The sequence below is a fragment of the Megalobrama amblycephala genome, linkage group LG5 (genome assembly GCF_018812025.1).
Source record: "Megalobrama amblycephala isolate DHTTF-2021 linkage group LG5, ASM1881202v1, whole genome shotgun sequence".
Lineage (NCBI taxonomy): Eukaryota > Metazoa > Chordata > Actinopteri > Cypriniformes > Xenocyprididae > Megalobrama > Megalobrama amblycephala.
The window spans coordinates 22,519,557-22,581,618 of record NC_063048.1 but is presented as its reverse complement, the minus strand read 5'-3'; the positions used below and the strand labels follow the sequence as shown (position 1 = coordinate 22,581,618).

General features: G+C 37.6%; 3 protein-coding genes across 5 annotated transcripts; 2 read left to right on the top strand and 1 right to left on the bottom strand.

Annotated features, from left to right (window-relative positions):
* Positions 1 to 5,406: 5,406 nt before the first annotated feature.
* On the bottom strand, positions 5,407 to 17,389 carry vax1 (ventral anterior homeobox 1). Of its 2 annotated transcripts, none has more exons than XR_007184968.1 (4): positions 11,668 to 12,893; positions 9,540 to 9,727; positions 5,843 to 7,240; positions 5,407 to 5,754 (listed from the first exon to the last, which is right to left on the bottom strand). XR_007184968.1 is itself a non-coding variant. In XM_048191266.1 (4 exons), the coding sequence occupies exons 2-4, from the start codon at positions 11,882 to 11,884 to the stop codon at positions 6,692 to 6,694; spliced, it is 954 nt and encodes a 317-aa protein (XP_048047223.1). In that variant the 5' UTR covers positions 11,885 to 11,928; positions 16,458 to 17,389; the 3' UTR covers positions 5,407 to 6,691. The 2 variants fall into 2 exon arrangements, 1 of the variants encoding a protein (XP_048047223.1); XM_048191266.1 differs by adding an exon at positions 16,458 to 17,389 and having other exon boundaries at positions 5,407 to 7,240; positions 11,668 to 11,928.
* Positions 17,390 to 25,171: 7,782 nt separating this feature from the next.
* Positions 25,172 to 43,117, top strand: pla2g4f.1 (phospholipase A2, group IVF, tandem duplicate 1). The gene is made up of 22 exons (XM_048191265.1): positions 25,172 to 25,190; positions 26,912 to 27,003; positions 27,495 to 27,535; positions 27,665 to 27,737; positions 28,001 to 28,137; positions 28,344 to 28,475; positions 28,594 to 28,634; positions 28,767 to 28,809; positions 29,094 to 29,151; positions 29,382 to 29,548; positions 29,713 to 29,829; positions 30,039 to 30,073; positions 30,221 to 30,359; positions 30,535 to 30,671; positions 31,446 to 31,668; positions 31,766 to 31,883; positions 38,907 to 39,044; positions 39,249 to 39,356; positions 39,606 to 39,785; positions 40,054 to 40,223; positions 41,263 to 41,449; positions 42,163 to 43,117. The coding sequence occupies exons 3-22, from the start codon at positions 27,527 to 27,529 to the stop codon at positions 42,471 to 42,473; spliced, it is 2,523 nt and encodes an 840-aa protein (XP_048047222.1). The 5' UTR covers positions 25,172 to 25,190; positions 26,912 to 27,003; positions 27,495 to 27,526; the 3' UTR covers positions 42,474 to 43,117.
* A 1,377-nt stretch (positions 43,118 to 44,494) lies between these two features.
* On the top strand, positions 44,495 to 55,110 carry pla2g4f.2 (phospholipase A2, group IVF, tandem duplicate 2). 2 transcript variants are annotated; one of them, XM_048191264.1, is made up of 20 exons: positions 44,495 to 44,689; positions 45,521 to 45,593; positions 45,774 to 45,910; positions 46,384 to 46,515; positions 46,685 to 46,725; positions 48,110 to 48,152; positions 48,807 to 48,861; positions 49,116 to 49,261; positions 49,389 to 49,502; positions 49,582 to 49,616; positions 49,794 to 49,932; positions 50,574 to 50,710; positions 51,181 to 51,403; positions 51,510 to 51,627; positions 51,793 to 51,930; positions 52,041 to 52,148; positions 53,568 to 53,747; positions 53,857 to 54,026; positions 54,116 to 54,302; positions 54,678 to 55,110. In XM_048191264.1, exons 1-20 carry the CDS (start codon positions 44,681 to 44,683, stop codon positions 54,914 to 54,916), a joined length of 2,424 nt encoding a protein of 807 aa, XP_048047221.1. In that variant the 5' UTR covers positions 44,495 to 44,680; the 3' UTR covers positions 54,917 to 55,110. The 2 variants fall into 2 exon arrangements, with proteins under 2 accessions (XP_048047221.1, XP_048047220.1); XM_048191263.1 differs by having other exon boundaries at positions 49,113 to 49,261.
* The last annotated feature ends 6,952 nt before the right edge of the window (positions 55,111 to 62,062 follow it).

Genomic DNA, 62,062 nt, shown 5'->3' with positions numbered 1-62,062 from the left:
TCACAGTTTTAAATTTGAAAGTGCTTCAGACAAAATAAAAGCAACAAAAGACATCAATGAGGTGACTTTTTTCCTGCAGTATATGGGAGGAAAGTTAAAAGTTGCCCAGCTGTAGAGGGGTTTTTTTTCTTATCAGCAAACAAATAGCTTCGCAAGGTGCATATTATGAGAGAGTCATGGTATGATACTTTTGTAATCCAGAAATCTGGTTTGATAATATAAGTAAAAATCTATAGTGTTAAAGTGAATATCCTCCGAAAATAAAATGTTGTTCCAAATCCTTTCTTTCTTCTGTGGAACATAAAAGAAGATGTTTAGAAGAATGTTGGTAATCAAATCATTGACTTTAATTTTTATGGACAAAAATATTTTCTTTTATGTTATAAGAAAGTCACACAGTTTTGAAATGAAATGATAGTGAGTATGATTTTAAATTTTGCGTGAATTAATGATTAGATTGTTTATAATCAACACAAAACAGCATTTACTACCCATTTTACTTATGAAATGTGATGTATTTCTGAGCAAAAAAAAAAAAAAAAATATTAATTTTGTTAGTTTCATTTTTTATATTTTGTGTTGGCTGAAAAATAAGATGCCAGCTAATTGGAAATTTGTTTTGGGTGGAGCAAGTTTTGAATGTTGTTTTTCATGTATGTGTGTGTTTTAAAAAAATAAGACCAGAATTTTGCATTAAAAACCTAAAGGGTCAATTTTTGGATGAGGTTCAATTCAAGGAAAGTTTTACTTTTGTGCAATCAGTTTGCATCTTCATCTGCATGTGTAACTTTCCACTCAACTATTATTACTGTATCACTCTTCCTAACTGACGGCTACACTAGATGTTTGAACGCACTCTTCAGACACTTATCTGTGATTTTCATTCTCCCACTGGATTCGTCTCTCTCTACACGCAGCAGGTACAATAGGTCCAAAACTCAAATCTAATGTTTGAGATTTGAAGATTTGAACCTCTGCCCTAACACACGCGCACACGCATGCACGCACACACACACACACACATGCAAACACACCCATACTGTATGCATATGAGTATACACACATACACACACTCCACTGTGAAATATGTTGGCAGGGAAAAGCACTAGAGTTTGGAGTGGGTGGGTGTTGCGGTGGTGATGCTGCCGTTTGTGAAGTCTCTTGAGAGTCAATCCAAATGTTTCAGACAGAATGCAAAAAATAGCAAATTAATGCTCCTGAAGAGTACCCACCCACTGGAGTCATGCCCTCGCTTAAAATACATCATCTGTTTCACAATCCGTCCACAAAAAAAAAAAAAAAAAAAAAAAAACACATCAGGGCTGTGTGGTGCGGTTTGGTCCAGGCGGAGGGAGGTTGGGGTGTTGATGTATTTATTATTGTTCGCTTGAAGCGACCTTGCTCCATGCAAACGCAAATTGAATCAAAACGCAGGGTTGAAACTCTGACGCTGTGGGAAACAAATCCTCTGCTAGCAGACAATTGTGCTATTGTTAAAAAACAAGTGATTTTTAATTGCTTAAAATATTACACAACAATATGAAAACATTATGAAATGGGCTATTTTGGTGTAGTGCCTCTTACACGGGCCAACCAAACCGATTTGGCTCTTCAGTACCTCAATGAGATGCTTGTTGCTTCTAATGTGGCGATTAATGCTGCTTATACCACCTGCATAATTGTTGTTTGAAACCAGTGTGATTTGTTAACAACATCTGTATTTAATCTACCACAGCAGGGGCCATCACTGGCATCGCTGATTATTGTTTTGAGACGTCTGCTGTGTCAGATATGTAATAGGCTTAGTGATATGCCACATAGTCAGCAGGTTTCTGTCATAAACAGCCATATGCATCTCTTTGTATTGGCAGTTAATCAGTAAATGATTAGACTGCTTAAAATTAACACAAAACTAAATTCACCACCCATTTTACTTTTAAAATGTGACGCATTTCTGAGTTAAAAAGGATGTTCAGCAGACAGAAATGACTTGATTTTATTGGAAAAGTTTTAGTTAAATTGTGTTTATCATAATTGATTGACTCATTAAAAGTGGTGGAAGAAAGGGGGGTTGGAAAATAAGAGGATTTGATGATGTCAGCCAACTGGAAATTTGTTTCAGAGGCAGAGCCTTTTTTCTTTCATTCAAAATAAGCCCAGAAATTTCCATTTTTTTTTAATGAGATCCAAATTCAGGGAAAGTTTTACTTTTGTAAAATCTGTTTCAAAGCTCAAAACACTTCAACTATAATTAGCCTTTTATTTGACTTTTATTATTAACTATTATTTGCCTCTGATTATGCTTCAGAAGGTAAATTATTCATCATATCAGATAATCACTTTTTCATAATCACATTATCTGAAAGTGTTTCCTTTTGCATTTTCATAATTCATTTTCAGTCAGCATATTGTATATCGAACTTTAAGGGCCCGAGCAAGTCCGTGTGCACATACAAGGTATGTGTGTGGCTGCTCAGCTTTTCGAAATCCCCTGATTGGTTTATTGGATCAGTTAGTTAGAAAAGCCTGTCAACATGTATGACACTTCAGGGAAAGGCCAGGAGAGCCGTGATGGGATTTAGCGCTCCCCAGGAACATCGGGGTCACGAGTCCACTCCACACTTGGACAAGGTTCTTTCACAGCGTGCGTTTACGCTCTGATCACCATATGTGAGCACAAATAAAAGAGGAAGTAAGGGACAAACAAAGAGCACAAAACACCCACAGGATGCTGCCTTTCCTCCCGCCGTAGGCTGGGGTTTAAGGGCTAGTCATGTGACGTGGGGAACGTGTTGGTGGTCTCACACAATCCCCCTTCCCTCTTTCACACTCTCCCCCATCGTCTCCACCCGTTCCCTCACCCCCAACCACAATGCAGCTCGACCTTCAGCCTAATTGGGCTGTGAGGGAGGAGAAATGGAGTGAGGGGGGTGGGGAGAGAGGAGGCCAAGACTGTTGTGTTTTTTTAGGAAGATTCCCAAGACTCAGAAGGGCAGAGACTGCTCAAACGCTCCGAGTAGCAAAGTGACAAAGGCCTTTAGTTAGAAGCCTCCAATCAGTGCACACATATAAACAAGCACACATACAGGTGATGGTTCAAAACTGAAAACTGGCATGTAATCAAAAAAAAAAAAAAAAAGGTTTGAGAAAATTGTTTAATGTTTTAAAGCCTTTTTTTTTTTTTTTAACTGAAAATACAAGTGGGGTCCACTGGCATTTTTATGTATTTTACTTACCATTTTCTTGTATTAAGTAATTGTGTTACTAGTAGGGCTGGGTAAAAAATATTGATTTCTCGATTTTAATCGATTCTCATTTTTACGAACCGATATCGATTCTTAAATCCCAAGAATCTATTAGTCTATCCTGTTTTCAGTTGATGAATGAACGGAACATTGTAGTGCGCCTCCCATCCAATAAATCGCGATAATCTTTGTGCTTTGTTCAAAAATAAATACAAAATAAATACAAAAAATAAATACCGTTTTGGCGCTGTTTAAAGTGTCGTGACAGATCGCTGTAGCGCATCTCAGTTCAAGACAAGCGGCAGCGCGACACAGACGTGAACTGATCATCTCCTCTGCTCCGTGAAATAAATGTGAATGAACATCTGAAGGTATGTTAAAAGATACAGTACAACTTACCGAAATCCATATCATGTCACGTGTAATCGCTCAATCAGTGTTTCAACAGCTTGTAAACAATGTCATGTAACGTCACATTTACCTCAGAAAAACCATCAACTATTCAGTGAACATTAACACTTTAGTCAGCCGGAACTCTAGAGAGTAGCATTCTAATAAATATATGCACCATATTACATAATATTCATTATAATTTTTAATGTTCTTCAATATTTAATGCATGTTTGAATAAATCAGTTATTGACAGCCACGATTTAAATGTTTATATTTCAAAAATCGAATTGGAATAGAAATATGTAATTCTATGGTTAGTATTATAACTTTATAAAAAACATCCTTGAGTGCAATTTAATTGTATATTAATTTTAACCTTCAATATTATAGTAATGTAGTACAAACTGACTCACATGTAGCCTACCCGTAGTTTACAGCATTAGTTGAGAGATTTTTTTTCCTCGAGAAAATTTGCCATATACTGTATCTGATATGTCTCCAAAATGATCGATATTAAATCAAAATCGGAATCGAATCAAAAGCTTGTGAATAGAAATCGAATCGAATCGTGAAAATTGTGTCAATACCCAGCCCTAATTACTAGCACAACAAATTAAAATAAATAACTAAATAAATAAAACAAAAATTAATTTAAGTTATGAATAAATATTAACCACATTTCTATTTTAAATGAAAGATTTTCAGTATGAACGGCACACTATTGAACCCCACTATATCTGCCAGAAATCATTGTTGAAAAAAAGTGTCAAGTTATACTTAAAATAATAAATAAAATTATATAATTAACAAATCATTAAAAAAAAAAAACCCTAATATCCTGGTTTTCAAATGCAGATTTATTGTGGGTTTTTTTTTTCTTCCAAATGCCAGAACGTGGTGACCCATCGGGGGCCCTTGAGGGAGCGATACAGATGGGAAAGGAACTCAGTGTTGCAAAACTGTTGCAGCACTAAGTTCTGTTTTCGTTTGTCTAGTCATTGCCAATCTCCAACCTTCAGACTTTCCTCTAGAATACATTTACCAAAAAATTAACTCTCTCTACCCTATCCAATTTCTTTTCAATAGTCTGTCTTTTATTATAAATTGCAACATCATAATGTTCTTCCAATCACAAGGACAGAATTTTTTTCGTCTTTTCTGCCCCTATTGCTGTGGTGAAAAAATAACTGTGGGGAGTTATCGGGTGATTTTCTTAAAAATTCACTTCATTTAAATTCTCTGTATCTCACTCATCAACTATATATAAAAGCAATTTAAAAGTCTGGAATTACAGACTGCTACTGTGTTTGCTACGATTGTTTTTATGTCCAAAAGCAAGTCAAAGAGTAATTCTGGGAGATACTTCTGTCCAAATTAAATTCTGATACTCCATTCAGATAGAGTAAGAGCATTTGCCATTCCAGGATGTTCAGACACATTCATTCATGCAAGGCTGAACTCCTGTATGTCTCTCAAACATCACCACAGCAGACAATGTCAGCCAGCACTGCGACAGAACTGGCAGTGTTAAATGACCTTGGACGATTTACACTGATGCTGAGAACATCACACGAAGAAACCGTCACAACATTTAGAATTTATACAGCTAAAAAAGATGAAATGAAAGACTGAAGAGATTTGTTTTGTTTTGACTTTTAGTTATATATAATATATATCCACACTCATACCACGGTTCACAAACTTCAAGATATTTAACAACAACACCACCAGAGCTTTCATTGGCTGTTCATTCAGAACCCCCCCCCCCCCCCGCCCATACATTCATTCTTTCATTATTTGCAGATATACTAATGATCTATTTATTACAGACGTGAATAATTTACAATAAAATAACAATTTTAGTTATTCAATCTTCTTGCTTTTATACTACAGTAATCATATCCTGTTCGTCCATCAGAGATCCGCCTCATTTCCGCTCTGATAATAGAAAGGGTGTCGAATTCTTCTGGAAAACTTTGCCGCATTGGTACAGGGGTTGCTGCTCACGGCAAAACGTCTAGTCCGATAACGCATGGGGTCTTGTCGATACTCCGGAGCTTAATTCCAGGAAATGACATCTTGACTTTTCTCGAAAGGTTTTCAGTTAAACACGCACCTAAACATGGAAACCAGGACTACAACTTTAGTACCAGCACACACACAGAGAGGAGGAAAAACTGCATATTTAAGACATACAAACTCACAAACTGAGACTGCCTTCAAAACTCGTTTTGGGGAGCACCCTCACAGAAACCATTTAGAGAACAACACAGGACTATTGGACTATTTAACGGTGTGACAGCGTTTCCCTTCGATTTAGTCAGAACATGTTTAACCAAACAAATACAAAATGGTAAAGACATTTGATATAGCAAATTCACGCCCTCTGTGTATATAAAGCCACAGTATGACTGTATTGTATGCTAACCTTTCGAAATGAGTTCGGATATAATATATATCTTTCATTATTTGAGACTTGGCAAAGGCAACTCTGTAAAAATCACAGTTACACCACTCTTCAAACTGAAAACATGAACAATGTTGCCACGAGTTGAGTTTTTATCAGGGGGTCTATGTTCTGTACTGTTGTTTTTTTTTTTTTTTTAACCCAGCAGCTTTCAGATTAGTTTTTAATCTGTATACAACTGTCCAGCTCCAAAAAAGGTGTACGGGCAAAAAAAGTGCCCCGAACATATTGCCTCAGAAAGCATTTTCATCTCTCTTCCCCTCCATAATCTCTTGCTACATTCCTTCCTCAAGCTCTCGTTTGTGTCAAATTTGGAGAAACTTTGATTTAGTGCAAAAAGCTCTGAAAATCCTCGTTTTTGAAAAGTATGAGTCCACCTTTTTTTTTACAGTTCTGAGAGGCATCAAGTGTGCAAGTTGACACATGAAAAAGAAAAAAAAAAAAAACGCGAGACTGAAAATACAACAGCACTGATGGGACAAAAGGGGGTGAAAGTGATTAAAAAAAAGAGAGATAATCAGAGCTTGTTTCAGATTCTAATTTCAAAGCCACAACAACAACAAAGACAAAAAGAAACCCCTAGTGATCATTCCAAAACTTTCTTGTCTAGCACTTCTTTGCCATTGGTCCGCGAGTAGGGCTCAAAGGCGGAGGAGCTCAGGTAGCGGGCAGAAAGTTCCTGCAAGTTCCCTGCGAGGGATCCGGCCATGCCGAGCGGGGTGGAGGAGATGCGTGAGGCGACCGATCCAAGCAGAGAGGGCATAGGAAAGCTAAACAGCCCGTGGGCAGGCGGAGATCCCTGCAGCCCCGTGACTGTCCCCGAACTGGTCACCGCTGGCAGCGGTGGGCTTCCCCCAGCTGTGCCTGAGCTGGCCGCGCTGCTGCTACTGCTGCTGGAGGAGCCTCCATTAGCGGTGATGCCCAGGGACGGCCCACGCAGGGCTGAGCCTAGTGACGAGCTCCCGCAGTGGGGCAGCAACCCTGGCAGGCCTGGGGGAGTGAGGAGCCGGCCCTGCTCCAGGAGGCGGAGGACGCTGCAGGTGGCGGCTGTCTCAGAGACCACGGAGCGCAGCTCTGAATCCTTCCCTTGATCCTTCTTCTGCTTAGTGCGGCGATTCTGGAACCACACCTTCACCTGCCGAAGGATGGAAAGAGAGAAAATAGCTTAAAATAGAACACAACAATCAAAATAATATGGAAAATAGTGTGATCTTGCAGAATACTACTATAATGCTACTTAGAATTGGTTGCAAATATAATAAATAAATAAATGAAAAGTAAAACAATTCTTTGATTTTTAGATACCATGATTTAAAGAAGTCTATTTATAGAAGCTATATAAGGTGAATGTGTTTAGATTATATATGCCTAAGGTAAATCTGATTCAATTGTGCATGTAGAGCTAAAATGAAAATGAAAAGTATAAGTGAAACTTATTTTGAAATAAAAAAGGATAAATGTAACAGTAGATATAAACCTATTCAATAACAAAAACGTGCCTTTTCTTTTGAAAAACACCACAGCACAAGCTCCTTTTGCAAGGGCGGATGGATCAATACTGTTTTGAACCACGTAATTGTTCTGTATCCATTTCATAGGTTTACAAAGAAAGAGGATAATACACGTTTAGATCAAGCTAAACAAAGTCATAATATATATTTATTTTCTATAGAGAAAAGGAGGTCCGCTTCATATTCACTGTACTTCAAATGATCGATAGATTGAGAGAAATAAGAACAATGAAGAATGACTAACATCTCAGAATTGTGTCATGCAGTTTAACTGTCACATTAAATGCATGGCAATGGTGGTCATACTATTGAAATGTTTCGTGATTGTATAAGATTATTAAAGAACGAATATGCGGCTCTGTTTAACAAAGCTGTTAGTTACATACCTTAACAATTTCATCAGTGTTGTAAAGGAATGCTAATTATTAAGTTATCAGAATAAAGCTGCCATTGTCTATAAATTACTAACATGCATGTTTGCACGTATTTGTTTAATCTTGCTATGATTTATGGATAACATGAACCGGAAGGTCAAGGAAAACATTGAATTACCAGCAATTCCATTTTCTAAATACACAATATTTTCCCTCTCGTTCTCGTTCTCGTTCTTGACGCATTCTTGACTTTGTCTTTGAGAAATAAAAAAATGCAGTGCTGCTACACTTTCACAAATGGATGACTTTCTTGTTTGATCTTTCCACAGAACATTTCGTGTCTCTCCGAACACAATGTTAATTTCATGATGCCGTCATTAAGGAGCACTTCACCGTCCTCATCAGGCGGCCAAGAAGAGACACGGGAAGCTTTAATGTAATCAAGGCATGGATTTGAACTGCACTGCAGCACGGGGCATTAGAGAGGGCATTAGTGAAGCTAACTCTATTGTGCTCCCTGTGTTAGCTGCACCGATCTGCCTCAGGGCTTCAAATGTTGTAATTTCAGCCCACAGGAGAGCAGAAGAATTTTAAAGTCGTTAGTGGGGTGATGATGTGATAGAATGTGACAAAGTTCAAATGGCCAACAGAATTAGAAACACTGAGACAGCATTGTCGCTTTGCAGGTGTTCAGGGTGTTTAATTAGGGGAGGCCCGATCAATAGTAACAACATATGATTGAATAACTGAGAAAAACGATTCAAATGTGTTAAAACAGAAAAAGCAGCTATATGATTTGTGAGCCATCCTGACATTTTTCCTTAATAGAGGCAGTACTTGGTCACGCAAGCATGTGGTATAATGAACATGTTCACTGATGAATAAACAAATAAAAAACGTGGGCTCCAAAATTAGCTTTACTACTGCAGTCAGAGTTTCCCTGCACTGCAGATTATACAGGGAGACACGCAGAGGCAGAGAGAGAGAGAGAGGGATAAAAAAGGCCAGAGAAGCAGAGAGAGAGAGAGAGAGAGAGAGAGTGCATGTACAGTTCAGTCATGTAATCTCAAGCTCGTGACCTTTTGCTGACCCCTGCGCAAAGCATGTGCTGCAAATGCATCGCTGAGCTTATTTTTGTAAAGCGAGCCTTTATGCCACTAACAAACCATCAAAATATTGCAAAAGGGAATTATCGAGGAAAATGTCAGGAGATGCGACCGGATCATTGATGTTTTAGGTGCCCTGAAGGGATGCCACAGGATGAACAAAATGCACATAAAAAAAGATCAAAATAATATAGTGAGAAAAAATTGTTTCCAGGTAGCTCTGCATCTTTTAAGATAGTACAAAAAATCAAAAATGCATTTTTTTACACATCAAATAATTATGATTATGTGTCAGACATGTGTCACAAAGATTAATATGTTTGTCATACATGTTTGTGATTATTTTTGAGTTCGTCTTGTGCTTCAGTAGTGTTTAAAATTGATTGTTTTGTGTATTTGTAATTGTATTTGTGTGTATCGATATGTGCCTTTGAGTGTATTACCTGAGTTTCAGACAGGTTAAGTTGTCGGGCAAGTTCGGTTCGTTCTCGTCCCACAACATACTGGCACCGCTGAAACTCCATCTCCAGTCTGTACAGCTGTTCTGCTGTGAACGAGGTCCTAGTACGCTTTGGTCGGTCTAGATCCAAACCCTTGGGGAGAATAATCTCTCGAATCGAACCTTTGGCATCTAAATGTCAAGGGGAAAATGTTTCAGTAAATACCTGCTGTAAGATTATCATTAAAATATTTGTACATACAATTAGAAGATATCATTATGTAATAAAACATGCTAAAAGTGCTTTTTTTTTTTTTTTTTGAGAAATGAATATAGGTAATCATGCAAAACATATTAAATATTACAAAACGTTTTTAATCAAAAAAAGCTTTTTTTCCCACAAAGGCTGTCACGTTTTTGAAGGTATGTCGTGGCGTATAAATGCTAAACAAATGCAGACTACTCCTTTATTATTTTAATAATAATAAAAAATTGTCTGTTCTTTTAAATACTAACATGTAGGAAAATAGTGTTGTGTAAAATAACAAACTAGTATTTTAATAGTATTTTAAGTCACATAAATCATAAATGCACACACACACACACAAAAATCAAAACAATTTTCAGTTTTTCTGTCTTTCACATTTTAGTTATAAATATTTCTAATGGTTCTACTTTATCTTAGAACAGATTAAATGATTACTAAAAACTTTTCATAATGAAGTTTTCTAATAAAGTAAATAAAAAGAAGGAAGAGAAATGTGTGATTTTAAACCTAAAGAAATAAAATATTTAAAAACATACACCAAACATGTTAGCTGGTTATTTAGATTTAAAATCAACAGTCTTTTATTGTTGTGACATGGGGAACCGTGCCCCAGCATGCTTATTAAAAAAATTAAATCAAATATACATTCTTTTTTAAAACAAGTTAAGCTTTGTGACAACTTCAAAATCATAAAAGAAAACACACACACACATACACACACACACACACACACACACACACAGGTCTACAAAATGATTCAAAACAAGATAATGAATTATTGTATTGGCTGCTGAATTGTGACTGAAGAAATGACACAATAATTTAATAAGGTTAATTTCCTCATATTTCAACAGGCCTCTGAGACTGACCTAGATTTAGCTTCACAACCTAAATAAATTAATGGAGCTGATTGCTCTCCAGAATTTTACAATCAGCTGACAGTAGCAGGAGGGGCTTCACAACTATGTTAGTAATTTGACACAAATATTGACAAACAGTTTTTAGCCAACTGATCGCAAAAACATTATAATAACGTCTCCGAAAACTTAATGTGAAAAATAATAATAATTGTCTCCACAATCTCAATTACACTGTTTCTGGAAGAAAAAAAAATTCATATCTCCATTCCGATACCTTACTAATATTTCCGATGATGGACAAAAAACACTGAAGCTCATATATATATATATATATATATATATATATATATATATATATATATATATATATATATATATATATATATATATATAGCATAGATTATAAGACCATCTAAAAATGATAATCAACATAATCAGTAATGTAAATAAAAAGTTAAATTATCCCTTAAGTTATGTACAAAAGTAACTAAATTTTTCCTTAAATCTTACAATCACAAAAACTGTACTTTAAACAAATAAAACATTGTCAATTATATAGTACAGTGCTAAAGTATTTTACAGCTTTGATAATTATTCTATTAATTTTAATTTTAACTATTAAGTTTGTCTATAATAGTAATACATATTTGAAATGAATCTAAATAGCATTTGCAAATATTTGCAACCAAAAGGCAGCAGAGAAATTGGATCATTGAGCTATGAGACCCACCATAACAGCTGATAAAATAACAATCATAATTCTTTTTCTACAATACAGAACACATTTTTCCCTGTTCTCAATTTAGCGTGCATCAATTTACACTTGTGAACGCTTGAATCTATTCACACTCACTCACGGAAGAAAACAAAACAAAACTAGCGACACAGCACAAAAACTAGCACAAAAAGCAAAATTAAAAGTTCAATTTAAGTTGATTTCTTGTTTTATATCTTCTGGAGTGCAGAACGTGCCGAAAGGTCCAAAAGAGTGTTTTTAAACTTACCTCGAACTAGAATCCTCCGGCAGTAGTCAGGATCTCCTGAGCTTGTCCGGCTCTTTTCGCAGTTTTCCACTGGTCCGGATGGAGAGAAGGACTCCTGCTGGTCCTTCAGGAACGTTTTTGAAATGTTCCCCTGAGAATCCTTTCCCTCCTTCCCCTCTTTTAGTCCATTCTTCAGCAGCATTCCGGACTCTGAGTCTTGGCTGTAGCGGACTTCCATAGTCACTTACTTATCCTCTGCGAAGATTTCTCCTTCTTTTTCTCCTTGTTGGGAAGAAATAACTGTTTGGGTATGGACACACACTGCTTATTCTGGGTAATATAGGTTTGGTCTTTCTGTAAAACAGCAGCTTGGAGTCAGAGTCAGATAGCTAATGTGCCACCAGCACTTGCCCAGTCCACTGATCTGCCCTATTATCTCTGTGCAGACTCACTTGCCCAATGATCATAGACTTCTCACCCAAATTCAACAGCAATTTAACAGCTCCTCTCCTTGTAACATTCACATCAGGCTGATCTCCGGGTAATCAGAGCTGTGGACGGACGCATGCTCGCCGCTTCAATTGATTACGGTAATTTTGCTGCCTCCACATTTGCGTAACCTCATGAATACTCTAAACTGTTTGGGAAATACACATTGTCCTGATAGAGGGGTCCACTCACTCCGACCCCCCTCTCCGCCCTCGTTCACACAGGATCAAGGGAGATGATTTGCCTCGAATCGCCACCACGCACAATCACGGAGCCAAAGAACCAACAGAAAAGTTCCACTTCATTCCTCGATGCCCCGGCACTGGCCGTTCCTCTGCTTTCAGGATGTAGTTCGGTCGGGCTAACTTTGCGAGCAGGCTGACGAATCTCCCCCCGGATAACGGCCCGAAACCACACACTGAACCCTCAGAGCTAATACAAGCAAAGAGCGAAAAGAGAGAGAGGGAAAGATCGGTAGAGAGCAAAGAGAGAGAGAGAAAAAGAATGAGGGAGGCGGAGAAACCTGAAATGCGAAAAAAATGGAATCCACTTCCCTCGGAATCTGTAGTGGTAATGAACACGGATTCACAAAAGAAAGGAGATGAACACAAGGGAACTCTGTCAAGCAGGGGACAGTGTGCAACAACCACCCCGAGTTACCCAGCACCTCTAATACAAACCCAAACCGAATGCTACGATCACTCAGCCCCCTTAATCTAAAAGAAACCTGCTAAAGCATCGCTAAAAAACTCAACCTGTCCGAGATCCCAACGCTAACACCCAAAGCGACCCCCCCCCTCCTCCCCTCTCCCACTCCTTCCACACCACTACACACCCACCCACTCAGTCTCGCCTATTTTCATTGTCAAAGCGACAATATCTGAGGGAACAGCAGTGGTCTGTAATCCAATAAGACCATTGATTAGGCTACAATGATTCAATTCAAGCCAACGGTTGCGAGCATGGAACAGGCTCGGACCCTTCTTGTCACCTTGCAGGGCCAGAGGCCCTCTTCATGCTGAACTCCCCCCCTCCCGAAGCCATTCAGTCCTTTATGGGAAACGGAGAGCAAAAGGAGTGAAAGATGGCAATTATCTAATTGGACTATTAACAAACAATTCTGTGAGTGTGTCTGGTAGGGAGCAGAAGAGGATGGGGAGGGGGGTGCTGGACTAACTTCATTTAGCGAGTGTGTGGGGCAGCCTGTTGGAGAGAGGGAAAGGTTGTTTAAAGAAAAGATGAGAGGGAGGGATTGTTTAAAGAAAAGGTAAGAGGAGGCTACGAAAAGGGGCTGCAGGGGCAGCGGGGCAATTCTGCCCGAGCTTGGGAAAAAGAGTTTGGTGGGACGCGTACCAGCTGTGGTCCGAGACGTTCCAGGTCAACAAAAGATGAAGATGTCCTGCATGGAAACTGTAGGAAACTAAACTGTATTGGTACAGAGGCATCTTTAAATATCAGTTACTTTTTAAAACTGTCAGTACTGTATAATTCCTTTTGAAAAGAACAACAAATTTTAGGTTTGGATGCCAGTTTCTACTAATATGTTACTTAAGATACGAATATCAACCCTTAATATACTAATGGAAAGCCTTACGTTATGAATATCAACCCTTGAGATACTAATATGTAACCTTAAGTTACTAATACGAATCCTTAAGTTATAAATTTCAAGCCTTAAAAAAACTATGTATCCTTAAGTTAAGAACACCAACCCTTAGAATAATAATTTTTTACGTTATAGATATCAAGTAGTTCAAGAGACAAAACCTTTTAAGATACACTTTTTTGTTCAAAATTAACAAAATTTAAATAATGAGTTAATACATCATCAACACTTCTTCCAAAACTTGTTTTTGTATTACCCTGATTCACTATGTTAAGCCTATTATACAGTAATTGTTTATATTTTAGACCTGACGGGATGGTTTTCACTGGAAATTGCATACATGCGTCACTCAACGGTGTGTGACCTGTCATATCCGTAAATAGAGAAAATTTGCTTTGGCTACTTTGACGTGTGTGTGGTGTGGGAGTGGCATAGGTTAGGTGTCACAATGAGCGATAAAGATCAACATGGAGCACGCTAAATCTCGAACCTCTGGAGAATCACCCATTTTAAAAAGATGCCAAACAGAGAAGAGTCTGCTTGAAAAAAGAGAATGCGGCAGAGCTCGTAATAAAACAAGAATCAACATCAGCTTGGCTTTTCGGAAATAGTGAGAACTGAAGGATTTGAATTGTAAAAGTGACGCGGAGATGGCAACCTTATTACTCAACAGGTGAGTAAGGGATTTTATTGAACTGATAAATTGCCATATGTAGCTCTCTAACAGAGTTCTTTGTAAAGCATTATCTATTGAGAAAGGTCATTTCATTATAGGTTGTTGAAGTGCTGTGCTGGAATTTATTTTCAAGGAAGTACCGTGTCTGTTAATGGGTATAGCTACTGTAACGTCTTCAGCTGGTCAGTTTGAGATCCCTTCCATCTAAACTGGTTATATCTCTTAAACCTATTAGTAAATGTTTTATGAGCAGTAGGATAATCTCTCTCTTTTTTTTTTAGTTATAAGAAAGAACCATATTCATCCGCAGTCACTCAGAGCCGAAGCACAACCAAAACAATGTTCTTCCGCAAAATACATGCAGTTTTGTTTTTTAACCGCTAAAGGGCCAGAGGTTAAATAGTGTAACTTTAAATTCCGAAAATCAATTCTTAAGGTACTATGTACCCTTAATTTATATATAGCAACCCTTAAAATACTAATATCAACTCTTAAACCTATATGTACTAATATACAAGTTATAAAAAAAAATCCTTAAGATACTAATATGTACCTTTAAATGACTAATATTAATCATTATACTAATCTGAACCCTTATAGGGTTAGTTCACTCAAAAATTACATTTCTGTCATTAATTACTCACTCGCATGTCGTTCCAAACCTGCGAGACCTTCTTTCATCTTCGGAACACAAATTAAGGTATTTTTTTTAAATTGCGCAAAATCAAAACAAAAATAATGACTTTATGCAACAATTTTTCCTCAGGGAAGAGGAAAAATGGTTGAATAAAGTCATTTTTTTTGTTTAGTCTTCTCATCACTTCATAACATTAAGGTTGAACCACTGTAGTCACGTTGACTATTTTAACAATGTCTTTACTACTTCTCTGGACCTTGAATTTGGTAATTTCATTGCTTTCTATGGGAGATAAAAAAACCTTAAAAATATCTTAATTTGTGTTCCAAAGATGAACGAAGATCTTGCGGATTTGGAACGACATGAGAGTGAGTAATTAATGACAGAAATTTAAGTTTTGGGTGAACTAACCCTTTAAGCTAAAAAAAATCAACCCTATGGTTACTATTACCATTATTACCATTAAGGTACTAGTATGTTTACTTTAGGATAATGCACAAAGGTGTACCTTTGAGGGTACTGCCCCGTTGACAGCCTAAAGTTACAGGTATATATTTTCAACACATTTTTGACAGTACAGGCTTTTCAACTAGCTTAATCAAGAATCCCCTAATCAACCAGTTTCCAACATGTCTGATCAACATAACTGCTATGCTGGTCCAGTAATTATATGGACAACCTATATATAGAAAGTAGAGTGTACTGCTGAGTGGGAGAATGGGATCTGACTTAAACCTAGTTGAGAGCCATCAGTTCTTACGTGTCCTGAGCATGTGCACAGTACACTGCACCTAGCAACATATCAGAAAATGTTTGACCCTGTAGTCATGCAAACTACTAATCAATATTTTGATAAATTTAAGCAAGTATATAAAGTATGTAGAATGAAGCATTGACTATTGCAAATCTAAAGCCTCACTAGATGCAACAATTTAAGGATTTGGAAATTAAAGTCCTGACCTTCAGTTCAGTAATTTCTGTCATTAACAAAAGCAGTCATAACATTGTGAAATGCTAATATTTTTGACATGACATTTTTTTGGCTTTCATCATGTTTTTTTTTTTTTTTTTTTTTTTTTTACATTTCTGTGTGAAGGTTATTCAGATATTTCCTTAATGAAGTAGCTGTGAGGATCCCAGAACAATATGAGTGCCATTTCCTCTTCCTCTGTTTGCCGCTATTGTGTCACTGCTGGTAAAGCCTACCATCAGATGGTAAGCAAAGCCCACAGTGTCAGAATGGCAAAACTCACCCACCTCATTTATTTAGAGACAACAAAACACTTCAGCATCAAAAGAGAAGAGGGACAAAGAAGAGATGGGTGGAAAAACACAAGATAGAGACAAAAAGACAGATGGTGAGACATATAAATAGATAAATAAGAAACAAGCTGTGACAATACCTGAAGATGGGAAAACACATTTTGTGCAGCTCATTTGAGTCTGGGCAATGCAGCATTTGGGTTACACAGCTATCAAAACTCCAAGATTTTCAAAACCTCCTGTGGATTATGGATAAAACAAAACAGGTGTGCATAAGAACAATGGCAAAAAGCCAAGACTATGATCACTACTTTAATTTTAAATATAGAATACCTGTCTGCTTCATAAAATGTCTCTGTTTAGTTTTAATGTTATAGCTGATAACCAATAAGTGGCTGATATTAAAATGCTATACTATTTTTCTATATTTCATTTTAAACAGTGAATTTAGGCATCACAATTTAATATATACAGTATAAAAGTGTGACATTTAACAGTGTTAAAAATGTCCACTTTAAGAGAGTATAGCATGCACAACTAAATATCAATATCACTAAATAAAAAAATCTCTGATATTGGCCGTTAAACCGATATGGATGCTTCCGTAATTACTAATTATTACCGTAATTGGTTTGTAAAACTACATCACAAAACTGTGACTGGTCAGTGTACTTTCTCCTGTTAAATAAATGTGCTAATATAAAAATAAAGGCACTAACGTCTAGGTACTTCTGATTCAAGTATATGTATTCTCCAGATTCAACAAAAAAAACCTTGGAATATATTACTGTAATTGGGTAAAACATACATCAATAATAGATTACACTTGCCACTCCCAGTCCCAAATAACACCATTGCGTTCTTACTCTGCTAATACACCCATTAGTAGACAAAGTGTGTTTTGGCTGCAAAAGAGGCCGAGGGGGAGAGACTTGAGTCCTATCTTGCTCTTAATAGCTCATTAGTAGAGCAAAGCAGGCTCTCTTCTGTATCTCTAGCACCTTTATTCTGCTAATGTTCATTGTATCTCTTTCTGCCATCTACAACGTGTCAAATGTGCACGGAGGCAAGTAGAGCCAAAACCTGGGAATGGTTTCAAAACATACCAGAGGGGTTGTTCTGAAATTATATTTTGAAAAGTTCGTCCTCTCGCACAAAGGTGGATTGTTGTTTGAGTTGGGGGGGGGGGGGGGGTTGTTGTAATAGGCAGCTGCTTCTGTCTAGTCAAAGTAAGAATGTTCAGGAGTTTCAATCCTCACATGACATGTGAAAGCAAACACAGCCTGCTCTTAAACTCAACACCAAGGGGCATTATATAACATCTAATGAATCCACACCATAATAATAATATGATTTATGAGGACATAAAACTTGTAATTGAGAGAGGTAAACAGAAAGCATTGAAAGAGAATTTAAATAAATTAAACAGCATACAATATTTGGCTCGCCTCAACAGGATAGTATATATGACACAAAAATAACATATTTAATAAAATATGCAATAGTAGCTGACAGTGAACTAAACAATTATTTAAAGTCTTATTATTTGAAGAAATTATTGTGATGGCTCAAAATATACAAAAATTTTGTATATTTGCAAGGATTAGACAAAGACCTGACTGTTTTTAAACAGAAGTGATTTTCAGATAATTGTTCTGGAGAGCATGTGGTCACTGTTTTCTTCTCTTTCTCTTCCATCATGTTACCTAAAGCCTCTCATTCAGATTTAACAGATCAATACCATCTCTCAGCCTCTGCTCTCCTGTTCAAAACAGTGCTAGGGACCATCTTCAAACAATAATAAAGCATATAATACCAGCAGAAACCTATCTGACCTGGAGTCTGTGTGCGTGTGTTTACAGGCGTGTTTATGTGTGTGTGTGTAAGTACACAGGCTAAGGTTTCTCATCAGAGCACATTTTGTTAAGGTCTAATGTAGGGTTTCAGAGCCATTACAGGTGAAGCAGGAGGGGTGTCTGTATAGCCACGGCTCTCATCTTTGAGACATATTCTCAGACAATCGCTCCAATTTCAATTAAATGAGCTGGGCTGCAAAGAGACAAGGAATTTGTGCATGTTTTTGGTTTTCTTTTATGTCCGATGAAAGCTTTAACAAAGGCAAACGAGTCCTGTAAAATTAAAAAGTTATTAAAAGTTTATAAAGAATTTAAAAAGCTTTGCAGTCTTAGGAGGACAAAATATGAAAGAAAAACAATTTAATCATCTAAACAAAGAATAATTATTTTCTTTTCTCTTTACACAAAGAAAATAAACCACGATGTTTGCAATGATAAATGCATTCTCTTTCAACTAAAATTATAGATTTAAAAGAAATTTCCTGACAAATAGTAGAAATATTATTTTCCCAGTGGGACAATTTGCAGTTACAAAATGTCATGCAGCATTTAGGGTTTTTAGGATAAAGGTCTCCCTTCCCCCTCCAGTGTCCCACTTTAGCTTGGTTTCAGGATTTCATCCACAAAGCTCTACTTATAGGAGCATCCTAAAGACCTCAATCTGTTACAGCACCGATATGAGTTTGAGGGTATATTAATACGACACAGAGTCTGGGAACGTGACGTCAGCAACGCATTGCATTCTGGGACTTTAGGTCACCGACAGTACAGTAGAGACTGGGAAATAGTGGAGGAAGATGTTAAAATGTATATTATACAGTTAAAAACATATTAGAATTGTGAACGCTGGGTGTTATGAACTATCTGCATAATACTGACCAGCGTGGAAAAGCGCGGGATATTCTAAAACGCTTAGGGGTCGTTCACACAGAACGCGTTTTTCTATTCCAATGCGCTACTTTCCCATTGTTTTTCTATGTAAACACGCGCTTGACGGACGTGCATGACCGTTACGCTCGCGTCTTTTGCAGCGCCTCACACATGAGCGCCGCGTTTTTAAGACGCTGTGTCAAGTTGAGGTGGCTTAATGTAAGTAAACATCATACTAATAAACCAGAATTTGAACGCAACGCATTTAATTTCACGTTAAACGCTCCCCCCCCATAGAAACTATGTACAGCAAAGCAGATGAGCCCAGAATATGAACAGAACCCTTCTTAGTCACTGTCCATTAAGCGTTTTCTTTATGGGAGGAAAATGCTTGTGTTAAATGTGTTGCGTTCATATTCTGGGCTCATCTGCACATGGTAAACACAAAAATAATGAAGCATACTAAGTTTTGTTTCTTAGTAAATTAAGCCACGTTAAGCGTGTTAGAATGAGAATGTCCCTCATGTTCTGCCTTCCAGCTAAGAAACGACACAATAAGTGAAAGTGAAACTCAATGAAAATAAACTTGACCAAAATGTGGCTTTGTCATTTGTATTTATTACAGATTAATAACTTCTGATCCGTTTGAATATGTAAGTGCTCACGCCATTAATAATGTAGGAAAACACTTTTAGAAATGTTATTTGTGATAGCTCGTTGGGATCACTCTCCTTGTTCATAAAGCAACATCTCTGATTCATTGTTCAGCTTCTCTCAGTAAGAAATCATGTGTTTATTCCATTTAGGTCCAGTAAAACTTACTTGGTGTAGCGATTCCACAATATAATTCATTTCAGAGCTGCATTACAGAGGGTCATGCTGTTATGTTATCCCTTAATGCTTTAACATGAAGAAATCAGGGCGATATGATGATATGCTGGCTGAGATCAAGCTATATTGTGTTTATTATTTTATCTGGCAGATATATCGGTGCCACTTACTTATTAAAAACTGCATTAGAGAAATCACTTTGGTCCTGTGTGTGGTCCGATAGAAGGCGGCAGTATGATTTCTATGCATGTGTAGGCTATATCGTCTCCGGGCCACACGACTGAGCGATCGAATGATACAAGAGATTCAAATATTAGTCCATTTATTCTAAGCAAGTGCAAGCAGCTCTCAAAAAATTAACGTAAATACAGAGTTTTTTTTCATCTGGTGATTTGTATTTGTTGTCATTTTACTCCTGAGCGTGACCTAAAACATGGTGGCGACGTAGTTTGCCCAAGCGCTATAGAGGTATGCACGTGATGTCACCGTCGACCGTTACAACTGCGGTCACGCCCACTGAGTGGCAAAAGACTGAGCGGCAGTATTGGTTTTCAGCGTGAATGTCGCGAAAAACACACAAAACACTTCCAAAACTGGAAAGAGCTTTGCGACTGACTGTGCAAATAGCTTTGACACGAAACCTGAGGTATATAACTGTTATTTAAAAACTGCAGAAAGCTACAGAAAAAAGAAGTAAATGGATCACTGCAATTCACAGAAACAGCTGGACTCCAGGCAGAGAAACATGTTTTGCAGTTATCATTTTGTGTCAAATTGTTGGATTTTGAGGTAAAATCATACCGTATATATTGTATTGTTATATATTATGTTGACAAATCATCAATTATATATTTTCCATCTTCTGCATAATTGGGTGTTTTTAAATAAACAACACTGACAAAAACTATACTATAAAACTACATATGTTTTAGGGCTGGACAATATGACGATATAACATTGATATAAGTGATTAGGCGGATTTAAACCTACCTATATTGTAGTTATATAAAATATTCACATGCAGATTTGCTTTATGTGTTTCCCCGGCGTCCAAATCAGGCACATATAAATGTCAGGAAACATGACTCCTGGCTGCATGTCAATATCCATGGATTAGGTTTATTTGACAATTTGTAAGGAACACATTCAGTTCCAACCTTTAGTGTAATTCGTTAGTTTTACTCGCGTTTTCGCAGTTTCCTATTAAATCTCCTATTAAATCCAGTCATGCAGCAGGTTCTTTTGCCACTCAGTCCAGCTGAGGGAGTGCGCTTTTGGCGGGAAAGTGACGTCAAGTCAAGTCAAGTCAAGTCAAATTTATTTATATAGCGCTTTTACAATTGGTAATTGTTTCAAAGCAGCTTTACATATTAGAAGCACAGAAAAAAGGGAAGTGGTTAAAAATAAGCTGTACAAACAAGCGTGGTAATATGTAACATATACAAGATGGTGCTACATTAAGCCAATGTCGGCTGACTCCCAGGGGTGGAAAAAAAAAAAACCCCTAGGAGAAAAACCCAGCGTGCTAACACTGGGAAAAAAGTCCTAGGAGGGAAAAAACCCCTTGGAAGATATATATAATATATGTAAATGGATATGGAGATCAAAATCTGAATTATACATTTTTATTATAGAGATTAAAAATAGATTATATATAAATATATGTAAGCGGATACGGGGATTAAAAATCTGAATTATAGATGCAGCCAGAACTGGATCTGTAGGCCCATTGTCTCCTGGGCTACGTTGTAGTCAGGTCCAGACACAGGTTCTCCATCTGATCTGGATACGGCCTGGATCCAGCACCCGGCAAACCTCAGGATAAGCAGAGAGACAGATATTAGCGTAGATGCCATTCTTATTCTGATGTACAGGTATATCTAGTGTTATAGGAAATGTTCTCGGTTCCGGCCGACCTAATTATTGCAGCGTAACAATCCTTTAACGGATTTGAAAAATGTTAATGTATTGATAATGTGTTATGTGTATGCAAGAGCAAAGAGATGTGTTTTTAGTCTAGATTTAAACTGACAGAGTGTGTCTGCTTCCCGAACAATGCTAGGAATATTGTTCCAGAGTTTAGGTGCTAAATAGGAAAAGGATCTGCCGCCTTCAGTTGATTTTGATATTCTGGGTATTATCAACTGGCCTGAATTCTGAGATCGCAATAAACGTGAAGGACTATAATGCATTAAGAGCTCACTTAGGTACTGGGGAGCTAAACCATTTAGAGCTTTATAAGTAAGTAGCAAGATTTTAAAATCTATACGATGTTTAATAGGGAGCCAATGTAATGTTGACAGAACTGGACTAATATGGTCATACTTTCTGGTTCTAGTAAGAACTCTAGCTGCCGCATTTTGGACCAACTGTAGTCTGTTTAAAAGCCGAGCAGAACAACCACCCAGTAGAGCGTTACAATAATCTAGTCTTGAGGTCATGAATGCATGAACCAACTGTTCCGCATTTGTCATTGAGAGCATATGTCGTAATTTAGATATATTTTTTAGATGGAAGAAGGCGGTTTTACAGATACTAGAAACATGACTTTCAAATGAAAGATTGGTATCGAAGAGCACACCCAGGTTCCTAACTGAGGACGAAGGTTTAATGGAGCACCCGTCAAGCGTTAGGGAGTATTCAAGGTTTTTTCGTGAGGAAGTTTTTGGTCCAAAGATTAGGATATCAGTTTTTTCTGAATTTAATAATAAGAAATTTCTTGTCATCCAGTTTTTAATGTCAGCTATGCATTCTGTTAGTTTTGTGAATTTGTAGGTTTCGTCAGGGCGCGAGGAAATATAGAGCTGAGTATCATCAGCGTAGCAGTGAAAACTAACACCATGCTTCCTAATTATCTCTCCTAAGGGCAGCATGTACAGAGTGAAAAGCAACGGTCCTAGTACTGAGCCTTGTGGTACTCCATATTGAACTTGTGAGCGATACGACATCTCTTCATTAACTACTACAGACTGATAACGGTCAGATAAGTACGATTTGAACCATGCCAAAGCAATTCCACTAATGCCAATATAGTTTTCAAGTCTTTTTAAAAGAATGTTGTGATCGATAGTGTCAAAAGCAGCACTGAGATCTAATAACACTAATAGAGAAATACAGCCACGATCGGATGATAAGAGTAGATCATTTGTAACTCTAACGAGAGCAGTCTCAGTACTATGGTATGGTCTAAATCCTGACTGGAAATCCTCACAGATTCCATTTCTTTCTAAAAAGGAGCACAGTTGTGTTGAAACTGCCTTTTCTAGTATCTTTGACAGAAAAGGTAGATTCGAGATTGGCCTGTAATTTACTAAATCTCTCGGATCTAGTTGAGGTTTTTTAATAAGAGGTTTAATAATAGCCTGCTTAAAGGTTTTTGGCACGTATCCTAGTGTTAAGGATGAATTAATTATATCAAGAAGTGGACCTACGACCTCTGGAAGCATTTCTTTCAGTAGTTTAGTCGGCATTGGGTCTAACATACATGTCGTTGATTTTGATGATTTGATAAGTTTAGATAATTCTTCCTCTCCTATAGCGGCGAATGATTCTAGTTTTACCTCAGGGACACTACAGTGCACTGTCTGAAGCGAAACTGTGGACGGTTGCATATTTTTAATTTTCTCTCTAATATTATCAATCTTGCAAGTAAAGAAGTTCATAAAGTCATTACTGCTGTGCTCTATGGAAACGTCAGCAGTTGAATCTCTGTTTCTAGTTAATTTAGCCACTGTGTCAAATAAATACCTAGGATTATGTTTGTTTTCTATTAAGAGATTTGAAAAATAAGTAGATCTAGCATTTCTTATAGCCGTTCTGTACTCAATCATTTTTTCTTTCCACGAAAGGCGAAAAACTTCTAGTTTTGTTTTCTTCCAACTACGTTCAGTTTTTCTAACAGCTCGTTTTAGAGCCCGAGTGTGCTCATCATACCACGGCGTTGGATTAGTTTCCTTAATCTTCTTTAGACGTAAAGGAGCGACTGCATCTAATGTGCTGGAAAAGAGAGAGCCAATAGTTTCTGTTGCAGCATCGAGTTCTTCTAAGTTGTCAGGTATACTAAGGCGATGAAACTGCTCGGGGAGATTATTTATAAAGCAATCTTTAGTGGTAGACGTGATGGTTCTACAATATTTATGGCTGGGTGGTGGTTTTGTAGCCTTGGCTAATTGTATTATACACGACACTAAATAATGATCTGATATATCATCGCTCTGCTGTAGAATTTCAACAGCATCAATATCAATTCCATGCGACAGTATTAGATCTAAGGTATGATTACGACAATGAGTGGGTCCTGACACGTGTTGTCTAACTCCAATAGAGTTTAAAATGTCTGCAAATGCCAATCCAAATGCGTCTTTATTATTATCTACATGGATATTAAAATCACCAACAACAAGGACTTTATCCGCAGCCAGTACTAACTCTGATAGAAAATCAGCAAATTCTTTGATAAAGTCAGTATGGTGTCCTGGTGGCCTGTATACAGTAGCCAGCACAAATGTCAACTTACATAATGTTACATAAAGCACCATCACTTCAAAGGAGTTATATTTGAAATTCTTTTGAATGATTCTGAATATATTACTATAAATTACAGCAACACCTCCCCCTTTGCCTTTCTGTCGAGGATTGTGTCGATAATCATAACCTTGAGGACTAGATTCATTTAAAGTAATGTAATCGTCTGGTTTTAGCCAGGTTTCTGTCAAACACAGCAAGTCTAGTTTATTGTCTGTGATAATTTCACGTCCATGCATACCCTCTATACAGCACAGACGATTTGCAGGTGTAGGCGGCGTTTGGGGAGGAGGGGATTTGTAGGCTATATGTAAATTGCTGGGACTGTGCAATAGTGATTCAAACTGCTAAAGTCAAATGCAAAGTCTGGTAAAAAAAAAAAAAAAAAAAAAAAAAAAACATTACTGCACATACACTTATCTCAGGTGTTTTCTAATATTTCTTTTAGCGAAGCACATGAGCAAAAGCTGGGAACACATACCGTCAGAAGCGTCTGGGCATTTTTCACCAGTGCTTGGTTAATTGAGCTACTGACTGGATGGGCCTGAAAAGTATCTATAATTAAATTTAGCCAGAATAGGAAAATATATACGAAAAAACAAAGATGTGTAAAATAGAAACAGACCGTCATCACATTAACCACCGTGTTTCCGAAGTGTTTGTGTGAGCGAGTCTCTCTTCAACAGTCTCCTATGGTTTAGCGACTGACGCCATCTTCTGGTGGTATAACGACATCACATGCTAGTGACGAGGCTAGTTGATATATTCACCACTGAAAGAAAGTTTCTTAGTGTAAGTATTTATTTATTTATTTATTTTTTAAAAGTAAATTCTTGTATAATCACATTCCTTAAAGTCTTGGCTACAAAAAGCTTTTGCACATTTCCATCTTTTCGCTCAGTAAAAAAGATACAGTTCACTGAACATAACTTTGATAGCAAATATCGCGTCAATACGTGTTTATATACAATAGAACCTGTCAGTCTATAATTTAAATGTTTATGAAACACGTATACAAAACCAACAAACCATTGTTTTGCCAATAAATATTGGGATTAATGAATTGAATTGTCGGTTTACAGTAGGCCTATTTGTACAGTTTTTGGCTTACAGACCTACTTGGCCAATTAATATACTGAAAAATCATAATAAACAACTTGTGAGGACATTTATTGTGTCTTCACTAGCTCATAAATCGGCCGAATTGTGTTTAAATTATGTGCAAGTGGTTCTGTTAATAACCATTAACCTCAAATAAAATCAATGGAAGTAAATGTCCTCATATATTTGGTGATAGTAACTGTGTGGCTACAGATCAGTCAAGTAGTTCAATGAGGCATTTGTAGAGAAAAGCATTCTCAACTTCTTGGTGGATGATGATGAATAGGTTAAAATCTGTCTTTTGATGGTAATATATATGTAAATCGACACCTAAATAACAGGATCATATATCTGGCATTGTAGGCAAGGGTAGGCCTAGATGTGTAGTTGACAAATAATTGTTTTAATCTTTTAAACCTTTTGTCATTTTGCCATTGACTTGTCCCCACAATGTAACAAAGAGAATTTTAGAAGAGAATATAGGCTATTCCATGTAGTTACAATTTAAAATGGTGTCATGAAATGTTTATTAATTATAAGACAAAAAGTTTTTAATAGGCAATAGTTTTAGATCAAGTAGCTACAGCACCATGGGACTAGCTTGACATTTCATGTTAATTGCTCAAAAACAGACAGATTCCAGTGAGAGAAGAGACTTTACTATCTGATTATCAGATCTTTGTTGGCGCAGCCATTTGTGTGAACGATAACCAGTAATTTTTATTAAATTGTATGGAGGGAAAATACACGCATCACTCTGTTTTTCTGTCAAACCTGAATCTTTCTTTTACACATCCAATTATGGAAGACAGGTCAAATACACATTAGTATGAGGGCACACCTATTACAAATGTTAACTCACTTAATGGTGATATTAGGGTTTGAGAAGGGCGAGTGAAAGCCAATTTGATAATTTGTCAAAAGCAGGTGGAGTAGAGACACACTGTCGAAAAAGAAAGACAGGAATTAGATATTGCACAACTTGTGAAATCAGTTGACTGAGACAGCACTCCTTTTGTACGTTACTAAATATAAAAATAAATACAAGTGAACTCACCACACCTGCTGACTTGGACACTTTGGGCAAATTGATACATGCAGACAACAATGACATGCTAGCAACATTAATACAATGATAACATGTTGACACAGGTAATTTATAGGAAAGTAATAGCCTTTTATGGGATAAGAAAGGTCTGATTAAAGCTAACTGGCATTAGGCATAACTAAATGTTCGCATTTGTTCAATTACTATCAAATGCTGAAAGAACAAAATAATAGGTGTAACTGTGTTTTGTAGCTCTTCATTCTCACTTTCTCTTTTCATTTAAATATGGTTATTTAAAAAAAAAATGCTTACAAGAAAAGGGGATGTGCATTTTAATGACTCCGAAAATTATTTTGCTGAATAGGTTGACATTCATAACCTCTTATCTTGTGACAAATGCCTGAAAAGACGAAAACCACTGAAACTAATTCACCAACCTTGCATCCATTGACCTGGGTGAGTATTTGTTTTTAAAAATCCATAGAAAAATAAGTCAGCAAGCGGATATAGCAATCTAGATACTAAAGACTGACATAATGCAGCTTAATGTAAACAGAGCATCAGAAATCATTTTAGAAATTATATAAAAGAGGGCACAAAACATTGCAATATAAACACTTGAATAAGGTTAAAAGAAAAATAATCTGGGTGAAGCATTAGCAAAGACATGACAGTTTTACAATTTTTTTGTAGAAACAAAATACTGTCATTGAAGAGGAATTTAATGTTGAATTTCATTTGAGGTGTATGTAATCAGTATTTACTTTGTTAAAAAAAACCTGCCACTGGCATGCAAATGAACCTAAATAGGCTGTGACTTTCTAGGAAGATGACTATATTAGTTTGCTGTAGTTCCTGGAATTCACAGTATGATGAATAAACAGGAAAACTAGCTTTTCAAGCTGTGCTGACTCTCACAAGTACTTTCATTTGTGTTTGCAAGGCAGCTGGATCCAGATCTCTGCACAAACCTTCAACAATGCTTAAGGTTAGCAAGTCTTTTCTCTGAATTTCTTTACAAGACTTACAGTTGAGGTTTTCATCTCACCTCAATTGACTTAATTTGAACCGTCTATGTGATTGAACAGTGTAGATCTGGTTGTTTTTCTTTCAACAGAGAGAAGTCAAGCCATACTGGAATCTGTCTGTCAAAGTTTTATATGCAAAGACCCATCACTCCTATGACTACTGTGAGACAATTCGTCCTCTTAACAGCAGCCAAATATATCTGTTTATACATTTTAATGTAGCCTTTTTAGCAGAAGTGTAAAGCTTACAGCAAACATGTCTAAACCAGTTTGCAGTTTTGAAAAAAAATGTGTTGTTGTGTGGACTTGCTCTGCTGGTTACATGTGCCTGTTAAAGATCATGCACTGTTTTATATAATATAGGGTATGATCAAGGTTTATTTCTCACTTCCAACTTCTCCAACCCCACCTCAATTTCTCTTTAGTGTCTGCATCTGATTGCTATGTCATCCTGAACTTACCCACGGCATCTGCCTGTACATATCGCACCAAGACTATCGCAAATAGCAACAACCCTGAATGGAATGAAACTTTTAACTTCAGGGTCCACAGCAACATCAAGGTAAACCACTAAAATATTTGCCTGATCTAAGAATGTTTTCTTATACTATATCCTATTTCTACTGTATCTCTACTATTTATCTCACCTGTAGGATATGTCATATGAACTAAAAATGATTTCAATTATATCTCTCATTAGAAAATGAGATCTCATACCAAAAAATGTTACAGTACACTTTCATTTCTTTCTTCTCTTCTCCTACACAGAACATTCTGGAGATCTTGCTCTATGATGAAGACCCATTCATCAGAGACGACCTGTGTGCCACTATCTTTTTTGACATCAATAACCTTACACCTGGGACAAAGGAGACCAAATGCTTTATTATAAATGATACGGTCAGTGCTATATAGAGATCTTCCATCTAGAGTGACATTACAGCATAATAAAATGGACACTTGACAGAGCACTTGATATTTGATTGTGAATTTGTGACTTTGATACTTTCTTTTTCAGACTAAGGATGAACTGTGGATAGAGTTTGAGGTTACTAAGAGGTGAGTGAGATTGCCTTTAGCAGTTCTTAATTGCAAAAATAGTTGCTAGTGAGAACCTGTTTTACAAATGCCTGTGCATGTCCATACACAGAAATATGAACTAAATATCTATTTTGTGTGTGTCTATTGCAGCTCCGTTACACCAAGGCCATGTGTATCTAATGGAGTATTGGTGGTACGAAACTTTACTACAACTTTCTTTTCTGTATCATGGGTTAGAGTCAGAATATTTAAAAGTCCCAACTCTGATGGGAATGGAGGATTTTTGTATTGCAAGGTGTACAAGAATCACTTATATGAGTTATAAACTATAAGAGGGGCTAAAGGTGTCTTCTTAAAATGCTTTGGTTTCAGTATAGGCTACATTTACTTTTACTACTAAAACCTCAAAAAATAAATCAATAAATAAAACCTAGATAACCTTAATCAGACGAGCTTTATGCTTTCTCATGAAATCAGACAGGTCCTTTTTGTGAGCTGAATGTGGATATAGACAAGCTTCTTAAGAAGTCTGAAGGTAAATATAGACATTTTCATCCAAATTTCACATAGATAACAGATGGCTACTGAAAACACACCGGAATTTGATATTCAGAAATAGATGTAATAGAAAATAAAATGTTAAATTACTCTATATTAACTCTAAGTTCATTTTGAAAACATAAGCAGTGTAAAAATAAACACAAGAAAGTCTGATATAATCAACACAGATTTAGGTTATTTCTGCTTATTCTCTTTGTGTTCCAGCAACACAGAACATGGTGTTGAAACTAAAAGGAGCATACAAAGAGGATTTTGTGATCTCAAATTCTGAGGAAAGCTCCAGCTTCCTGAGAACATTACGTTACTACATCAACCGAGACTTGGAAACTGAAATGAATCTGACCTCCGACACTACTATCACCCCAGCAAATGTACGTCATTGATGTGCAAGAGGCATCTCTGACACACATTGTTAATTAAAAACAAAAACTACACATTCATTCCTCACATGTGGGGTTGTAGATTTATAAACACCTAAAACAGAAGTGTGCATCAAAAAGGCTTTAAATTTTTGTTTAAACATACTTTTCTCCAGGCTGGGACAGAAGTGAATGCTGCTATTCCAAACCCTGTAGACACTGGATTGACTTCTTTCCCTTTAAAACCACTACCAGCCAAACACCAGCTTACTGTCTCTTTGCCTCTAGGAAAGGTGAGTACTGTAAAAATCAACTTTGCTTGTAGGTTCATTGATTAAATCTGAATGTGGCTCTCCAAAAATGGTTTATTTATAATAAAGTAATTTAATTGAGTATTATAAATTCCTCTTCATCTATTCTCATAATATAATATAATATAAACAGTACTGTATTTGTATTCATACTCTGCATTTTCTTTCTTTCTTTTTATCTTTTCTCAAAGAATAAAGTTGATCTGCAACTGAAAACAGATGATCGGTAACCGTGAATTCGTTCACACCTATCTTCAGTAATAGTAGTAAATTATAATTTGGACATATAAAACAAAACAATGTAAGTTTCAATACTATGTATCAGTTTTCATTTCATCTTAGAATAAGGATGTTTTTGTGTTTTGTCCTGAAGCTCTGATGAAGACCTGGATGTGCGTCTGGATTTTGATATCCCAGAGGAGGAAAAGAATTTTCTGGTGAAGAGACGAAATGTCGTGTCACAAGCTCTACAGAAAGCTCTGAATCTCAGCTCTGCACCAGAGCCCAGTAAGGTACAACAGATGAAAGCACAAAAAACTGAAGAGATTGTGATGTTTTACTACAGTGCACACAAAAATAGAAATTTGATTCTAATGTTTGTATAGAAGTGCAGCATTTTCAAACAAATACCAAACAGTAACAAACAGATGGAATCTGATCAGTTCTGTGTTTGATGTAACTCCTCAGGTCCCAATAATAGCTGTAGTGTGTTCTGGTGGGGGGACCAGAGCATTAACAAGCACGTATGGTAGCCTTAAAGGTCTCCAGAAGATCCAACTTCTTGATGCAGTCAGCTACATTACAGGGGTTTCAGGTGCCACTTGGTGAGATCGAAGAGCCTCAGTGTACTTTTAAACATGACTTTCTGTTAAAAACTCAGTGAGCCATTTTTCCAGTTTTGTGTGTAGTATGGATCAGACAGACTGAAAACATACTTTTAAGTAGAGATGCACTGATATATTGACCAATAATGGCATTGGCTGATAAAAGCGAATTTTCACACTATTGGATATCGCTCGATAGTTTAAAAACAGCCGATAGTCAGGGCTGATATATCCTGTCAATCAAAAGAGGGCAGAAAAATGCACTGCATTTGGGCTTTGTGTAAAGAAAATACTAAGAAACCAGTTTGATGTTTAATATTAATAGTAATTATATGAATTAATAACATTCAGAAAGTTATATTAATTTAATCTTCAGAATTTAGTTAGTTAATACTAATTTGAGTAATGTGTTTGTTTAGAACTGATACCAGTTACTCTGAAACAAGTTGATGAAATGAAGAGAATAAAGTTTTTATTTGCATTTCTTTTAAAATATAATAAATAAAAATATAATGATTAATTATTAATTATAATGAAATTATTAATTTAAAAGAAGGTATAAAAGGCAACCCCAAACAATTGGTATCGGCTATCGGTATCAGTGGAGAAATTTAGTATCGGTGCATCTCTACTTTTAAGTTTCATAATTAACCTCATTTAAGAACAAAATAAGTTGATGGGTCACCACCATAATCTGAATGACTGCATGACACTGCCACAGTGTAATATGGCTAAAGAATTGATTATGTTTTTTGTTTAATCTTTGTATTTCAGGGCTTTATCCTCTCTTTATGAAGAGCCTAACTGGTCAAAGGAGGGCCTTGATAAGTCTATGGAGTCTGTAAAGAAAGAAATCTCTAAAAAGATGCTCAGTTTGTTTTCCCTGGAGCAGCTACAGGAATACAAAAAGAAGGTGGAAGAGCGTGAGAAAGAAGGACACCTTGTGTCTCTCATTGATATGTGGGGTCTGGCTTTAGAGTATCTTTTCCAAGGCAAGGTAAAAAAAAAAAAAGAAGCACAAAATGTGTTTGCTGTCAGTTTTGGCTTAGTATTAACATTTGGTACACTATATATAATACACTGTCCTTTTATAGAAGCACATGGGTACACTATCTGAACTGCAGAAGACAGTGTCCGATGGCCAGAACCCTCTACCCATCTTCACAGCTGTCAACCTGAAGAATGGCAAAACAGAAAGTATAGTAGATGCAGGTATGTAAAAAGATAATGGCAATTCAGCTTCTATTCTCAGATTAAGACACATAAGGAAATGTACATAAACACCCCATGTGTGACAATTTTGTAATGCAGCTGTGTTAATTGTGTCAAACAAATATTCTTGACCTAAGTCCATTTTCTGAACATCATTTGGATAGATAAAGATGCTGCCTGCTATACTAGTCACACAAGTTAGTCATGTACCAAGTTGACGTGTAGAAAACTCAGAAGCGAAGCGAAACGAAGACCATCTCTGGTGTATCTTCAGCAGGATTCATTAAAAGGCCAACAAAGGAAGCTATACGTTGTAGTTTTATACAGAGCAGTCCTTACAGGTGAATACAAGGCACTCAGTTCACAACCTTAAACAAAGTATGCAAAGGATGTAAACAGTTATTAGCCCAGACTTTGGAGTTTTACAAGCCCCAATCCAATCAGCATTATTGTACCATGCAGATTCCTCACAGAGATAAAGTCCACACCCCAAGTCGTTATGATCAAACATTTGCCATAGCTACAAAGACTGGGCCAAGGGCAACAAAAACCAGGCAAAAGGTGATTTCCTCAAGTAATATGCTTGTTTACCTACCAATACGGAGATCAGGAACTGGCAGAAACCTCCTAGAATGTGAAAATTATTCATCTGATGTTATCATCTTCACCTTAAAAGGTTAGTTCGATTCAGTGGTTTGGAGGACCAAAATCACATGATTTCAGTAAACGAGGCTTCGTTACATCATACTGTATGTGTTTTGAAATTTCAATAGTTCACGTGACTTTTGCAGTTGATTCACGCTCCGAATCACTGAATCAAAACGTCTCGGGTTACGAGTGTAACCCCTGTTCCCTGAGTAAGGGAACGAGACGCTATGTCCAATGACGTGATGGGAACCCTCTGTATTTAGTGTTCGTGAAGCACCTCTGTATCCAACCAATGAGGTGACGTCACCCGCCTCTGACGTCACGGACCAGGAAACTATAAAGCATACCCAGAACAAAGAACGCTAGCTTCTGGAATATGTCTGAAGCAAAGCACTCCAGGTATGTAGGAGGTACGGCAACGCAATGTAGCATCTCGTTCCCTTACTCAGGGAACAGGGGTTACACTTGTAACCCGAGACGTTCCCTTTCGTGGGAACATCGACGCTACGTCCAATGACGTGATGGGAACGCTGTCCCAACTACGCCGTATATTCAAGTACCTGGCTGCTATCTTGCAATACCAGAGAACCTGGAGTAGAATTTACATCAAAATGCGTACAGACGCAGCCTCAGCCATGTCTGTAGCATAGCATCCAGCCCTAGTGGTGCTGGGTGCTCCAGAGAGTACCACAGAGGGCACTGAGTTGACTCCTCTGTGGCAAATAAGTCGACTTGAGCTTGACCGTAAGTTTTCCATATTAACTCTGCCACCTCGGTGTGGAGTTTCCATTCCCCTGGTCTCGCGCTCGACAGAGCGTCTGCTCCCACATTTAGACGCCCCGGAATGTATGCTGCTTTTACAGAAAGGAGCTTCCCTTGGGCCCACAGGAGGATGCGACTGGCCAATTTGCACAGTAGGCGAGACCGCAGACCCCCCTGATGGTTTATATATGAGACTACCGTAGTGTTGTCCGTACGGACAGGTCTGGGAGGAAGTGCTTTAATGCAAGAAACACCGCCATCATCTCCAGCCGATTTATGTGCCAGGAGAGCTGATGGTCCTCCCATAGACCCTGAGCCGAGCGACCACTCATGATCGCCCCCCAGCCCGTGAGGGAAGCATCTGTCGTAAGCATTACGCGACGACGATAAGTCCCCAGCACGGGTCCCTGGGACAGGAACCAAGGCTTTTTCCACATGACCAGAACACGAAGGCATCGCCGCGTGACTTTGATCATGCGAAAAGGATTTCCCCTCGGAGAAAACCCCTTGGTCCTGAGCCACCACTGTAAGGGTCTCATGTGCAGAAGGCCAAAAGTAATAACGTTGGACGCAGCTGCCATCAGACCCAACAGTCTCTGAAACTGTTTTACAGTGAGTGACTGGTCTAACTTCACCCCATTCACGGCCCCGAGAATGGAATTCACACGAGCAGGAGACAACCGTGCCTGCATCGTGGTGGAATCCCAGATTACTCCTAGATAGTTTGCAACCTGACTCGGGACCAGCACACTCTTTTTGGAATTGAGCCTCAGCCCAAGCTTTTTCATGTGCGACAGAACAACATCCCGATGTTGAACTGCCAGTTGCTCTGTCTGAGCTAATATCAACCAATCGTCGATATAGTTCAGGACGCGGATGCCCTGGAGTCTCAGTGGAGCCAGCGCTGCATCCACGCACTTCGTGAACGTGCGGGGTGAGAGGGATAGGCCGAAAGGAAGAACCCTGTATTGGTAAGCTTCGCCCCCGAAAGCAAACCTGAGGAACTTCCTGTGAGAAGGATGGATGGATACATGGAAATATGCGTCTTTCAGATCTATCGCCACAAACCAGTCCTCGGACCGGATCTGTGGAATAATCTGTTTGAGTCTTAGCATTTTGAACTTCAACTTCTTTACAGATCGATTTAGCACACGTAAATCTATGATCGGACGCAATCCTCCATCCTTCTTCGGAACAATGAAGTAACGGCTGTAAAAGCCCGACATTTTGCTGGGAGGAGGAACCCATTCTATAGCTCCTTTTTGCAAAAGCGTCGCAACTTCTTGTTCCATCACCAGAGACTGCTCTGGGGCTACCACTGTGGGAAGAACCCCTTTGAACTTGGGCGGTCCAGAACCGAACTGAATTCTGTAACCCTGTTCTATCATGAGCAGCACCCATTTCGAAATGTTCGGGAGACGTTTCCATTCTTCCATAAATTCTACTAAGGGAACCAGTCTCTCGAGACTGGTCTCTGGTGTTTTTTGAGCACTTGGCTCATTTATCTGACACAGTGCACCAGCAGACAGACGAATCAAGCGCTGACGACCCTCCTCGGAGGATCGGTGGAGACCGCTGCGCCCTGACACACACTGGGTGGCAGGGTTGGCAGAACGGCCCCCTGAGGGCACCGGAGAGGAAGGAGTTTTTGATATTAATTTTAATATTTTTTTTAATATTAATATTAATATTTAATATTGATTTTAATAACCGAACTTCTCCGGAGGGGGCTGCCCTCAAAAGCCCTGGATGACTGGCGTCAGAACATTTTTATCTTTTTCTTTTATGTCTGATAAATTAAGCCATAGATGCCTCTCCGTGGCCACCAAGGCTGCCATAGAGCGGCCGATTGACTTGGCCGTCTCCTTGGTGGCCCGGAGAGCTAGATCTGTCGCCTTTCTTAATTCGTGAATGGCTTCAAATGATGCTTCCCCGCTCTCATCGATTTCCCCCAGCAGGTCGGCTTGATATGCCTGCAAGATTGACATTGTATGCAGGCATGCAGCCGCCTGACCTGCCGCCGAATAAGCCTTGCCCACCAAGCTAGATGTAGTTTTTAATGGCTTGGTGGGCAATGTCGGGGTCTTGAGGGACGATGCAGACTCGGGCGAGAGATAGCTCGCAAGCGTCTCTTCAACCCGAGGCATCACTGCGTAGCCGTGGCGTTTCAGCCCCGTGATGTTACTATATAATGACGTTTGGGGGCTGAAAACCCAAAACTGAACTGGTCTCTTCCACGACCTCGACACCTCGGTGTGGAGGTCGGGAAAAAACGGCAGACCCCGACGCTGGGGTAGTGACCGTGCGGGAAGAAACCTTTCATCTAATTTACTTTTAGGTTTACTTTCGCTTTTCTCCATGGGCCAGTCTATATTTAGCTTTTCAACTGCCCTGGTCACCACTTCCAGCAGCTCCTCATATGCTGGAGATGAGGATGGCGGTTCCCCATCTCCCTCATCGACATCCTCCACATCAACCTCCTCGGAGGAAGATATGTTGAATGCTGGTGTCTCCCTCCGGGGGGAAGAAACCGCAGCGCGTGCTTCCACCACCAAAGGAGAGACACTGGGTCTAGCAGGTAAGGGGAGCAGAGCCCATCTCTCCCCCCTCTGCTAGATCCATTTGTGAACCCCACGAGTGCAGCCTTCACTGTGCCTCAGCAGCAGCGGGACCGGACCCGTGGGGAACGCTCACCTCGGCGCCCTCCTCGAAGAGCGCCTGGCGAGATCGCAGCACTCTGAGAGTGAGCCATTCACAGTGTACACAGACAGCTCCCTCAAGAGCTGCCTGTGCATGCTCAACTCCCAGGCATCTCACACAGATAGCGCTTGCTGAAGACAACAGAAGCTAGCGTTCTTTGTTCTGGGTATGCTTTATAGTTTCCTGGTCCGTGACGTCACCCGCCTCTGACGTCACGTTTCCTCATTGGTTGGATACAGAGGTGCTTCACGAACACAAAATACAGAGGGTTCCCATCACGTCATTGGACGTAGCGTCGATGTTCCCATGAAAGGGACCAAAAATTCGTAAAGCTTCGAAGCTTCATGAAGCAGTGTTTTGAAATCGCCCATCAGTAGGTATTGTTGAATAAAGTCGCTATTTTGATGTTTTTGGCGCACAAAAAGTATTCTCGTCGCTTTATGATATTAAGCTTGAACCACTGTGGTCACATGAACTGTTTTAAATATGTATTGAGTAGCTTTCTGGGCATTGAAAAAGGGAATGTTATTGCTGACGATGCAGGCCTTACTGAGCCATCGGATTTTATCAAAAATATCTTAATTTGTGTTCTGAAGATGAACGAAGGTCTTACGAGTGTAGAACGACAGTGACGGGTGAGTAATTAATGACAGAAATTTCATTTTTGGGTGAACTAACCCTTTAAATGGCAAATACAATGTATATCCCTTTAGTTTTTATGATGTTATGTCAGGACGTAGGATCAGCAGATCTTAGACAACCCCGCATCGGCCCAAAAACGGAATCCGACACGCCTGGGCGAAGGTTAACACGTGTATGCCTTTTCAGTGTCTCTGAATGTTCACTTAATTTCACTCGTTTAATCTGACTCCAATTTCAAATGATTATTACTCTTAGGTTGTGTTTCCAATTAGAAATTAATCATTTGTTATGTATTAATTTAGATATTCGATTATTCTGATTACCTTATATCTTCAATTATTTCGTTCACTGCAGTCCCGGTATCGCTTTAGAAGAGTTACTTCGGCCGACTTGAGCACTCTTCCCGGACACAAACTCGTCAGTCTGACCTTAAACATTGGATGCAGGGTAAATATCTACCTTTAAGTCGGTCGCGCTCTGCTTACTCGTAACAAAAAGCATAGTTTTTTATATATTTACGAAAACTGCAACTTATTTAAGGCAGTGATAGTCAGAAATCGACTTAATCGACTTAATTGACGTGCCCCATGCTCCATCTATTAAACCTTTCGTATGAACAATCCTGAACACAGATTTGAGGTAATACCTTCGCTTTGATCTACTAGAAATAATGGATTAAGAATAATACAGAATCAACCAAATATAACATTTTATTTGTCAAGTAAAATTATATCATGCCAATTACATTACAATTAGACAATTAGAAGCCAATTATATATAAATATATAAATAGCCAAATATATACACACAGTGATGCGTGAATGTCTTCAGACATTCACCCATCTCTGTATGGGGGTTCTGGTTACAGAAGTTCCCCCATGACTGCTTTGCTCTTTACCTTTTATACCAGGACCAGAACAAAAGGATCGTAAATGTTTATTACAGCAACACCTGTTTTGGGGGAGAGGAGAAGAGACACCACCCAAAAAGAGGACAGAATTTTCCTTAGTTTTCCATCTTCTTCATAATTCTAGTGACTGTTGTGAAATTGAGACCATTTTACCAATCGCACCTGAGACATTTAAAATGATACCAAACATGAAAAGGGAAAAACAATAAATACACAAGTTACATTATACGTGTTGAATAACTTTCAGTCAGGGGGAAGGAGAGTTTGTGTGTGTGTGTGTTTGGTGGGGGAGGGCAAGGCGTCGCCTCTTGCTATTTTTCTGAGATCTTCTTCTCTAGGCGAGTTTTATTGCTTTAATGCAGGATGCTTGATCTCAGTTTTCGTTTAGCAGGAAAATCAAGCCTTACAATAATATTTGGCGTATCTATATATTCTGCTGTTTCAAGAGTTATTGTATGTTTGTGTACTTATACACACAGAATTACATAATGCTTATATTATGTACTTGAATAGAGAAACTGTTGTGCCGTTGTTTGAATAAGCTAGTGTTTATATCGTCAAATTATGATATCTTTTTTTACATATCTGTTAGACAGTTTACATATCTGTCAGACTTCTGTTTAATTGAGTTGTTCAAATTGAGCCAGACTTTGTATCCGATTGTGATAGTTAAAAGTTCCCTGCACGTAATAAAATGCATTCGTTCGGAACAACCTGCAACGTCGTCAAACATAGATGACACCTGAGTTGCATATATTATACATTATACATTATCATATGTTCGTGTAATATACTTGTGTATACGGTATAATACATCCATGTGTATTTATATAAATGTTATTTTAAATTTAATTAATATTAATTGTCATATTTATAAAGTTAAATTGAGTGATAAATGTCTGTTGCAATGTTTAATATGAAAATAAATGTAATTTGGTTATGTTTTGTTTATCTTATTTAATTATAATCATGAGAGTTGCATTATAACTATTGCATCTCACACACTTTATACCCTTGAAATGTCGAGTACAGTCCACACCTGCTTTTCACCACTTTTATTTTATTTAAACTACTTTAAGTGCTGGAGTGATCTGCAATGACTATTGGGTAAATTTCCCTCTCAGCTTCCTGTGAAGTGATTTATCGATGGCTATACAAGCCTATTCAGCAACAGCTTCTGAAGATACTGTATAAACACATGCAAATGATTTCCTTATCCAAAGACTTACAGAACATTTTCATAATAGGTTCAGTAGGTTTGGTTGAGAAGATAAACAACTTGCTTGGAACTCGATAGTGTTGCGACTAAAAGTGCATACAGCAGATTAACAATCCTATGTTTATTTCTGTTCTCTATTTAGAATGGTGTGAGTTCACCCCATATGAGGTTGGATTTCCTAAATACGGTGCCTTTGTACCTGCACAGAACTTCGGGAGTGAATATTACCTTGGTCACATGGTCAAGAAACTCCCTGAAACTAAGTTGTCCTTTCTTGTCGGTGAGTGCATGTGTTTTTGCACATAATAAAGACATGAAATAGAAGACAAACTGAATGCCATGAGGAAGAGAAAGAGAGCCATGTTGTGTTTAGCATCTGAAAATTTGTGTTGCTCATTATGGCCAGTTGGGCTAGTCTGGGCCTGATCCTGTGCTGTAAGCAATGATGTATTAACAAGTCCAAACTCTGTGTGTGTTTATAAAGGAATGTGGAGCAGCATTTTCTCTGTAAATCTGACAGAGATCTGGCGTCTTGCAACAGGAGTCGCCCCCTCCTGGACCCCTTGGTTTGGAGGAGGAGTGAGTAAAACAGGTCAGAGTTTGTGATATATTAATATTATTTAAAATACTTTGTTATATATTAAATTGTAACAAAATTGCACAATGTTATTGTTTTTACTGTATTTTGATCAAATAAATGCAGATTGGTGAACATAAGAAAAAGCATTAAAAAATCTTACTGACCCCAAACTTTTGAACAGTAGTTAAATTTGTAGTAGTAAAGAAGTCTTTCATGATTATACTAACATGACACAATTGTTGTCTTGCCTCCTCTATAAAGAGACTGATAGTAAACCAACAGCACTTGGCACATACCTGATCAGCCCCGTAACTGACTTTGCTAAAATGCTGTGTGGCTTTATGACCAGCCGTCCCATTGTCAGCCAGATGTTCAACTTCCTGAGAGGCTTCAACCTGCACAGGAACTACAATGAGAACACAGGCTTCATTGCATGGAAAGGTCTAGAGCTCTACTTATTCTATCGACCGCTTCAAGTGTGATTCTGTGTTTTTCACCCAACTTTTGTAGTTAATCAGTTTTGCTTTTTTTTTTTTTTTTTTTTTTTATAAATATTACTTTTTTCTGCTATGTCTTATCTCTTATCTTATGTCTTATTTTAGGTTGATGTCTGTCATTGCATGAGATATAATCAGGGCCTTTTACACACAAATAGCTGATAGTGTTTTCAGTCTTCCATAATATCTGTCTAAAATCTAACTGTCCACAGACACACACCCAGATGCCTTTCCCAACACCCTGACTCCAACTGATCATGTGCTGGGTTTAGTAGATGCCGGATTTGCCTTAAATGCAGGATTCCCTCCTGTGGTTCGCTCTCACAGACATGTGGACGTTATTCTGTCTCTAAACTACTCCTGGGAACAGGAACAGTTTAAGGTGAAGGAGACCTGGAAGATTATATAATATTTGGTTGAAGTACAGTACAGTCCAAAAGTTTGGAACCACTAAGATTTTTAATGTTTTTATAAGAAGTTTCGTCTGCTCACCAAGGCTACATTTATTTAATTAAAAATACAGTAAAAAACAGTAATATTGTGAAATATTATTACAATTTAAAATAACTGTTTTCTATTTGAATATATTTCACAAAGTAATTTATTCCTGTGATGGCAAAGCTGAATTTTCAGCATCATTACTCCAGTCTTCAGTGTCACATGATCCTTCAGAAATCATTCTAATATGCTGATCTGCTGCTCAAGAAACATTTAATGTGTACAATTGTACAAAATATTTGTGTACAATATATTTTTCAGGATTATTTGATGAATAGAAAGTTCAAAAGAACAGTGTTTATCTGAAATCTAATCTTTTGTAACATTATAACATATATATCCTTGCTGAATAAAAGTATTCATTTCTTTAATTTCTTTTCAAAAAAATAAAAATAAAAATTCTTACTGACCCCAAACTTTTGAACGGTAGTGTATAATGCTACAGAAGCTTTGTATTTCAGATAAATGCTGTTCTTTTGAACTTTCTATTCATCAAGGAATCCTGAAAAAAAAGTACACAACTGTTTTCAACATTGAAAATAATCATAAATGTTTATTGAGCAGCAAATCAGCATATTAGAATGATTTCTGAAGGATCATGTGACACTGAAGACTGGAGTAATGATGCTGAAAATTCAGCTTTGCATCACAGGAATAAATTACTTTGTCAAATATATTTAAATAGTACACAGTTATTTTAAATTGTAATAATATTTCACAATATTACTGTTTTTTACTGTATTTATAATTAAATAAATGTAGCCTTGGTGAGCAGACGAAACTTCTTTTAAAAACGTTAAAAATCTTAGTGGTTCCAAACTTTTGAACTGTACTGTACATATGTCAGGAACTGAAGAAATTTGTAATTTAAATAAAAAAAAAAAAAAAAAAAAAAACTATATATTTATGATTGTGTCCAGTAGGTTTTAAAGCAATCTCAGGAGTACTGCACTGATCGCAAGATTCCATTTCCAAAGATCGATTTCAAAAAGGTGGAGTCTGAGCCACTGAAGGAAGTTTATGTGTTTGAGGATAAAGACGATCCAGAAGCTCCCATAGTGCTTCACTTTCCCATGGTCAACGTCTCATTCAAGCAGTTCAAAGCTCCTGGTAAGCACTACCAACTCGATATCCTTAATAGGCCAACCCTAATGCCATATTCTTAATAGCAATTACAGTGCATGCAAGGCAGGACTGTATTTACTTTTAATATTATGGTTAGAATGTTTCTTTTATATTATATATATTAGATCGCCTATCATAATAAATCTGTCAAAAACTTGTTTAAAACTATTGTCATTTATTAGGCAAATAACAAACTGAAACAACATTCTTTATTCACACATAATAACCAAAAATATATATATTTTATTTTTATTTTGTAGGCCTCTTTTGGCCTTGATAACAGCTTGCATTCTTGCTGGCATTGTTTTTATGTACTTTTCCCCAGTCTCTGTTGTTATTGACTTCCAATTAGTTTCTAGTTGTTCCCAAAGACTTGTTTTTGATGAAGCTTTAAATCGCACCAAAACTGAAGCTTTGATGAAGGTCTATCTTTGAATCCATCAAATCACACCACAATAATTATATTTTAGTATTAGAAACACTACTGTGACTAAAGAGCTAAGCTTACACATACTGGTGTGGATTAACCATTACAAAAACTTAAAAAATGATTTTGATAAAGGGCACCTGTGGCACAAACCTTACATTGGGTGGAGGACTAATAAATTTGTTAAGGATTAATAAATTTGTCAGTATGTCAGCTCAAACGCTCAACTGACCAATGATAATGTAAAATGATGTGTATATGTGTGGTGTAGGAGTGAAGAGAGAAGGCGAGAAGGAGCTGAAGGAGGGAGCCGTTGATGTTGAATTTAACAGTACCTCCTCGCCATATCTCACTCAAAACCTGACTTACACGCCGGAGGACTTCCAGAAGCTTATCAACCTCACTTCCTACAACATCCAAAACAACAAAGACATCATTTTGAATGCGCTAAACAAAGCCCTACACCGAAACAGGGAAAGGCAGACAGGTGATGAAAGCTACAGCAAAAAGAAGAAGAAGAAGAAGAAGAAGAAGAAGGCGGTAGGAAAGACCAGTTCAGCGTCTACACCAACAAAAGACTGAGGCGCGGTGATCTGCAGCGCTGTTACTGTGAAGTACTGTGAAGTATTTCCAGAACAGAAAGTCACTTTTCTACATCCCTAATTAAAAGCTTTTTTTTTTAAATGTTTGTGCAGTAAAGTCTTATCGTTTGTCAATCATATTATAAAATAAAAAATAGTTGGCAATGAAACACTTACAAAATCAATATTAAGTAGCTTAAAGTTATTATTAAACCCTTGACTTAAAACAGCATCTTTGTTTCTGTCTATTTAACTTGTCATTACAGCTCGATTTTCCTGATCAATAAATAAATTCAAAATGGTTGAAAAAGTGCAATAACTTTAAAAAATGGGTTTTAGTAGGCAAATGAAACCTAATTTATTAATTCATTAAAACAATTTTATTTTATGTATTTTATTTTTGAACTGACAGAACACTCAGGATTTTAATAATATCAGGTAGTGAAGACATATTATGGGTGGTATTCCACACACAAAATATATGGCAGTTTCTTTTGGCCAATATGACTCATTTAGTGTTGTGGAAATTTTAATTTTTCATAATTTTTACCTGTATTCTTGTGAAATATGATGCTTATGGAACATGATATGATGTTGGCTTAAGTGGTAATGTTTAACATAGTGTTAACATAGATGTTAGAAATAGAAAGAGCAAGATATGGTATGGGGACATGTCTGTGCTAACAATGTGTGGAAAGTTACAGCCACTAAGACATGTTCCTAATATGGTAAAAGGACAGAGGCTTCGGCCTTGGAGGTTAGAGATATAAATGTGAGGGGAAGCTTTCGTTCTTTGTTTTACACTCTGCAGCTACTTGTGTTTCTGTATGACTGTCTGACCTTTCTTGCAAGAAATTAAAGCTTTAAAGACAATTGGACGTGTTTGTCTCTTATGCAGTAGAGTCGGAGTTGATTTTTTTGCCACAACAGATAGCCTGAAGTTTATGCCCTTTTTGCTGTGATTCACTATGTTTCTCTATAGAGTGTTGTCGGGGTGTGCCATATTTATGCACTGCATGTCAATGACAGAAGCATGAACCAACTGTACAAGAAACGCCTGCTCTGATGTGAATATTGACATGTGGATTCATGTATGAATAAAATACATAAACATATTGAATGTCATTCTGTCATCAAGAAAATGTTATTGTATAACTTTTTTCCATAGTGCATCTCATACACATACATAATCGCCTGAATATACAAAAACATATTGCTTAAGCTTTACAAGGAAACAATGCATCATTAATGGTTTATAATGGCTCAATTTTCTCAGATTAGACGTTGAATCAGAGTGTGATGATCTTTGCATTTGAATGAAAGAGGGCTAGGCTGGTATTTATGGGCATGGGAGGGTTTTCTTCTACATGCAACGGCCTTATAACCCGAAATGTAACTCTCCATCTTAGTATTATAAGCCTTTACGATGTGCCACACCAAACAAGATATATAAGGTTGGCATGCAGCCATTGACAGCTTTTTTTTTTTTTTTTTTAAATGTTTTCGGTAAGTTTTTTTTTTAAGTTCTACACTGGGTTGTTTCAACCCATGTTTGAGTCAAATATAGACAAACCCAGCCATTGGTTTAAATTTTGGTAACAGATCCAATTTTCAGTATTAACTAGTTGCATATTACTAGGATATTACCTGTTCATTAGTATATATTATTCTGCATGACCATATTCTACATCCCTTAATCCTACCCATTACCTAAACTTAACAACCTTGCTAAATATTAATAAGCAGTAATTAATAGTTTAGTGTGGCAAAAGTTGTAGTTAATAGTTAGTTAATGGTGAGAATTGGACCCTAATCTAAAATGTGACCAATTTTTTTAATTAAAATTTTAAACCCAACATCTGGGTTTGTCCATATTTGACCCAAACATGGATTGAAACAAACCAGCATTTTTTAGAGTGTAGTTTGAGGTCCGTCCATAAGGGAATGACGAGGGAGACAACATATTTACAATAACATATACTAGCAATGGAAGATGACTGCAAACAGAGGGAGGAGAATTGTTGTAAACATGAACCCTTAATACGTTAAACACAAAACACCATCAAATATTTTATCAGGGTGCGAAGGATTGGACACAAACAAGTTCCTCGGGTTTTCTGTGTTATATTACACATAGTAAGACTAGTGAGATCTTCATTTGATCTTCTACCTTTGAGACTTCACTGCAGGTTTGCTGAGGAGACAACAATGCTGAAGGTACTACTTTAGCTCACAGATATTTGACTGTGATTTTGATGAATGAAATACATGATGAATACTACTTGTTTGTAGCATTGCTATTTTAGCTTAAAGTCACAAATAGCATCTTTGTGAACAAACCAGGAGCTTGATCAATGATCCATTATGACAGTGATTCCCAACCAGGGGTAGAAGTTGTTGGGAATGCTTCATGGAAAACTGTGTTTCTTCTTTTTTTTTGTTAATCAGAAACTATTGAGAATGAAAATTAATTACGAATCTCTCTTTTTTGTAATTAATGTGTTAACTCATTCAGCTCATTTTTTTAAAAAAGAGAAAGGATGTTGGCACTTCTGTAAAATAGATATCTGAATGTTAATATAAAATTATTTGGAAAAGAATTTGTGAATTTTGTTTAAACAATTATAAAGCTCTATTTGAGTCAGAATAGTAACTGATTTATTTTATTATTTTTTTTTTTTTGCAAGCAAGTAAGTGATTGTTTTGTTATGGTCCACATCAAACAAGATATATAAAGTTGGCTATTGTTTTATGTTAATTTTATGTAAATGTAATAATTTTAACAATAATATTCTAAATTAAAATTCCATATATGACAATTTACTAAAAACAACACCTGTGATGATAATGAATACATTTTCACAAAAATTTAAAGCAATACTAAAGTGAAGTCATCCTATATTTCATATTTTCATTTGTTGTGTTTAGCCTTAAGAGTTCAGTTCCAATGAGTGAAATTAGTTCATATGGTCCGTATGAAGCATACTTATGTTGCTGTTACAAATTCCAGTCTGTTTAAACCAATTTCATTTTACTTCTGTCTGACAGAAAGAGTTTATGCCATACTGGAACCTGAGTGTCACAGTGTTGCGAGGAAAATTCAATCAGTCATTCGACGTTTGTGAGTACATCAGCCCTCAAATACATTGCGACTTGTGCTGAAATATTAATAAAATGCTTTATAACAGGTGATCTGGGTGTATTATGTGTTTGTGTGTCTTTGCTGACTTTGATTTGCTGCTTACTACATACTCCACCTTACAAGAGTGCTTAATGTGCACTAACTTTGCTCTCTCTCCAGTGTCTAAATGTGACTGCTACGTCATCTTAAAGTTACCCACGGCCTGTGCCTGCTGCCATCGCACCAAGACTGTGAAAAATAGTGACACACCAAAATGGAATGAAACATTCCGTTTCAGAGTGCACAGTGGTGTCAAGGTGATGAAAAGACAGTTTCAGACAGTTGCAAGATAACTCTTTTTCATAACGCCCATACATTTTCTTTACTGAAAGGGTTTGTTACAACTGTGCCTTGCCCTTTCACCCTCAGCTGACAGCTTGAAGCGATTCTCCACCCTGATTGTTCTAGAATAGTTACAGTGATGAATGACATGCTGGTATGCCAGCAAAGTCATTCTTCAGAATAATTATTTAATCTAAAACTTTAATCACAATAATTCAATGTTTTCAATTATTGTTAAATTGCCAACCAATGGCTAAATTTGTTCCATTGCCCTGGAAAATAATTTTAAAAATAATTAAACACAAACTGACAGCTTTTTTGTTTTATTTTGAACTTGTGTAAAAGTGCTAATAAGTTGTGCTATATGATGGGTTTGCTATAGGCAGAACTTTGACCTTATATTTGGGGGCTTCATAATGACCTCACCACGATGTTAATGTCTCTTCAGAACATTCTGGAATTCCACATTTTTGATGCTGACAAGTTAACGAAAGATGACTACTTCTCCACCATCCTATTCGACATCAATAATCTCACACCTGGACAAAAGCAAACAAAATGCTTCATTTCAGATGATAAGGTAGATAAATGTTTGAAGATGAAACTATCCTTTTATTATTTTGTATTATTTTATTGTATTTAATTTTAGTCTTTGAAGTGGAAGTGTCTTTGTTGACCATTACTTTGAGCGTTGGAAATGTTAAGTTAGAATTCTATCCAAGATTTTGGTGTGCCTTTTTTTTTTTCAGAAAAAGAGTGAGCTGTGGGTGGAGTTTGAGATGACAGAGAGGTGAGTGAAAATGTTAACAATCTGTGAAAAAAATGGCAAAAACAACAATGGTGGTGTCATTACCAAGTATAATGCATATTAGTTAATAACTGCCCACTTCCTCCCTATTAAAAAATACATGGTAACACTTTACTTGAAGGGGTGTGCATAAGACTGACATGACACCTTTATAATCTTGACATGACACGTGTCATGAATATGAAGGAGGTTTTATGCATGTTTATGACAACTGTCATTAAGTGTCATTCGCTCAATTATGTCATTTTTAATGCAAAGATGACATTGTTTGAGATGTCTTTGTTACGACAGCTTGACATAAACCAACACATCATAACCTGTCAGTGTCTTTGTCATGACAACTTGACATTAGCAAAACATCATAACCTGTCATAAACATGACATAGCAGATTAATTATCAAACTTAAAAAAAACTAATTAGCTTTATGAGTTAACATTACATTACATTATTTTGGTAACATTTCAGTATAGGGAACACATATATAAATGATTAACTATGACTTTTCCCTCAATAAACTCTTAATTTACTGCTTATTATAGTTAATTGTTAGGTTTAGGTATTGGGTAGGATTAAGAATGTAGAATAAGATCATGCAGAATAAGGCATTAATATGTGCTTTATAAGTACTAATAAATAGCCAATATTTTAGCCATATGAATGCTAATAGTAATAAGCAACTAGTTAAAAGACCCTAAAATAAAGTGTTACCATTATTTTATAACAGTGTCATCTTTTTTACGAAATTTGAAATTGTCTATTATCTGACCTTCTGTTGGAGGAAACTTAAAAAAACAAAAAAACAAAAAAAACATGAAATGAAAAATAGTCATGACGCTGTTATAAAATTATTTGTCAGAGTATTGTCACTTAATGACATTTTAATGACAAGTTCAATTTGTACCACTGTACTTGAGCGCAAGATACATATTTATGACACTATTATAATGGCCTCATGACAGCCAATGTCAAAACCAACCACATGACAGTTTAATGTAATGTTAACCAATAAAGCTAAATGATGTCAAGTTGTCACGACAAAGACACTGACAGGTTATGATGTATTGGTTTATGTCAAGTTGTCATAACTCGGACATCTCAAACAATGTCATCTTTGCATTAAAAATGACATAATTGAGTGAATGACACTTAATGACAGTTGTCATAAACACTCATAAAACCTCCTTCATATTCATGACATGACACATGTCATGAATATGAAGGAGGTTTTATGAGTGTTTATTATGAAGGTGTCATGTCAGTCTTATGCACACCCCTTCAAGTAAAGTGTTACCAAATACATTAACAATTACTATTACATCAGTCTGAATCAATCAGTCATTTTATCCCTTTCTTTTCTTTTTAAAGCTCTGAGAAGCCTGAACCATACTTCTCTAATGGAGTGCTGATGGTAAGAGTTTTTTTTTTTTTTTTTTTTTTTTTGCTGCATTAAAAAAATCAGATTAGAAATTATCTTGATATTTTATCAAAATAATCTAAAATTATATTTTAGTATAAGCTCAAAAACAAAGTTCTGTCATGAAACTCTAGATGGCGCAGGCAGGCTAATAGGTCCTTTAACTCAACCTGCTCGTAATCACATGGTTATCTATAGGGCACAGCTGATTGGTTCCTGCTGTATCAGTAGCCAAAATACTTTGGTAGCATTTGCCTTAGCATTGCAGCACACTTTCAGAAACCCTCCACCTTCCCCAGCTCCACCTGTATAGATCTGCTATGGGTAATTCATGTATGTTATATTGTACAGCAGCAGCATCTCTTACTTGCTCACAGCAGTGTGTCGTGTATGTATTGGCAGTAGCAAATCCTGTACTTGCTCTGCAGCAGCAGCAGCAATAATCAACAGCAGCAATAAAAGCAGCAGCAGTGTAGCAGATCTATTCTGCCAAGACCAAACATACAACATTGTCATACCCATTACCATGCCAAACACTCTGAGAGTTGTCATGACAGAAATACAGCTAAACCCACCTACACTTAATTGGAAATCTTAGTTGAACTAAGTATAATGCTAAAACCACTTTCAATTTTTCTTTATTTATAGGCAGGCCCATTCTGTGCATTGGATGTGAAGGTGCAAAAACGTCTAAAGACTAAAGGTAAATATATATATACTGCATATCAGACCCTAAATCAGATATACATGAGGCTTTATAATAACCACAAAGCATGAGAAAGAAGTAATACTAAAATATTTTAGTGAAAATTCCATTTCATAAATAAATAACAGCAAGTCTTCTAAAAAAAAAAAGTTTTTGGTTTTATATAAATAGGACCATTTTACAACAAATTATTTTTATAAAGTTGTTGCAATAAAACAGTGCAAAAAATGATCTTGTGTTTACCTCAGCAGAGAAGAGCATGATGTTAAAACTGCGAGGCGCATATAAGGAAGACTGTATGATCTCGAGCTCTGTGGAAAACCCCAGCGGCACACAGACTATATGCTACTACATCAACCGAGACCTGGAGACTGAGTTTAGTCTCATCCCTCCAAAAGTGTGTCATCGATTAAGCTGATATTCTTAGCAGAAAATGTCTTACTAAAATGATTTACAAAGCATGCACATCACTAGAACAGCTTAAAGTATATGATGCTTGTTTATTTCTTTACATGTTTGTCAAGGCTGGGGCGGAAGTGGATGGGACAAATCCAAAGACTGCAGACATTCTGTCATCTGTCTCTGTAAAACCTTTACCAGCCAAACAGCAGATTAAACTCTCCATGCCTGTCGGACAGGTGAGTACTCTAATTTTAATGTTATTTTCCACAATAAAAAGAAAAGGTAATAACTAACTGCAGTAATAAACTCTTTTAGGGTGAAGTGGATCTGCAGCTAAACACAGAGGGCCGGTAAACAATTTAAATGATTTGAGAACCATTTAAAATATCAACCAAAACTCTGATTTTAACTGTGTTATTGATCATTGTTAAATGACACTCTATACCACCAAAATGTCCTCTTTTGGTCTGAATCCATACATCCCTCAGAATAATCATATATGTGTGTGTGTGTGTTTTGTTCTGAAGCTATGATGAACAGTTGGATGTGCGTCTGGGTTTTGATATTCCAATGGAAGAAAAGAATTTTCTGGTGAAGAGACGAAAAGTCGTGTCACAAGCTCTTCAGAAAGCTCTGAATCTCAGCTCTGCACCTGAACCCAGCAAGGCAAGAAAACATGACTATAAACATTATTATAAACACATTTAACAGACTCGCACTTCCTGGCAAAGTGACCAGACATACTATTGTTACCACTCCATTTTTAATTTAATGTACATAATAATTTGTATAATTAATTAAATATGATTTAATAATTTTTAAGTAATTTATTTATTTACATTTGAATAATTTCATTGATATGACATATCTTGTTATGGCAGAAAATGCTTGTTTTAATTAAAGGTGCTCTAAGCGATCCTGGGCGGAGTAACTTCCTGTTGACGTTCGAAGTGTTGTCAAACAAAACAGAGGCTAGCTAGACCCTCCCTCCTCCTCCTCCTCCCCCTCCCCTCCGTGCTTCCTGAAACAGTCATGAACGCGCATTTAAAATCATTCTTGTCAGTTATTGGCTGGAGCATGTTTATTATGTTTCGTGGTCCAGGCTGGACCAGTTTGTTTTTATTGCCGTTTTTGGAGCTTGTGGTGACTACAGAGACCGCGTTTTTTACAGTGTGTTCAGGGGACAGGCAGCTAGCGGATAGTGAGGAGATGTTTGCTGTATGTGACAAAAAATGTTTTGGCCTAAAAACGCGTGACATCACTTAGAGCACCTTTAATATATTTATAAGACTGATGTGACTCCTCAGGTCCCATTGGTGGCTGTGGTGTGTTCTGGAGGCGGGACCAGAGCAATGACTAGCACATTTGGAGGCCTAAGAGCCCTGCAAAAACTCCAACTTCTTGATGCAGTCAGCTACATCACAGGGGTTTCTGGCTCCACCTGGTGTGTATAAAGAGCAATACAAGCTCCAGTTTCAGCTGATAGTTCACCCAAAAATGAAAATTCTGTCATCATTTACTCACCCTCAAGTTGTTCCAAACCTGTATAATTTTTTTTTTTTTTGCTGAACACAAAGAAAGATATTTTGAAGTTTGTAACCAGGCCACTTTGGGACACCACTGACTTCCATAGTAGAAAAAAAACTACTATGGAAGTCAATGGTGCCCCAAAACTGTTCAGATTAACACATTCATCAAAATATCTTCCTTTGTGTTCAAAAGAACAAAGAAAATTATACAGATTTTGAACAACTTGTGGGTAAGTAAATGATGATAGAATTTTCATTTTTGGGTGAACTATCCCTTTAACTCTAAATAAGTGGTTCTGGTCCTCATCAGGGTTTTCTTCAAAACCCAAAGTTTTCTTTGAATTAAATGTTATTAAACATCAAACTTTCTCTCGTTGTCTCATAGGACTATGGCTTATCTTTATAATGATGCTAACTGGTCAAACAATGACCTAAATGGGGTTATGGAGTCTGTGAAGAAGGAGATCTCTAAAAGTGTGTTCAGTATATTTTCCCCTGAGCAGCTACATCACTACAAAGAGAAGATGGAAGAGAGAGCGAAAGAAGGACACCTTGTATCTCTCGTCGACATGTGGGGTCTGGCTATAGAGTATCTCATCCAGGGGAAGGTACATAAATTCCTTGATTGCACAGACATAAAACACATTTTAAGAATGCAAATAATTTTGTTTCTCTATCAGAAACGTCTTCATCATAAATTCTTTTCTTCCTCAGAAAAAATTGGGTACACTATCTGACCAGCAGATGGCACTATCAAAGGGCCAGAATCCTCTACCCATCTACCCAGCTCTCAACATGAAGAATGGCAAGACAGGAAGTATCATAGAGACTGGTAAGTGATTAATTCAATTTGCCTACTACCTTCAGTCCTACAAGATAATGGTCCTAAATGGCCAATAAGTTAATTATGTTTGTTCCTTAACAGATTTATTCTTTATATTGATTGTGACTAAAGTGCTTACTGTAGATATGTTGCTTCTCATTGCTCTCTTCTCAGAATGGTGCGAGTTCACCCCATATGAGGTCGGATTTACCAAGTATGGTGCCTTCGTACCTGCACAAAACTTTGGGAGTGAATATTACCTCGGCCACATGGTCAAGAAACTCCCTGAACCTGGGATATACACTCAACTGGGTAAATAGACATAAATTCTCTAAAGGTTAATGAATGGTAAACAATTGGAAGTTAAAAATATTAAATTATTTGTATTCAAAATGTTAGTGTGTGCTGTGCTGTGTTTGCAGGGATATGGAGCAGTATTTTCTCTTTCAGTCTGACTCAGCTGTGGAGTATTGTGACTGGAGTGATCCCATCTTGGGCCAGCAAGATTGGAGAAGAAGTGAACCACACAGGTAAGAACAAGGCAATATTAGTGAGTATGAATACCTGAGCAAATGTTTCCTGTGTAGCTTCTCAAAAGTTTGATTGACTTTCAACTTTATTAAAGAGAACCCTTGTGGAAAAACAAGTGCACTTAATTGTATTAAATGTATACTTGTAGTGTACTTCAGATCTTAAGAGTATATTTAAAGAAAAAACTGTACTTGAAGATAATATAGCACTAATGAAATAAAAGGCCACTTAAAGGGTAAATTCACTCAAAAATGAAAATTCTGTCATTAACTACTCACCGTCATGTCATTCCACACCCGTAAGGAACACAATTTAAGATATTTTTTAATGAAATCCAAGAAATATCTGACTTGTCCATAGACATCAATGTAACCACCACTTTCAAGGTCCAGAAAGGTACTAAAGACATCAGTATAATAGTCCATGTGACTGCAGTGGTTCAACCTTAAAGGTGCTCTAAGTGATCCTGGGCGAAGTAACTTCCTGTTGACATTCGAAGTGTTGTCAAACAAAACAGAGGCTAGCTAGACCCTCCCTCCTCCTCCCCCTCCCCCTCCCCTCCGTGCTTCCTGAAACAGTCATGAACGCGCATTTAAAATCATTCTTGTCGGTTAATGACTGGAGCATATTTATTATGTTTTGTGGTCCAGGCTGCACCAGTTTGTTTTTATTACCGTTTTTGGAGCTTGTAGCGACTACAGAGACCGCGTTTTTTTACAGTGTGTTCAGGGGACAGGCAGCTAGCGGATAGTGAGGAGATGTTTGCTGTATGTGACAAAAAATGTTTTGGCCTAAAAACGCGTGACATCACTTAGAGCACCTTTAATGTTATAAAGCGACAAGAATACTTTTTGTGCACAAAAACAAAACAAATTTATTCAACAATTTCTTCTCTACCCTGTCATTATTTAGTAAATGGATTCCCACTCTAATAAAAAATTATATAACAAACACGATAAATGTAACCATTTAAAAGAAAAAATGGTTGTTATAGCTTTTGTAGCAAGAGCCCCACCATCTTACAGTACTAGAACCTGTGATGTCACAGGGTTTTTTGGATCTGTTAGATTAATCAAGATACGCCTAAATATGGGGTAAATAATTGACAAAGTTGTACCTTCAAGGGTACTGCAAGTTATACCTTTAAAGGTAATATGTTTGCCCTTTTTTTCCTGACAGTGCAATTCATGAGGAGATTTGCAAATTAAAATAAGTACAATACAGTACAATCTGACAATGTTTGTTCTAAAACTAGACATTTCACATACAGACCACTACGCAAAATATATACATTTTCAAAAGTATATACATAAACTGCTGTGATGATAATTTTGTGATGCAAAATGTTCAGTTTTATGTTAAAATTTGTTTTACCTACATGCAAACAATGAATAAATGTCATTCTTTCTTATCTGTAGACACAGACGACAAGCCAACAACGTCGGACACGCTTCAGGTCAGCCCTATGACTGACTTGGCAAAAAAGCTGAGCAACTTTTTGACCTGCCGCCCCATTATTAGCCAAGTGTTCAACTTCCTGAGAGGCTTCCACCTGCACAGGAATTACTGTGAGAACAGTGACTTCACCGCATGGAAAGGTTGAAACATAATTTATGCTGTTAAATTTAGCCTACTTTGTACCATTACCCTTTTGAATAAGTTCAATCAAACTGGGAATGGCCTAATTATGAAGTGGACTTTCTGCAGACACACACCCAGATGCCTTCCCGAACTCTCTGACACCATCAGATGCCACACTTGGCCTGGTGGACTCTGCTTTTGTCCTCAAGTCTGGATTCCCTCCTGTGTTACGGTCTAACAGACATGCGGACGTCATTCTGTCCCTGAACTACGCTTGGGACCCAGACCACTTCAAGGTGAGAAATCCTGAAAGATTCAAAGGATTACAGGGAGAAGGATCATGAGGAACATATTATTTTGATGTTTATGTGTGTGTGTCCAATAGGCCATTAAGCAAACTCAGGAGTACTGCGCTGATCGCAAGATTCCATTTCCGAAGATCGATTACAAAAAGTTGGAGTCTGAGCCGATTAAGGAAGTTTATGTGTTTGAAGATAAAGACAATCCAGAAGCTCCCATAGTGCTTCACTTTCCCATGGTCAACATCTCATTCAAACAGTTCAAAGCTCCTGGTGAGTGCTGCCATCTGTAACCTTTACTATTACCATCATTTTTAGCATCAACACAAGTTTGAATTATTTAAGGGATAGTTCACCCAAAAATGAAAATTCTGTCATCATTTACTCTCCAAAAGTAGCTATTTTGAAGTTTTTGGACAACTTTGGACCCCATTGATTTTCATTGTATGAATAAAAACACTGGAGGCGTTTTGCTTCTGTGTTGCTCGAAAGAAAGAAAATCATACAGGTTTAGAATGGCATGAGGGTGAATAATTAATGGCAGATGATTTTCAAATCTTAGATAGAGATTCTCCTTTAGCATGAAGATACTTTAATACGAAGTGTATTCACATCAACTAAAAGCAACTGTGTGTGTTTGTGTGGTAGGAGTGAAGAGAGAGGGTAAGGCGGAGATGAAGGAAGGAGATTTTGATATTGACTTCAATAGTATGTTCTGTCCATTCGCCACTCACAACCTTACCTACCAGCCGGAAGACTTCCAGAAGCTGTCCAACCTCGCCACCTACAACATTCTGAACAACAAAGACGTCATTTTCAACACGCTGAACAAAGTGCTTAAGAGAAACATGGAGAGAATTCCTGTTACAAAGGCATCAAAATTTTGAGTTGATTTTGAGGCCGGAAGTTAAGGCTGACAGCAGGAGTAATTAGCGGGGTGATTTTTATATATTTAACTCTAAAAGGGTTGACTTAAAAGGATAGTTCACTCAAAAATATCATAATTTCTCACCATCGTGTTGTTCCAAAACTATGCGATTTTAATGCAATAATCTGTGAATAAAGGGAAAATGAAGGGTGACCAGAGGCTGTCAAGCTCAAAACTCTTGTGTTATGGAATAACACATTATACATTTAAGTTATACATTTAATATTAGATTTAACTTTATATATTTCATTATTCAAAGCGTTTTAGGCTAAATTGTGCTCTGTGGCTTTTTGATATGAAAGATGAGATCAAACTCACACATCAGCAGTATAACTTAATTCTTCACATTGCCAAATGAAATATGGACACTGACTAAAAGCTGTTGAGTCATTTGGTTTCCATATTCTGAGTAGAGCTGATTCTCATTCTCTGACTCTGAGCATGACTGTTGCAACACTGTTATTTGGTAAAAGAGGCCAAGGAAAAACCAATTCTGACCACATGGAAAGTCAGACTGAGGATGCAGGGTGTAAATATGACACTTCATCATGATCGTGATCCTTTTTCGTAACTCAGATGATTTCACCAATATAGCTGAGCTATATAGAAGAAATCCACCATAGAAGTCAGGAATTATTGCAGCACATATATTACAAGAGTGGTTTTGTATGTTTAATATTACACATTTTAAACAAGCTGTTATGTGACTATAAGCTTACTGAAATGTATTTTTAATGCTTGAAAGATGAAGTTAATGAAAAATAAAAGTAGAAGACAAAGAAGTTTGTTTAATTCAACAAACAGCAGAGGACAAAAAAATCTAAACAAAATCAATGGAAGGGTCACCAGGGGCTTCAAGCTTGAAAAATTACACAAAGCATCAGAAAAAAAAAAAGTACCAGTGTCATATGATAGCTTCACCATTCTCTTCTATAGCTCTCAAGATCTCATTTGTGTAATTTTCAATATGCACATATTCTAATTTGGAGCAGTGTACACTCTGAGAAGAAAAGGTTCTATAGAACCTTAAAGGTTTCTGTCAGGCTCTTCATATAGAATCATTTAGGAGTTCCCATCCTGGGATCATTTTATGGATTTAGTTTTAATGAATAATTATTATTTTTTTTTAAATTCATTTTGATTACATTTTATGAATTAAATACCTGATAAACATACTTTATCACTAGAAAAAATTTAAATAGCCCATCAAACATGAAAGTATTATGCAGTCATTTGTAGACTTTTCTTTATACAGAACTAATTAATTAATTAATTAATTAATTAACTAACCATAGTACCCAATTGAATGCTTTTTTCTAAGAGTGTAGCTGTTATGAGACAAGATCCAATGCCGTTTGGCATCATTGGTCATGATGCCATCATGGTAATCTTGATGCAACTTATTTTGAATATTGAGAAGAAGGTTTTTGGTAAATATCTGTACATTTTGTTCTTCTTTTCACATGTTTAGCAACTTTTTAGGTACTTTTTGTCATTTGAAACTCATTGGTCACATGGTTTATTACTACATTGTTTGGTAATGAGCAGAACATCTTTTGTGTTCCATGGAAAAAGAAGTTTTGAACAGCATGAAGGAAAGTAAATGATGTAAATAACACAATTGTCATATATATTCTACAACATTTGTTGAGTAGTTATTCAACTAGATATTTTATATTTGAAGTTAAATGGATGTTAAATTTGTTATGTTAAATATACTACTGTTCAAAGGTTGTTTGTTTATTGGATCAAAAATACTGTAAAAATGATATAATATTGTGAAATTTAATTACAATTTAGAATAACCATTTTCTACTGTAATATATTTTAAAATTAAATTTATTCCCGTGGTGGAAAAGCTGAATTTCATTTTATACTTGCTTAATAATAATATTAATATATGTAAAAAATCTTACTGACCCCATACTTTTATGTAACATTGGTCATTGATTCATGCTATTTACGGTTACACTATTGACCACTAGATGGACTTGCTCGTTCATGTCTCAGGCCTAGCTGTCTTCGATTCACTTGAGACCAGCACTTGTATGTCACTCCAATGTACATCACTGTTGTGCTGTTGCAGTTTTTCTCGGATTTATCACCCCTCTAATATGTTTCTGGCTGGTTTGCAAGGAATTGTGGGAGTCTCTCAGGATACTGCCGTTGCCTGTCATGATTTGCTCAACAGGAGTGACATTGATGCACAATGTTCAAAATACCTTGGGGCTATGTGTGAATGTGTTACCAGACTAAAAAGACTGGTTTTATTAATCACCAAGGTGAAAAGCATGTGCAATGCAGCACCTGTTTGTACAGATTTGATTGATTTGCCCTGGGTGGCACAAGCTCTTTGAATTCAATTGAGATTTTTACATTTTTAAAGAGTTTAAAATGTAGGCATAAAACTGATCTATATTTAAAGGAATAAAATTATTATTACATTCAACTTTTTATATTTCATTATTCATAAAAGGTTTTAGGCTAAAATGTGCTTTGTGGCTTTTGAATATGAAAGATGAAACCAAACTCACACATCAGCAGTATAACTTAATTCTTCACATTGCCAAATGAAATATGGACACTGACTAAAAGCTGTTGAGTCATTTGGTTTCCATCTGAGTAGAGCTGATTCTCATTCTCTGACTCTGAGCATGACTGTTGCAACACTGTTATTTGGCAAAAGAGGCCAAGGAAAAAACAATTCTGACCGCATGTAAAGTCAGACTGAGGATGCAGGGTGTAAATATGACGCTTCATCATGATCATGATCCTTTTTCGTAACTCAGATGATTTCACCAATAGAGCTGAGCTATTTTTAGATGAGAAAGAAAGAAGAAATCCACAACAGAAATCTGGGAAATATTGCAACACAAATACTACAAGAGTGTTTTTGTATGCCTAACATTACAGATTATAAACAAACATTAAAGCTGTAATCTAAATGAGCTATGTGACTGTAAGCTAAGTGAAATATTTTTATTGCTTAAAAGATGAGGTTAAAGTAAAAACAAAAGTACATGACGAAGTTTGTTTCAACAAACAGCAAAAAAGAAAAAAGGCAATCTAAACAAAAGCCATGAGATTTATTTATGTATGTGTGTGTGAGAGAGAAAATGAAGATGAAAGAAGCTTTGATTGAACAGATCTTGAATATCTCACACAGATTACATGTCCGAGTTTGTTTCATGTTTATAGATTAAAAGGAAATAGCAAACTATTTTCCCAGCAGCAATTTGTGATGATGGAAAAACAAACAACCTTTCACTGTAGTTGATCGAAACATGCATTTATCCAAATCAGAACCATGTGCAGCGCTCAATGGATTTTAATTTACGATCCCTCATGGACCATCATCTGGGTTTTGTAGTGTTTGGAAACAGTGGTGTTGTTGTAGTTCAGCCTTATGACAAGATATATTTACTTAATCAGTATTTTTGCCATGTTTTTAAATAACATTCATCCATTTTTAAAACTGCACGAGACTGCATGAGACATTACAAGTTGTTTTACAAGATTTTTTTTTATCAAGGTTTCTACAAAAACATTAAGCAGCACAACTGTTTTCAGCAATGAAATGTTTCTTGAGCATCAAATCAACACATTGGAATTATTTCTGAAGGATCATGTGACATTAAAGGGTTAGTTCACACAAAAATGAAAATTCTGTCATTTATTACTTACCCTCATGTCGTTCCACACCCGTAAGACCTTCGTTAATCTTCAGAACACAAATTAAGATATTTTAGTTGAAATCCGATGGCTCCGTGAGGCCTCCATAGGGAGCAATGACATTTCCTCTCTCAAGATCCATAAAGGTATTAAAAACATATTTAAATCGGTTCATGAGTACAGTGGTTCAATATTAATATTATAAAGCGACGAGAATATTTTTGTAGCGCCAAAAAAACTAAATAACGACTTATTTAGTGATGGCCAATTTCAAAACACTGCTTCATGAAGATTCGGAGCATAAATGAATCAGTGTGTCGAATCATGATTCAGATCGCGTGTCAAACTGCCAACGGCTGAAATCACGTGACTTTGGCGTTCCGAACAGCAGATTCGACACACTGATTCATCTGTGCTCCGATGCTTCCTGAAGCATTGTTTTGAAATCGGCCATCACTAAATAAGTCGTTATTTACTTTTTTTTGGCGCTCCAAAAATATTCTCGTCGCTTTATAATTTTAATATTGAACCACTGTACTCATGAACCGATTTAAATGTTTTTAGTACCTTTATGGATCTTGAGAGAGGAAGTGTCCATTGCTCCCTATGGAGGCTTCACTGAGCCATCGGATTTCAACTAAAATATCTTAATTTGTGTTCTGAAGATTAAAGTCCCTGTAAAGTCAATTCTGAGAATTCTTTCTAAACACTTTATAAATGTTACAAATGTATTGCTGAAACACATTACAAAGTCTATGAATTGTGTAATGCTTAATTGTGAAGTTAGAGCGCTAAACAGTTTTTCACCAAGTCTCTGCTCAGGATTTTTTGGGCGGAGCTATAACGGGGGTCTGATGACGCACATCGTCCCCCGAGCATAGCCCCTCCCCTAACACTATATAACTGTCGATGACGCACCGAGCGTGGCGCCGCCTTTAACTCTAATAATGCTGCGTTCACACCGAACGCGTCTGGGGCGTCTGAGGCGTCTGATTTACATGTTAAGTCAATGTAAACGCGCGTCTAGGTGTCCTGCGGCGCGAATCAAGCGTCTAGCGCGGCGCGAATCGGCCGTTGATGCGCGAATGGCGCGGCGCGAACTGAGCGTTCACGCTGCCGACGCGCGAATTGAGCGTCTGACGCCCAAACGCCCGAGTTGAAAAATCTGAACTTTGGCGTAAATTCGCGCCGCGTTAACCAATCAGGGACTCTGCTTTGGTAGTAACGTGTTTATGATGTGATCAGTGGTGGAGACCAGAACAAAGATGTCGCTGTATGTGGCCACCCTGAGCTCTATGATGTGTCATTATATTTTTATCGAGACAGAATAAAAACCTTGCCTGGAAGAGAATAAGCGATGAAATCGGACAATCTGGTTATTTGTACAACTTTTTGCATGATTTTAGCCGTTGATACTAGCCCACCTTCTAGCTAGCAAAAGTCGGCCGGCATAACCGAGATAAATTGCCGCTACAGTTCCCTTTCGAAAGGGAACTTCTACTCTGCGCTGACTGCGCTATGGGAACGATATACCCACGCCGCCATGCTAGAGGAGAATGCCAGTCCAAATGTCTGGACACACATCCAGCAGTTCCAGGGAAAAACCGGGGGCAGAACTCCAACGTCCTCCGTGACCCGTGCTCGAAATGCCAAAAATCACCACACTCCAATCCTATTGGCCGGCGACAGCCTATCACGTCAAACGGCGTGAAACGTGACGTATAAAGGGAGCGCCTGGGGAAACAGCCGACATCCTTTTGTCTTTTCGCGACTGCTTTTGCTCGTGCCTTTTTCACTCTGCCAATATGTCTGCTAAATCGTTCAGGAAGTGTGCTGATCCTTGTCCCAGGTTTCTGACACCAGAGGACACACACAACTTGTGCGTTTTTTGTCTGGGCGCGGAGCACGCACGGTCAGTACTCGAGGGTGCTGCCTGTGATAACTGTGAGCTTCCGCTAGGCCTCCCTGCACGGCGTTTTCAGAGTTGCTGGAGGTTATGGAACGCGCCTCGAGCAGACTGCAGCTGCCCTGGGAGCGCGTGAGGAGGGAACCCGCTCGCAGCAGGTTAGACGATCGGTTTCTCTCTACCCATGACCCGGCAACTCCAGCGAGCCTTCCATTCCTTCCCGATCTTCATGCTGAGATCGAGAAGGCATAGAAGAACCCGTACTTGGCCCGAATCCATCAGCATCAGCGAGCTGACTTCGCTGATGTTGAGGGGTTGGGCAAGCATGGCTACGTGTCGATGCCTCCTGTAGAAGAGTAGATCTCGCTACAGGGAGTGCACCGACACTAAAAGCTCCGGCCCTGCCATCCAAAGCGTTGAAGATGACGTCACGTTTGAATGGCAGGGCTTATGCCGCTGCAGGTCAGGCTGGTGCGGCGTTGCACACTATGGCAGTGCTTCTGGCGTACCAGGCTGATCTGCTTACAGATTTTGATCAGGGTCAAGGTCTTTCCGCTGAGGCGGTCGCGGAGTTGCGTCGGACCACGGATCTCGCTCTGAGGGCCACCAAACAAACTGCCGCCTCGATCGGTCGATCTATGGCGGGCATGGTGGCCACGGAGCGGCATCTGTGGCTAAACTGTGCGGACATCGGGGAGAAAGAGAAACAGTTTCTCCTCGATGCCCCGGTTTCGCCCACTGGACTTTTTGGCACCTCCGTGTAGGCGGTGGTTGAGAAGTTCAGGGAGGCGAAGACGCGCTCCGCGGCGTATAGATCTTGCATCCCGCTCAGATCCAGCTCTGGGCCCAGACAGCCGGGAGATCCCGGGCCGTCTCGAGCCGAGGCGTTTTTTGCCCATATTTCCCCTTCATATGTTTATGCAGGCGTGTTATGTGAGCGTACTTGTGCTGCCACAGGTTACACCTGTTTTCTATGATAGCAGGCTTTATCCGGCCTCTATATATGAATATGGTGTTGTTGTTGTACTCCCCGGTTAGGGTTTGTGTTTCACTGAGTGCATCACCTGTTGGATTGAACACTGATGAGTGTTGGGAATTTTGTTTACCCGACTTCTCCCGGTCATTTGCACCACAGCATCTGGGGTTCATTGCTGTTTGATTGTTGGCTATTTGTTTTTAGCCTCTCTGTATGCAGCTTGTTTGGATACAGCACTGTTGGTTTACGATGTTGGTTACGCTCACGCTGTTTAGCATGATTAACATTGCCTGCTGGAATGTGTATGCCTAGGCTCAGGTTGTGTAGCTAGTTCCCTTAAATTTGTCATTTTAGGTTATACTGGCCCTTCCTTGTAGCTAGGGCCCTGTCATGACCACGGGCTGGTGCCACATGGTTCTTTAAGTAGCAGGCCTCTCCAGGCCTCTCTTATAGCTTCCTGTTGGCCCAGCTACGCTGGTTGTGTACGGGCATTATTCCATGATTGAGTAAATGCACTAGCTATCGCCGCGCGCTTTAAGGTTACAGGCCAC

What these genes read in the sequence shown, in the direction of transcription:
- vax1 (XM_048191266.1), bottom strand. Translation starts at nt 11,884, where the DNA reads ATGGAAGTCCGCTACAGCCAAGACTCAGAGTCCGGAATGCTGCTGAAG. An exon ending in CCGGAGGATTCTAGTTCGAG is followed by an intron (nt 9,728 to 11,667) that starts GTAAGTTTAAAA and finishes CTTGACATTTAG; the next exon opens with ATGCCAAAGGTTCGATTCGA. An exon ending in TTAACCTGTCTGAAACTCAG is followed by an intron (nt 7,241 to 9,539) that starts GTAATACACTCA and finishes ATCCTTCGGCAG; the next exon opens with GTGAAGGTGTGGTTCCAGAA.
- pla2g4f.2 (XM_048191263.1), top strand. An exon ending in CAATCAGTCATTCGACGTTT is followed by an intron (nt 45,594 to 45,773) that starts GTGAGTACATCA and finishes CTCTCTCTCCAG; the next exon opens with TGTCTAAATGTGACTGCTAC. An exon ending in GGGGTTTCTGGCTCCACCTG is followed by an intron (nt 50,711 to 51,180) that starts GTGTGTATAAAG and finishes GTTGTCTCATAG; the next exon opens with GACTATGGCTTATCTTTATA.
- pla2g4f.1 (XM_048191265.1), top strand. An exon ending in GGGTCCACAGCAACATCAAG is followed by an intron (nt 28,138 to 28,343) that starts GTAAACCACTAA and finishes TCTCCTACACAG; the next exon opens with AACATTCTGGAGATCTTGCT. An exon ending in AGGCTTCATTGCATGGAAAG is followed by an intron (nt 39,786 to 40,053) that starts GTCTAGAGCTCT and finishes AACTGTCCACAG; the next exon opens with ACACACACCCAGATGCCTTT.